Genomic DNA, 72,089 nt, shown 5'->3' with positions numbered 1-72,089 from the left:
AAAACAGCCGCGGAGGTGGCTGTAAGGCATCACCTGGTAGCCACCCCTCACTAAACCAAATGAACAAAATAAAGTTGTTTCATCCTGCTCCCAAAAATAGCGCTTTAAATAGTTGTAGCATTGATGGTGCGGTTGCGCCCCAGGAAATCCAGCCGAGAAACGCGAGAAGGTCCACAATGCCAGCCAAACGCTTTGTTATGTATGATACGTGGGGGCTCCAAGGCAAGTCTCCATCATTGATGACGCCAAGAAATCGGTGCGTTCCTCTGTATGGCACATTTTGGCCATTAATCCGCAAAGCATACAGGGTCATCGCTTTGCGAGTAAATGCAACGAGTGCACACTTCTCAGGAGAAATTTCCAGGCCTTGCCTTCTCACGTATGTTGACACGGCCGTTGAAGCCTTCTGAAGTCGTGCGCGGACTGGTGCACGTGTCACTCCTAACGCCCATATGCAAATGCCGTCTACATATACGGAGAGCTGTACGGTTTGCGGTAACGAATCGGCGAGACCAACGAGCACGAGGTTGAACAGGGTAGGGCTAAGTACTCCGCCTTGCGGTACACCATGACAGGTATAGCTAGACGGCGTTGGTCCGTCTTCAGTCAAAATAAAGAAAGATCTTCCAATCAAATACCTGCGTATCGAGAAAAAAACGTGTCCATCAATCCCTACAGCTTCTAATGTGTCCAGAATTGCTTGATGATGTACGTTGTCGTATGCAGCTTTAATATCAATGAATAAGGCCGAAGTGATTCGTGTCAGGTGTTTACGGTGCTGTACCTACGTTACAAGGTCAATAATGCTATCTATTGACGAGCGCCCGCGTCGAAAGCCAGCCATTGTCATCGCTTAGTCATTGTCATCTTTGGTGAGTAATGTTCATGACTATGACTTCTACCCTCCTCCTTTGGTGTTTCCTTCACTTAGTGACCACGTCCAATCCCATTTCAGTAGTTTTTGAGTGTTAATCATCTTTCGCCGTGTCATTATCATTTTAGGCGGCTGTTTGATGACCTACATGACACGCATGTCATGACCTATTGTTTATGCTCGTCATATACTCTTGCCATAGTACGCCAATTTCGGTACCTACCAAGTTAGCGAAACGACCATGAGAGCACCAAGAAGTAGGCGGCTGTTTCATGACCTGCATGAGATGCATGTCATGACCTATCATTTATGTTCGTCGTGCACTCTTGTCATACTCTGCCAATTTTGGTATAGTATGACTACCTCCTTAGCAAGTTGACGAAAATGGGCACCGGTCCGGGACAGTGGCCTTCGTAAACTCGGCGGTAATGCAGTTACACTCAACGTTAAAGCTGGGGAAGTGGGAAGCAGTGATTCGCCGGTGTTTCCCTTGTGTTTTTCTTGGGTTTAGCTTGTTTTATCCTCTGTTTATCTTTTGTTTAGCAATCGATCATTTGTTTTGACACCTGTGCTAGGGCACAACTGATGGGAAACCGCCACACACATGGAGCCAAAGTCTTTGCTCATGATTTTTGTTTATTTATTTATTTATAGATACTGCGATCTGAAGTCAGATCATAGCAGGGTGGGTGTACATAGAAATATGGAAGCATGTAAACACATACAAAATTCATCAAATATGCAGGAATGTTTCAAACACTGGTGAAGAATACAAAAAATATACAAGTGAATATACAAGCAAATAACTCACATAAATTCATAATATTTGCAAGCATTTTTCAAACATTGATAAGGAATTCTGCGTAACAATCTCAGAATTAAGATTATTCCAGTCTGTTATTGTCCTAGGAAAAAAGAATATTTGAAAACGTTATTCCGTGCGTTCAAGGGAGTTATTGATAAAGCGTGCCTTCGTCTTGTGTTATAGCCTGATGAGTAAGTGAAAAACTTGGAAGTGTTAATGTTATAATGGCCGTTTACAAGTTGAAAGAGCAACTTTAATCGGCAGATACGGTTGCGCACAGTCACCGGGGGTAATCCACTGCGTCTTACGAGCTCATTAACAGACGCACGGCCATATGAATTAAAAACAAACCTAACTTCCTTATGCTGTACACGTTCCAGTTTTTTAATATTGGTTAAAGTGAATGGGTACCAAATAATTACGGCATATTCCAACAACGGACGAATGTAGGAATTGTACGCCAATAAACGAACACTAGACGTAGATGATTTTAGTGAACGCCTCAAGAAAAACAGTTTACGCAAAGAATTTGCAATAACAGTATCTATGTGCTTCGTCCAGGAAAGCTCATTGGTTATCCATAGCCCCAAATATTTGTACTCTGTTACCTCTAATAGAGATATGTTGTCAACACTATATGCAAATTGAAGAGGTTTTTTCTTATGTGTGACTCTCATAAAAACAGTTTTTTTCAAAATTAATAGACATTTGCCATTGTTCGCACCAAGCAACGACCTTTGCCAGGTCATTATTTAGACGCACCTGATCATCAACAGAAGATATCTTTTCATACAAAATACAGTCATCTGCATAAAGTTTCACGGAAACTGAAAGATCTGCTACAATGTCATTAATAAATAATAGAAAAAAAGTGGTCCCAAAACAGATCCCTGGGGGACGCCAGACACAACCTCCGCATTGTTAGAAGAAGTATTGTTTAAGGTGACGAATTGGTGTCTGTTAGTAAGGTAGGCTCTGATCCAAGTAAGTAACTGGTCATTTTTTATATAATACCCTAATTTATGCATTAATTTGTTATGTGACCCTTATCAAATGCTTTGCGAAAATCCATGAACACAATATCTGTTTCCTTCCCTTCATTAATCGCCTGAGCGAGATCGTGCACAGTCTCAACTAATTGAGTACATGTAGAAAACCTATGTCTGAAACCATGTTGGACATTTGTAACTACCTTGTGCTCTTCTAAGAAACCTATTATATATTTATGAATTATATGCTCTAAAATTTTTGCATGATGTAGATGTAAGAGATACTGGTCGGTAATTCTCTAAGTGTGTTTTTTTCCCGGATTTATGCAAAGGTTTGATTTCGGCCGTCCTCCAGTCATCCGGTAGGGAACCATCGCGTAATGATCTGGTGAATATGACATACAGGTACTTAGCACACCATTCTGCATAACGCTTTAAAAACGCATTTGGTATATTATCTGGTCCTGGTGACTTTTTAGTATCAACGTTCAAGAGCAAATTAAAAACACCGCTCTCAGCAATAACAACCTCAGATATAGCAGGAAGCGATATAGAAAAGTTGGGAAGGCAACCATTATCTTTGGTAAATACCGACTGGAAAAATTTGTTAAAAGCAGAACAAACGACAGTCTCATCATTTACACATTTGCCGTCTATCATGAAACCACTGGTGGAAGAAGATTTAGGTGTAATTTGGCGCCAGAATCTCTCGGGAGATGTTTTAATAAATGAAGGCAGAATCGTTCCGTAATATTTTTCTTTGTCGCAAATTATTTTCTGTTTTAGTTGTTCAGAAGTGTGTTCCACAATAGATTTTAAAGTTACATTTGTTCTTGATTTTGTTTTTAACCTTTTAAGCCTTCGCTGTAAGCGTAACGTCTCACGAGAAATCCATGGGTTACGGTGCACAGAGGGTTTTGCAATTTTGGGAACAAAACGGTGAATACATTCAGAGACAATTTCCCTAAAGGAAAGCCATAACTCATTTATATTACAAGTGCTGTTTCTGAAGTAATCGAAGTAGAATGCAAGCATATCTAGAATAGGTTCATCATCAGCACGAGAAAAAAATTGGGAAACAAGTGAACACAGTTTTCGCGATCGGGGTAGACATTTGACAAGCTCAACAGGACAGCTTCGTGATCAGAAATCCCATTTGTGACTTCACAGGTTATCGCATTTCGGATAGTACCACTTACAAAAAATAAGTCTAGAATTGAGCCTACGGCTCCTTGCACTCTCGTGAAATTATTTACCATTTGCAGCAAGTCAAACGTGAATACAATATCAAAGATTGTGTTATCAACACTGTGGGCAGAATACAATGAAAAGGTGTGCCAATCGATGTTTGGTAAATTGAAGTCCCCTGCAAGTAGTATTCTGTCATCAGATTTTACATGGCAGTGCATATATTCCTTCAAGTTTTCAAGTACCACAACAGAAGAGTTTGGAAGCCTATAAAAAACACCAAGGATGAAGCGGACCTTGTTTATGTATGCTTTGCAAAAGACAGCTTCAATATCTTGCGCATCGGGCATTCTAAAAAGTTGTATTGCCGATTTATACAAAATGGCCACTCCTCCACCTCTTCTGTCGCGGTCACACCGAAAGACCTTATAGCCCTTAGGAACAAATTCACTGTCAAATATTTCACTGCTCAACCACGTCTCCGCAAGCATGGCAACGTCTGCGTCATGTGTTAAAAGCATGCCCTCAAGTTTTGCAGCTTTATTGACGACGCTTCGACAATTTATGTTGAGGATTTTGAATGCCGGACTGGTCTCATTCTGGTGTCATTTATTGTACTTCGGGATTTTATATCGTTTGTTTTTTGCATTATCCCATCCAAACATATCACCCTTAATGCTTAACTTATCAAAAACCAGCTTAACTTTATCACCATTATTCTTTTCCTGTGATGCGCTTTGCTATAATTTCTTTCTGACATCCCGAATTCTTTTCGAGTAGTCCTCGCTGACTGAATATTCTGAACCTTTCAGTTTCGGGCATGCCTTCGTTATTAAAGTCTTCTCTCGGTATTCATGTAGATTTATGATGACAGCACGATTCCTGTTTGATTTCCTACCTATTCGGTGGCATCTTTGCATGCTCTTTATCGTAACTCCAAGTTTTTCGCTAAGAATGTCTTTTGTTATTTTCTCCGTAAGTTCAGCCTTTGTTTCCCTTTCTTCTTCTTTTATGTCGTAAATAAGTAAGTTATTCCTACGGCTTCTATTTTCCAAGTCTTCGGTTTTATTTAGGAGGTGTGATACAGTGGCTTCAAGTTTATTAATTGTTGACCTCTTATGCTCTACTTCTGTTTTTACGGTGTTGATAGTTGACACCTCGTCTTCTAAACTTTTAATTCTCTCGGTCAAGCTATCTATTTTTTCTTCAAAAGAGCTCTGTTTTGCAAGAATGTCACTGACAGACGACGTCAGGAAATTTTGACCCAGAAGGATCTGCTGGAGCATTTCCCTATCAGTCATGTCTGGGCCTGGGTTTGCTTCAATATCACCGCATTTTAAAAGATCGTCTTGGGATGAAAAATGGTATGCACAAACACTCTTTATACATAGTGGGCTGGGCAGCAGCAACAAAAAGCGGTTGTCGCTACGATAGCAGTAGGCAGATAAGTAGTTACTAACCTGCGCAATGAAGCAAAAGGGGTTCTTGAGCATTGTGCCTGAGGTGCTGCTGCCAAGCCCACTGGTTGCAAGCGGCGATGGGAAGCTTCTTATATAGGCCATGGTGTCCCCGTGATGTGACGTTGCTGTTGATGGCGCAGACGCAGACACGCTGACGGAAGTCACGATGAGGTCGTTGATCAAGCAAAGATCAGCTCGTGCAGGATGCTCGTAGCCAACGTCATTTGCTTCGTAAGGAGGAGATCGGCAGAATCCCTCACCGAGATAAAACAGTTGTGCGGGCAGCAAGAGGGTCAAAACCTGCGCAATGAAGCAAAATGGGTTCTTGAGCATTGTGCCTGAGGTGCTGCTGCCAAGCCCACTGGTTGCAAGCGGCGATGGGAAGCTTCTTATATAGGCCATGGTGTCCCCGTGATGTGACGTTGCTGTTGATGGCGCAGACGCAGACACGCTGACGGAAGTCACGATGAGGTCGTTGATCAAGCAAAGATAAGCTCGTGCAGGATGCTCGTAGCCAACGTCATTTGCTTCGTAAGGAGGAGATCGGCTGAATCCCTCACCGAGATAAAACGGTTGTGCGGGCAGCAAGAGGGTCAAAACCTGCGCAATGAAGCAAAATGGGTTCTTGAGCATTGTGCCTAAGGTGCTGCTGCCAAGCCCACTGGTTGCAAGCGGCGATGCGAAGCTTCTTATATAGGCCATGGTGTCCCCGTGATGTGACGTTGCTGTTGATGGCGCAGACGCAGACATAGAAGCGATTCCAACAAATTTCTGTTAATTCGATTAATTAATGAGTATTGCTATGTTTAAAAATATGCTGAATCATGTTAGTTTATCTTGAACTGGTATTGATCAATTCTGCGCTTGTTTTGACCTTGTTTTGAGAACTTATTTTTGCGCGTGACCACAGCGACATGAGATCACATTACAAGATTTTCACGATTTTCTGCTGATTAATGCGTTTAATGCTCGATTATTCCTATCTTTCACATTATTCTGAATTATGTCAGTTTATTTTGAACCGGTTTCGATCAATTCTGCACTCGTTTTGACCCTGTTCTTGTGCGTGACCACGTCATGAGATCACATTACATGCCGACAGCCCGGGTTCCTAAAGTTTTTCGCACTTAAAAAATTTGTAGCCCTTCCTCTGTCGAGGAAATGCGAGTCAGTGAAGCTTGTCGCGTGTTTCTTCTGTGTTCCTTCGAACGAATTGCACTGACGAGTACCACGTTGTGCTCGAACCACTACCGGTCACAGGCACTGCAGCTGGCTCCGAAACTAGCGTTGAAGCCTGGCTGTCACACCGGGGAAGTTGGCGCTAGCCTTGCCATGGCACGCACCACTTTTGCGGGGTTCCAGGAGAGCTAGACGACGCTGACATGTGGCCTCAGCAACGCGTTCTCGCAACTCCGGGTCGGTGGCTTTTAGCTGACGTTTGGCCTCAACATCGCGCCCCCTCAACGCGGGGTCCGCGGCTCTTCGATGACGCTTCGCCTGGGCTTCGGAAGCCCTCACGCTAGAATCGGCACGTCGACGACGAGGATTTTCCCGAGCGCGTTCGTTCTGAATGGATTTCCATAGAGAAGGAAATAACTTTATTAAATCCTGAGGAACCCCTCCCCACTTGGTTTAGTGGTCGGCAGGGGTCGTGGTCCGCACCCACGTTGGGACGGGACGCCCGTGAGCCGCCGCCCTTTCGCGAGCCCACTGGAAGGCCCGGAGCTGGGTGTGGTGGTCGTCGCTTCGCAGGGCGTCCTCCCAGTCTTCTTTACTGAACACGGTGCCGTTTAACGCGGAGCATTGCCAGAGCATGTGCGCCAGCGAGCAGTACGATTCGCCACAATCCGGACATTGAGGCTCTACCTCTGGTGAATAAAGGCTCAGTCTGCCTCTTGAGGGGAACGACCCTATCTGAAGCATTCTGAGTATTGCTGACTGTGGTCTATCGAGTTTATCGTGGGGGAGCGGGAAGGCCCTCCTCGACAGCTGATAGTGCGTTGTTATTTCGTTGAAGGTGAGAAGCGGGTCTCGGGGCTCCCCTCCCTCCCCGCCACTTCGCTCGCCACGATGGCCGCGGTGCGCGAGTCCTCGCGCGCGGTCGTGCGCCAGCACGTTGGCGTTGGAAAGTCGGGGTGCACTTCGGCCCCCATATGGACCGGAAATCATTTGACGATGTGATGACCCGCGGCTCCCTCGGTGCCGAGGACGGCCGCCGCTTCCCGCGATATCGAGCCCGAGGCGAATGCTCTGGCCGCCGATCGCGAATCTGTGTACACGTAACGACGTTCAGGGTCACTCATTGCCATGGGTATTGCCACCTGTTCAGACACTTCGGACGTTACCCCCTTGACCGATGCCGCGTTAATGACCGTCCCATCCCAGCGTATCGAGACGGCCGCGTACCGGTCGCTGCGCCCGTACTCGGCTGCGTCTACAAATGCCGCCAGTCCCGGCTAGTTGGCGTTTGATTTCAGCAGTGCTCGGGCACTCGCTTTTCGGCGCCCCTCGTTGAATTGCGGGTGGACGTTTCTCGGAAGCGGTTCTACCTTGAAAGTGCCCCTGACCGCCGCGCTGAGCGCTACCTTGCGTGCGTCATACTCTGCCTCTGCGTTTATGCCTGCTTCTTCTAGGATGCGACTGCCGGCCCTGGTGGTCGACAGCCGCACGACCTGTGCCTTGGTCTGTGCTTCGATGATTTCTGCTAGTGAGTTGTGGACCCCTAACCAATCGAGCCGCTCTGTGCTTGTAGTGATCGGAAGACCTAGCACCCTTTAGACGCTCTTGCGCATCAGTGCCTCTATCTTGGCCGCGTCTCTCTTGGTCCATTTTAGCGCCGGGGCTACGTAGTTTATTCAAAATTAAATCTGTCCGTTACGTAAAACAATGACTGGCTCATACCCACTAATCGGGATGAACGCTAAGCTCGCAAAAAGATCCATATTGCAGAGATGGCGTACCAAGAGACTCAATAGAAGACTTAGGAAAAAGATCGCACTACTGAACAAGGTCATTGATAACCGCTGTGCGGTAATCTCCAACCAACAATGGTACGAAGTAGGCGCAAGGGCCGATGGCAGCATGACATCGGGCAAAACCTGGAACCTGCTCAAACACTTTCTTAACAAGGGTCAAACCAGGAGCTACCAAGGTGGCTGACAAGATAGCGAAATGCGAACTCAAAAGCTGGAACAAGCAGGAATTTATGGAATACTTGCCGAGAGATACATGCCACTCTCGACCAGCCACGAAAACGAGGCCGAGGCACCCGGTTCCCCGAGCACGGGAGCGGACAACTCCGACCTTGACGAACCCTTCACCCTGGAAGAAATCAGGACCGTCATTCAGAACCTGAACGGCACATCGGCCCCAGGTCCGGATGGTATTAGTAACAAGGCTCTTCGTAACTTGGACGAAGACTCCATCGGGTTCCTATCAGATCGAATCAATCAGGTCTGAGCTTCCGGCAGGATCCCGCCGGAATGGAAGAACGCCACCACGGTTCTCATCCCAAAGCCCAACAAGCCCTCGGGCGCCGAGAACCTCAGACCCATATCGCTCTCGTCGTGCGTGGGTAAGGCGGCGGAACACGCCGTTCAAAACTAAATCTCCAGAATCCTTGAAAACAAGGCACTGTTACCATACACCCTCATCAGATTTAGACCTGGTCTATCAACTCAAGACTCCATGGTTTAAATCAAGCACCAAATCATTGATGACCCCATTAGAAACGCCAAGGCCATTCTCGGGTTGGATCTCGAGAAAGCGTTTGATAACCTATCTCACCAATACATTGTGGACATCATTTTCGAACTCAATCTCGGAGCTAGATTTCACGCGTACGTCAAGTCATTCCTGGATAACAGGACGGCTACGCTCCGATTTGCCGACCTCTCCACGGATACACTCTCGCTGGGGAGCAAGGGCATCCCCCTAGGCTCGCTCATCTCCCCTATGCTTTTCAACCTTGCCATGGCGGTACTAGCTAGAAAACTTGAACAGATCCATGGGCGCGAGCACACCATACACGCCGACGACATCACCATGTGGGTCTCCAAAGGAACCCCGGGCATGGTGCGGGATATCTTGCAAGAAGCAGTGAACACCGTAGAAGGATATCTAATTCCTACAGGATTCAGATGCTCACCTACCAAGTCGGAGCAGCTCGTACGCAGACCCAAGCAGAAGGGCCGCAGGTCATACTCGTCAGACTTCGATTACAATCAGGAAATTACCTGTACGAACCAATTCGGGAAACACAATCCTGTGCGTTGACAAAATCAGAGTCCTGGGCATGATCGTTGAGCCTAAAGACGTCAATGGGCCTCTACGGTTCAGAAGCTCATCACCAAGACCAACAACGCTATCGGGCTCATCAGAAGAATTGCCAATAGACACAGGGGCCTCAAGGAACATAATCTCGTCAAACTCATACACGCGTTCGTCACCTGTCACTTCGTATGCGCTGCGGCAATGCTCAATTGGTCAAGATCCGAAAGAGACAGACTGAATGCGCAAATCAGAAAGGTCACGAAGCAAGCACTCGGCATTCCGACCAGCACCAGCAACGAGAAGCTCGGGAACCTGGGCATGCACAAGACCCTGGAAGAAATTACCGAAACCCAGCAGCGTGCCCAGCTTGCTAGGCTTTCGATGACGCCTCCGGGGCACACGATCTTAGGGAAGCTCGGCTTTGCTCAAAGAAACATAGAAAAAGACATTGCGGACCTCCCACGGGACATCCGCGCCAAGATCATGGTCCGACCTATACCAAAAAACGTACACACCGAAAACAACAGTGGCAGACGACAAGCGATAGGACAATTAATTCCTCCTGAACCAACCCTTGGCGAACCGCGAACGCTCAGCTTTTGTGGACGTAGCGGCATACGCGGGAAACAAAGCTTTCGCAGTGGCGGTGGTAGACAGCCGTGGATCCACAAGACATGCAGCCATGGTAATTGCAAGGAAGCGTGAACAGGTCCGAACAGGTTGCGACCGCCGTTGCACTCGCCGACGACAACCTTTCTCACATCTACAGCGGCTTCATAGGCGCTATCAGAGCTTTTCAAAAGGGCACGGTCTGCGCACAGGCTCTCAGAATTGTCACAAACAAAGAAATTAAGCACCACGTCATATACTGGTTCCCGGCACACTTAGGACCAAAGATCCGCGACGTCCCCAACCTTAACGAGGCGTACCCGAGGCTGCGCGCGCGCGCTTACAGACCGCGCGGCTTCACCAGACCACTCGGAGAACAAGGACGCCCCCACTAGATACAATGAAATCTCTAAACACTACTACCTACAACGTAGATAGTATAGCACACCACACCGCACGCTTACTCAAGCTCAAGCTGTTACACTCAGAATGCTAGAAACAGACACAGACCCCGCACAAAAAAGACTACACCACTACATGCCTAAGCTTATACGACAAGTCTTATTGCACCAATTGCAATACATCCCTTAACGTCTATCATTTACTCTGGCTGTGCTCGCAAGCTCACATAAAGTCCTAACGGAACAAGCGCAAGTTCGAAGAAGCAATCCGGAGCGAAGAACTCACTCCCCAACTTTGGGCCGTCCAGCAAGTCCACGATGCCGCCAGGAAACTCAACCTCCCGGTTCCCTCGTGGGAGACGCCCACTCCATGAGAGCCCCAAAGCTCTCGTGGCCTGCAGGACCTTGAATAAAGTTGATTTCCTTCCTTCCTTCATACCCCTTTAAGTAATGGCTCATACCCCCGCAAACGCGGCCTCCCTGTTACGACAAAGAAGAGAAGTAAAATACTACGCTGGCATGATTAGCGGCAACGCAGCCAGCTCTGAAAGCAGACGACGACGACGAACGCGGGAGCAGTGGCGCAAGCGCGTGCCGAGCACGAACGCATCTCCACCACCTGTACATACAAAACCTCGCTTTGAAGGGAGCGTATGATGAACCAACAGTGGCTGAATCGGTTAGCCTGGTGGTCTGGAGGTCGGGGGTTCGAATTCGCAGCCCGACGAGCAATTTTTATTTTCGGGCGTCTTGGTGCTTTAACAGCGAAGCTGCCTAAGCTAGCCGTTTTGTGGTTGCGGTTCGTATCAAGAAACCAACATCACTAGCAATGAAGAAAGAAATATAGGAAAATAAACTTTCTTGCTCTGAGGCAGGATTCGAACCCCGGGTTCGAGTCCATGATAAAACTTGTTATGAGCTGCGAGGTGGGTCTGCTGGAATGCGTTGTCGGCATTGCAACACGGTGGAACGCGGTGTCTGTGTTGCAAGCTGCGCTATGCAACTCGCAGTGACGGCCGAAAGTCCAAGACGCGGAAAAAGAAATTATCATCATCATGAGGAATAAGATAAAAAGTTCGCGCGCACTTCCGGAAAATGCTGGGCTACGATCACCCAGCTTCGCTGTTTCAAGCGTTGCGCGGCCGAGTGCCAGGTTGAGCGTTTTTTTTTCTACGCCAAAACTAACAACACCAACTCCGACACAAGTGAGGGTTTTTTGCGGTCACACCCACAATGGCACCGACACTTGTGAGGCAATACAAGCTTCGCTTGAAAAAAGTACTCCTCAATGACATGTATTGTCAGCACCGATGGACATTATGTAACTACATGCGATTTCACCGTAACAATGTACAAAAAAATGTGCGGCGGTCTGCCGCGTCGGGCACTCTGCAATGGAAGCGAACGTGACAGCCGTAGTTGCATTGACGGACGCTTGGATGGGCTGAACGGCGCTAGCCATCGGCGATGGAACGCGTCGGCTTGCACACGCGACGGCGTTCCAAGCGCGTTTCTGATGCATTTGCTATGCCGATGCCTGACAACAGCCCCCGACGTGTGGCGCCGCTGCGGATCACACCGTTTACAGGCCGCACCTTTTTTTTATCCAGCGGTCGTGGCTATACATTCAGTTTGGCGCCAATAACGACGTTATTACCTATGGCATCTATGGACAGGTTTTATTGATATTGAGGTCTTCCCTAAGAACGCACAAATTGTTCAAACCGGTAACTCATTTACTAAATTTAAAACAATTACTTGTGAGGTGCCTCAAGGTAGCGTTTTCTGGGCCTCTATTTAATTAATATATCCTAATGATATTGTATATAGTATTTGAAAAGAAAAGTTTATTGTCGATGAAGATAACACCATCTTATCTTACTTGAAGCGAATGTGGAGGAGTTAGTGTGACTGTGTAATGAAACAATGCTTCACTACAGCGCTGGTCGTACTAGAACAGCATGTATACCATTGAAAGAAAAGTTACTATCCTAATATTCAGACCAAGAACGAACTAGCCCCGCGACAACAAGAAAAAAGTAACTCGTATAATATTGAAGTTCTTGACTGTTTTAAATGTATTTGTGTTCTATTTTCGTCCAACGTTTCTTGGTGGATTCGTGCATATCACTAGCTCAAATCACGGGCACATGTAGGTCTCGCAAATACCAGCTAAGTTCAAGAATAAAACTTCTTATGCAAACTCCCCTGTCTTATTTTAAAACAACAAAGGTTTGTAAATATGCCCAAATACTGTCAACTTTATAGGGTACAGCAACACATTCTAATTTGCACTGAATTTATTTAGTTCAGAAAAGACATGTTTAACATGTGTGTAATGCAACATATGGCTCCCCAAGCGCCAATGTTTTGGTTGAGAAGGCCCAAATAATTAGCATACACAGCCTAAATACCTATCGCTTAAGCGTCAAATTCAAACTAGAGACGCAAGCAACCTACCCACTTCTAAATATGCGGCACACTTACAGCAAGGAATATTGCATTACTGATCAAAACATATGGACATGGCCTTGTTGGTACGCGCACCTTTTCTGAATTCTAGCAGTGTCTGTCCTTTATATATCCTACGATTCCCAACAGTTTTCAATAAAAAAAATCTGGGGAATTACGTGCAATAACGACGATGTGATTATGAGGCCCACCGCAGTGGAGGACGCCGGAATGATTTTTACCACGTGGGGTTCCTTGAAATGCAAATAAATCCTTGAACACGCTCCTTCCCTTATTCCGCCCCATCGAAATGTGGCCGCGGCGGAATGGAACCAGGAAACGAACACGGGAGTGCAATGTCGTACCCACTGGGATACAACGGCGGGTTCTGTCACACTAACCATCTGGATATTTTTCGGTTTAAATATCGTGAACTACCTGAAATTTAAGTGTGGCCTTGATAATTACATGCTAGCAATACTATTTTAGGGCCGAGTTTTACAGTTTGCCTAGTGTATTAGTTTGTCATGCAGCATTATGTTGCTGCCAATATGCACTAAAAGGCACTGCGAGCCTGTCAAGCTCCATTGGCGAAGCTTTTACCTTCAATCGTATCAGCAGTATTTGCTGTACGCGGAATAAACTCGTTTGGTTTCAAGCGCAGTTCACTGAATGCTGTTTTGAAGTGAAACGGCGTGCGCCCGACCTTTATCCGTCTCCTTCCCACGTCCTCTACCTGCACAAAGAAAACACACAACGCGGACACTTGCGTGCACGACGGTGAAAACCAATCACCCGCAGACGCAGCAGGCAGTCCACGATTCCGTCCCAAGTTGCATGCGATAGCTTTTCAAAAAGCGCAATACTGCGCCGTCACATAACATTTTTGACTGCCTAATTAAGATGATTAGATTTTTATAGCGCTGTTACTGTGTTCAATTTGTTTTCTCACGCTTTTTTACCTGTTCTGTACGTTTATGGCTAGTTTCTGTGTGTGTTTTTGAGACATTTACGTTTTACCACGGCATTTCGCTCTTTTGCCGTTGTTTAGTAGAATTTGACAGTAAGTTCCGGTTGGGCAATAAAGGAGAGAAAGTGATATATACAATAATAAACGACGTCCTGCCTGCTGCACCAAAGCACCCCAGGCAGTTGAATAGGACAACACCAGCATCAAGGCCCACCCATGCTCGCGCCAATAAAACAAGGAGGACCACAGAACTCGCCAATCTGCAGCACCTGACTAATAAGCGCTGATGTTAGCGTCCCTTTGTGGTATGTGAATTTGAATTCTGGGGTTTCACGTGCCAAAATCATAATTTGATAAAGAGGCACGATTTGTGGCCTGTGTCCGAACGCCGGAGTATTCCGCAGAACAAGGTATTACACCGCGCCCTACAGGTACTATAAGCATAAATTCAAGTGCGACCATGTGGGAAACCATTCGAATGCCTTGTGTTTTCAGGTTCACCCGCATTTGTAACAGCGCTTTATTTCACAAAATGTGCACTTGGGGCTATTCCACGCTTAGAAACCGGATACAGAGCGATTACACATAGCACTAACTGTTTTCTGATATGATGGCTGCGCGTCGGCGAATGTAAATATCTTATGTACACATTCAAAGATTGCTGCTGCTACAGGACCGGCCGAAGTAATGCCTGCTATTACAGCGTAAGCTGTTATGGGCTCATTCCAATAGCCGTTCCGGTACGCGACGTCGCCGCCGCCGCCGTTGGACGACCTGACCCTCCGCCAGTATGGTGGCGCCATCCAGTTAAGGTGCCTGCAAACGCAGTGTGCGCAGGCGCAGACGACGAGATGCGATTCAGACGAGGGGCCTCTTTCCTGTTTATCTCCTACTCCCCCTCCCCGCTAAGACGCTGCGCCGTGCTCCCCGATGGGCTGCAGAATCTAAGCGTCTCTTTCCTCCTTCATAATCACCATGTATAATCAACGCGCTTCCGATGCGAGATGTGCGTTACGTATTCTAGATACCTTTTCCAGCGGCCGTGCCTCTTCGGGACATGTTATGGCGCCTCCTCGCAAGGTACGAACCGCTGCTGGAGAAGCGAATCGTAGAGCTACGTGCGTGGCTATAACCAGGCATAAACGGGCTCAGCAGACAGCTGTGCAAAGAGCATTAAAGCCGCAGCTCGCCGTCGACGCCGGGCTGACAGTTCAGATCGTTGTCGTCAAAACGGTGCGAAGAGACTTTGTCGCGAAGACCCTGGTGTGCGTGGTGCCGAAATTGGAGCTACTCTTGGGCCGCTCCACCAACTTACGCTGTGACTGCTGCGTGTGCCTGTGACCTTTTGTAATTGCACAGCCTTCGTTCCTCTTCAAGAGCAAGGGACAAACGGTTGGCTACAATGGTTTCGAATTGGCCGCGTGCACAGCTAACTGTAGAATAGCAGCTCTGCCATCTTGACAGCCGTTTATTACTGATAACTGTGTTCGTAAGAAAATGAATGCGTCAAGGACTCCTCCGTTAAACGTTTGACAATGCATTCGGTGAAGTACGAGTAATAGAGCAGTGACGCGGCTTTTGTGGGTAGGCAATCAGGTGCTCCTATTCAAACATCACAGGTGCCTCTTCTAGACACCCATTAGGTCTCAGCATGCCTTTCTTGCTGCGGAACACAAATAACTGCGTAGTGTGTTAAGATAATGTTTCTTATAATTGAAGAGCACCTTATTCGAATCCTATTTCAAACAAAGGGAAGCGTGCTCAAGAATTTTCTTCGCTTTCCATGGCACTCGTCAATTTCACTTTGTGCGCATGAATTGCAAGTAAATTCAGTTTTTTTTTTGCGGCGACCATGTGCTCCGTGAATGAGTAATTTTTTATCATTGGCGTATCTGCTCACGAAAATGAAAGGAATAGAGGAGCAAATAAGGATGCAGTTCTTTCTTTTTTTCAAGAGCACATGACATGTACACCTGTCCGTAAATTCCCCGTTCCTTAAATGTGAGCCTAAGATTTCCGCCATGAGTACAATATGGATCAAAAATCCCGGAATAAAATTGTGGCTGCTCAAATGTGGACTAAAACTGTCTTGACAAGCTATAAAAAATCGAAATGTCTTACTGTAAGCATACACACCTACTTCTTCCCGTCCTCCTCATCTGTTGCCCATAATTCTTGTCTACTGCGTATCTCGTTTAACCACGTTGATCGGCGCGCAGGTTACGGCGCTGTTCTTATTCTCCACCAGGCTACAAGCTCTGGTGCGCGAAATGCGACGCGTCAATCGACGAATGACAAGCGTGAAGAGCATCATCATCACAGGGAGCGTGCTGTCGACAACAGCAGCTAATGCGGCGCGTGAAGCCTTCGATGGACTGGAGTGTATACTCAACATGTACGGCATGACTGAGTCATGTTCCGTTATCACGGCTCAAGCAAAGACCAGCGAGACTCGTACAGGATCTGACACGGGTGTTCCTAACAGCATGGCTATGCTAAAGGTGAGGTGCCGCGTTATGCTCTTGTTAAATAATCCGTGCCAACTACGGTTAGCGTTGCATTGATGGTTGGCAAATCGATCGTGGAAGCGTCGTTGACCCGTGTATGACAGTGATAGCGAACTATGAATTTCATGAACGGAAGCTCCCACGGCGCAAGTCGAAGACGTGCGTGCCCACACACGGTGCTAGTGCGTGAGTTCCAGGGGCGCAAGCGTCGCCTTTCAACGTAGGAGCAGAGGTGAGGCGCAGTCTAGGTTCCAGGTCGTGAGTAATTGCGGCGACGCGTTCTATGGGAACTGTTTTCACCTGTAAAGTGCGCAATCATTGACGCGGCATTGCTGCGCCATCGAAAAACCCCACGAATAAATTATTTTGCTAGCAAAAATTTTAAAAACTCGCGCAACATTCTACCCACTGTGGGAACCGCTGTAAGTGAACCTTTGATGAGCCGACAAGAAAATGTGGTGCGTCAGGATAAGGCACAGTGGTTTTTGGCCACTAACGCAAACCGTAACCTGGCCGTAAACGTAATTAGTCGTCGTGACCCACCTCCGAGCAAATCGAGTGATCACTTTCGGTACAGTATTGGTGACATTCCCCTTGTCTCTGCACAGTGCGTGTGGAAGTGGAGGCCGAAAGCGTCCCTCACATTGCACGAAGGCTGTGGTTTTCCGCGTTTCAGAGGGTGATGTCTCCAGGTCTGGTACAGACTTGTCTATTATCTCAACCCGTATGCAAAAAAATTGCCCGCCAATCCACCCTGTGAAGGTGGTTGGAAAGCGAAGCTTTTTACGCCACCCTCACGGTGACTGCGGCGCACTTGATATTTCACACACTACAACGTAACTTTAACCACGGCCTTTATTATGATTTACTTCACAACAATGTTCACTACTGCTTTATGATCGGTGTAATATACACTCAAATTTGCAGTTTTCACTGTAGTTACATTCTTTGCCAAGGTTAAATCAATGCACGTTCCGCGAATGCACGTTCTGCCGTCTTTACTTTCCGTGGTCTACCCATAGTGGGGTAGTCTAGAAAATGAACCGAAGCAGTTACTAGGCTGGAAGGGTTTCGAATGACATCAACCCTCTTTCAAGCAGCTGCATAAGCTTTACAACAGCTGCAATCTAATCTTACGGACCGCGCCGAGCCTGTTTCCGTTGTTTGCCCGCAGCCCTTACCATCCATCATGTTGGCTCATCACTTTGAAGCTTGTTTTTGTGGTTTTTCTTGCGAAAACGAGTGCTTAGTTGTACGCTGAATGCCTGAATTCAAGTAAGCTATACTGCTATACCTGCAATTGTTAGCGGTTCGTCGGGATCGTTTTTTGATTACAACGACCGACACGACAGAACCCTTGGCTGGTAGAGGTACAAAGCTTCGCTTTAGAGAGAGAGAAAACTTTAATGAAAAGAATGGCTCAATGGCCTAAGCAGGGGTAAGGGTCAATGGCGGGGTTCACAAGGAAAAAAAACACACAAAAAAACAAGAAAACACTACACATTCATAACCTGCCGGTCAAGCCGGCCTCGCGCACGAACTCCCATAAGGAGTTGATAGTTCGTCGGGCGTCAGCCTGAGGGGGCGGCGTGGTCCATGCCTCCAGTGAGGTAATGCCGCGTCCCTTGTGCTTGTCTCTTACTGCCGCGAGACCGGGACAGTCCCACAATAGATGCCTGATTGTCGGTCGAGCACCGATGTCGCACGTACTGCACGTCACTGATGAAGACATCACTTTCGCCTCCGTCTCTTCCTCCTCCTCATTGTCCAAACGTTGCCTCTGATGGCCTCGCGTCTTCTTTGAAGCGGCGTACGCGCGCCACTTAGCCAGAACGTCTTCGGTGAGTGCTGCGCCCGTCCTGGCCTTATGCACCAGGACTTGCGCGCCCCGAGGAAGCCCCTTGGGCAAAGGGTGGGCATTGTGCGGTACCTTCGCCTTCAGCTCCCGTTTGGCTTGGACTTTAAGTCACTCGCGCTCCTCCTCCGGATCCAGACGCACAGGAGTGAGAAGGACTGGGCCCAGGGGAGATGTTCGCTTTAAAATGTTTTCTTGTCTACATTTTCTTGTCTACACAAACATTTTATTTAAAGGGGGACATCCGTACCTTGTGGTTTACTTGACGAGAGGCGTTCACTGCACTGCAGTATGGCCAAACGTCATATTTCGCATGACCTGCCGTGGCAGCTTAGCGGCTATGGTGTTGCGCTTCTAAGCACGAGGTCGCGGGATGAAATACCCGCCGCGGCGGCCACATTTCGATGGGGCGAAATGCGAAAACTACTGGGTCCCGTGCATTGTGGCCATGTCAAACATCCCAAGTGGTCATAATTATTCCGGAGTTCCCCACTACGGCCTGCCGTCGTTGCTTCTCTCCCTCTCGGCGCTGTCTATGGCATATTGGTTACGCCCCAATTCTCTGCCAATACTCTAGGGGAGCAAGAAGCTGTTTGGTTGAGGCGTGGGTGACGTCGCGCACTAAGGCACATGGAGGTGAGGAGGGCTCATGCCAGTATAGAGTGCTGTTGCGTCTTTGCATTGTTTGTGTGCTTCTTACGAAGCGACCAAATCACCAGCGGCCACCTATATATATATAGACGATGACATGGCCCGGCACTGACTGCTGAAGGGCAAACAAAAGAAGCTCCCTTCGGGGTGTCAGCAACGCCCGTATTCTCTGAAAGCGGTGAGGACCATAAAGGTCAGGTTTGACAAATCGCTACAAGGGTGAGCATTACGAAGAACCGACTATTTGATGCAAGGAACCAACGCCAGAGACTGACGTGGGAAAATCTTTGACCGTTATTTTTCGACTGATTCTTTATTGCATCATATGTGGGTGCGATTGCGCGATATCAGGGGTGCAGTCCATGAAGTTGTGCGACATTATGGGCCGAGTGCTGCGAGCGCTTCAACCTTTCCGTTTGGTTGCTACAGAGTAATCGAATTCCCTCGTCTAGTTACCTAAGAAAAATTCACAGCCCTTCCACGACTGTGAAGATGGAAGCCAGCGAAGCTGTGATATGGTGGGTCTGCTGTAGTGAATATTGCCCCCACGATGAGAATGGGCATCACCCAACCGAAGATGTCTATCATGAACGTTTCGATGTGTTTCGTAGGCGTTGCAGGGGGAACGTGCACAGTCGCAACACCATAGCGTCAAAGCGTTTAATTAAAGGCGGCTACGCCAATCGCGGCGCGCAGACAAGCGCTAACGCGCTGACGTGGTTGCCAGGGTGACTTGCGTCACGTAATGAAGAAGCAAACGTAAGATCCGGCTAAAACCGCGATATAGCGCACACTTTTTTACAATTCTAAGTTTGAAAACGCCGCCAACCCGGCTTTTTCATACGACTCCACGTGGTGGCGCCGAGGCGGAGGGACGCAGAGGAGCGCCGCCGGCCTAGCCTCGCTAGCCGTCCCGCAGGGCTCAAATCTAGTGGGCGTAGCTTCCTGCAGGCTTGCCGCGCTAGCCTCGCAGCCGGGCCCAACTCTATTCAGGGAGAACGCCACATAAAAGTAGGTCGACCGGCGCAAGAGAAGAGAGATAGCAGGGGCTCAGCCGGCCTGGAGGGAGGAGGGACCGTGCTCAAAATGACGACGACGCCCGAGCCACTGCTGCTGATGACAGTTTTTTCTAGACGCGGACAAGATCTTAGGGGACCTAGCCCTTAACAGCTGCGCTCTAAAAGCTTATGCGGCCTGACTAGATAGCTTATGGCACAAGGGGCAAGAATATTAGGGCAAAAAACGATGCCGAGCTCCCGCGCAGCTAAAATCTCACTGCAGAATAACAAATCGCGGACTTCCAAGACAAGGCAGCTTACTTCCGGTGGCTTCCGTCGAGGGCCTTCGATGCGCTATCCGGCCCTTAATTAAGTAGATATCAGTGCATTTTTGTGACTACTGTCCTTGCGGTCGCGTGGCCCAACTCGCTCCCATCTCGTGGCGCAATATTTAGTCGATGCGATTCTAACTCGCATATAGTTTCTCGTGGCTGCCAGACGAAGAACCTGACTGTGGCCGGAAATGGCGCGGCGCGGTGACGCGATAAATCGTTCAGGGTGATTGGCATTTGAGCGCGTGCGCTAGGGTGACAGGCCAAGAGAAGGTTGCACCCTAGGAAACCCAGATGAAGGGACGCTGTCAGCTACAGGATGAATGTTTGCATAAGTAGGGTGTTGAAGATGGCGTACGGTTTACTGACAAGTAGCGAGGTTTAAAGCATTAGGCAAACTATTTATTCTTTGCCGTTGCGGTAGCCTCTGGCAGCACGTGCTCGTGAGCACGGGCTCTCTCGAGGAAGGAGACGCTTCTTCTTCGATCCGAGACTGTGCTGATATTAATTCAACAAGGGCATTTTGTGACCACTGTCGTCGCGGTGGCGTGCCCCAAATGGTTCCAGTCTCGTTGCGCAATATGTGGTCGATGTGTTTGTCCCTCGCCTATAGTTACCTGCTCAGGGTTGCCAGACAAACAACCATACAGTAGCCGAAAATATCTTGGGTGGGGTGATTTTCAATGTATCGTTAAGTACCATGGGCAGCATTTATGCCCGAAAGCAGATATTGTCGGCGTCAGTTGAGACGCTAGCTGTCTGTGGCAGTGATTTCACTATACAACAAGGGCGGGGTTGAACATGTTGAACTCGACAACCGGCCTTCTGGGACACCAGGAAAAGCATAATGTTCATTCGTCGTGCCATCTTATATAGATATATTATCTTATATATAATAAAACTTATATAGAGGTAATTTCAGAGCCATCGAAAGCTATTACCAGCAGGTTCTGCCGTCTTTAGTGCAACAAAAGTGTTTGATGGGCGATGTTGTCATAGGCGCCTTGGCCGAATAGCGGACGCAAGGCTTGATAACGTTGTCGATTTAGGAACAGCCAAGAGCAAATCTAGTTGCGGCTTTTGTATACCGGGTGTCCCAGTTAACTTGAACCAAGGTTTAAAAAGAAAGCCACGGTTGAAGCTCTGGAGAAATCGTACCGACTGCATAGTAGCGACAGCCATGTGTTCTTACAGCCGGTTACAGCAAATAATTTATTGTTTTTAATTAGTGAACTTTTAATTATTGCTTGGATCGCGAATATATCAATTACAAAGTTGTAGGGAATCTCAAATAACCTCCGAATCAAGCATTTATTTCGTGCTAAAGTGTGCCTGGTTGTTTTTTTCCAAGAAAAAACAAAAGCCCGCGAAATACGCGAAATATGATATAGATGCGCGCTCATACACGTCCCCCAGTGTACCTTAGCATATCGGGTTTTTTATTCAGGTATAGGTTGCTTACCTGCGTTGTCCCCTTAGTATCTTTTTCAATGCCGGGCGTTGGATTTTAGGGGCGAAGCTCCTTAGGGTGTGGGTCTGTCCCTCCTCTGTAGTATGTAGTAGTAGTAGTAGTAGTAGTAGTAGTAGTAGTCGTCGTCGTCGTCGTAGTAGGTAGCCACGTCTACTTTGATGAGAAAAAAAAACACCCCATATCCACGGGGTGAATGATGATGAGCGGGCGAAGCTCCGGAGGGAATCATCGGTAAACCGTGAATCTTCCGTGTAATTCGCCCAGTCTCGCCGCACTAAATCGAACGATTGACTTCCACCAATGACACGCGCCATATGTGACGTCATTCCTATTTTATAACAGCGCCCTTCATTATAATTGCACCATCTCCCGCTTAAGGGGACGCTAGCACAAACGCGTTAGAAACGTGCAGTACTCTCTAGTAAGGGGGAGAGGCCACAGCATCTTACGCAGCCGTTTACACATGCCGGAACGTGCACCGCGTTTGCCGACGCCATCAGCATTTATGAATACGGGGGTAAAGCGAAGAGGCCACAGCGTCTTACACGGGCCGTAACGCGCTAGCACAAACGCGCAGTCTTTCGTTAATGTTGGGTATTTATTGTCATCGTGGTGCGTGTGTCCATGTGCGCTTCGTGGCGTAGTCATTCTTTCGTCGGCTGTCGTGTGCATCGGACGCAGGAATCATGAGCTCCAGCGGAGCTGCGTTTGCGGCCGTGTGCGGTCGCGGAAACAGGCTTGACGAAGTGGAAGATAGCGAGCATCAGGTCATTTTGCCGACTCTGCCCACCGGACGTGTTGTTTTAAACACGGTTTTTTTGCACGGAGACGTGAGAGTGCGACCGTTCAGAGTCGAAGATTTTCGAGACGCGCTGACCAAGACCGGAACGCTCCCTGACGTGGTGGCGTTGGGGGCGTACCAGATCAACCACGTCTGGGCTGTGACTTTGAGCAGCGCGGAAGCAACGAAGCGGCTTCTCGCCTTCAAGGAGCTAAAAGTGAAGGGACGCCGGTGCCTCATCCTAGACCCGGAGAATCAACAGGTGAAGCTGCGGCTCCACTGGATGCTTCACGGCGTGACCGATGAGGACATTCGGACGGCGCTAGCGGCGTTTGGAAAAGTGACCGAAGTGACCCGTGAGCGGTGGCGTGTTCAAGGCGTCCAGGAAAAGGGTTCAACGACCAGAACCGTGCTTCTAAAGATGAAGCCTGGGATGAAGGTCGAGGACCTGCCGCACCAGATAAGAGTTGCAGGAGAGCTGGCCCTGGTAGTGGCGCCTGGACGGCCGATGCAGTGCTTGCGCTGCCGCGGCACAGGCCACGTGCGCCGAGAGTGCAAGATACCACGGTGTTCGAAATGTAGACGGTTCGGCCATGGTGATGCGGAGTGCGTACGGACGTACGCAGCGGCTACAGGATCCGCATCGACGGAGGAGGTGGCGGACCACCTCATGGATGTCGCCGAGGCGGAAGAAGCTGCAAAAGGAGCCGGGCAAGACAAGCCAGCAGCGACTCCGGATTCTTCGGCTCTTGACGGAAGAGGCAAAGATTTGTCCAACGAAGAAAGCAAACAACCGCCAACGACACACGGTGAAGGAACAGAAGGCGGAGGGGCGAGTGATGCAGAGGGCCGACCAGAGCCGGACACATCGGAACCAGGGAGCAACCAGGAGCCCCTCGTTAAGAGCGGCTCCCGAGCGACGAGCGTCACCGGCGCAGCGAAACGCACGCACGCCGAACGCGGGAACGAGAAGGATCAAGCGACAGACGCTAGCAACGAGGAGCCTCCGACGAAAACGACGCAAGGGAGACGACTAGGCTTAAGACCAAAACCAACTGTACCGACGGACGCAAGAGCCGCCGAAAAGCAGGCCTTGCAACAAGGCCGACCTCCCCAAACAGACGGCACTGGTGACAACAAAAGCGTCTAGCGACGCGCTAGACGCGAAAGGTAAGCGCTGTGCTCTCGCTCTCTTCTAACCGCTGCAAAATGGCTTCTGCTCTTACGCTTAAAGTTGCCAGTCTAAATGTGCGAGGTTTAGCCACGAAGAAAAAGCAGAGCCAAGTGCTGCGCCTTTTAACTGAGCAAGGTATCGATATGCTTGATATACAAGAGACAAAGGTCGAAGGGCTCGAGGAGACCGAGAGCATGGTGCGGCGTTTCACGTCTAGGTTTTGTGCTATTGTCAGTCACGCAGTTGGTACTTCTGCCGGTTGTGTCTTGTTTGTCAAAAAGCTAACAGGTCTCCTGTTTCAGTCGCATGTTTCACTTCCTTCGGGACGAGGAGTTGTCTGTGATTTTGTGTTTTGCTCTACTCAATGGCGCGCTGTCTGCATATATGCACCTACCGCAGTTGATGAGAGGGCGGCCTTTTTCGAATCCGTTCAGCAACATCTGAACACGGAAAGGCAGCTCATCCTGTTGGGCGACTTCAATTGTGTTCTGAGCGCCAGTGACAAAACTAGCGGGCGCACCTTCAGGGATAAAAGTACTGAGGTTCTTTTTCGCTTAATTGACGATTTTGCTTTGGAGGATGCGGGCGATTGTCTGGTGAGCAAGAGCCAGCTTAAGTACACTCATTTCCAGGGTACCAGCCATGCTCGACTCGACAGGATTTACGTGTCTGCATGCTTGGTCCCAAAGTGCCATGGCTATGATGTAGTGCCCGCGCCGTTCTCGGACCATTGCATGGTTGAATGTTCCATTGGAACCAAAAAACGAGGCAGCAGTTTCCAGTGGGACCTTTGGAAATTGAACAACCAACTGCTCAATGATGTAGAATTCACCAGAGGTGCGGAGGAAGAAATTAGTAAAGTCACTGGTGATGGAATGCATGAATTGGGCCAGGAATGGGAACTATGCAAGCAACAGATCAATATAAAAGCTATTGAAAGGGCGAGCTGCATGCGTTACCAGAAAAAAATAAATGAAACGCAGTTAAAGACTATGCTAGAAAAATTACTAGCTCTGGAGTGCAACGCGCCTGGCTTATATATGGATGACGTCAGAAAGATAAAACAAAAGCTAGAACTGAACGCAGAAGAACGCTATCGCGGAGCGCTTGTCCGCGCCAGAGCGCAGGAACTAGACGCGGCGGAGACGCCCACAAAGCGGGCGTTAGGGATGGAAAAAGCGCACGCAAAGCGGAATCACGTCAGTGAGATAGAATGGGCGGGACGCAGCACGACAGATAATGAAGAAATCGGGCAAGCTTTCTTTGAGTATTATCAGGCATTGTTTGATCAGCGGAATGTTGACTTCGACCGGTTTAAAGAAGTTTTTTTGAGGGCGATACCACGACTAGACGAGGAACGAAAACTAAGACTGGAAACGGCCATTAGCGAGCAAGAAGTACAGCGTGCAATAGATAATTTAAACCCTGGGAAGTCACCTGGGCCCGATGGTTTGAGTGCAGCCTTCTATAAAGCATTCAAGGAACAACTAGCTCCATTGGTGACTGCACTATTTAATGAGGCATATGAAGTAAATGCACTGCCGAAGTCGTTTGGGACGTCACGTACTGTACTTATTCCGAAAACTGATAAAGCAGATAAACTTAAGCAGGTATCGTCGTACAGACCTATAGCTCTGACAAACGTGGACTATAAAATTTATATGAAGGTTCTTGCTGGGAGACTACATAGGTTATAGGCGAAATAGTCGGCCCTCACCAAATGTGTGGGATCAAAGGTCGTTCCATTCTTTACAACATTCACAAGGCGCGATGTGTACTCGAATGTTGTGATGCCACATATGCACGTGTGGCGTTACTACAGTTGGACTTAGAAAAGGCTTTTGATTGTGTGCCACATTGTATTTTGTTTTGCATATTGGACAACATCAATATCGGTTCAGTCATCCGAGAGGGAGTGACTTTGGCGTACCGCAACTGCACTACGAGGCTAATTGTTAACAAATTGCTGGGGGCCCCCATAAACGTACGACGTTCTGTGCGCCAGGGTTGCCCCCTCAGCCCTCTATTGTTTGACATCTACATAGAAGCGCTATGTCTTTATATAATACAGAACGATGCAATCCATGGATTCAATCTACAGGCGACCGAGGTTAAATTGCTCGCCTATGCAGATGATGTTGCGGTTCTTTGCAGGGACAAGGAAAGTATTACCAGAACAGTCGAAGGAGTGAAGCGCTTCAGTGAGGTAACCGGAAGTGGGGTAAACTGGGGTAAGTGCCTGGGATTTTGGCACGGAGAATGGCCTTCGACCCCAGACACATTTGCCAACGTGGCTTGGGTTACGACGCCACCAAGGTACTTGGGGGTGCCGCTGGAATTTTATAAAGACACTGATCCATACTGGCGAGCGCAGGCGCAAGAGACGCGAGAAAAAGCGGACCGATGGAAAAGTTCTCGTCTATCAGTCTTCGCAAGAGCTACGGTATGCAACCTTTTTTTGATCAGCAAGTTGTGGTACGTAATGCAAGTGCTGCATTGTTCCCGAGTAAATGTGCAGAAGCTGCACCGTGTTTTTGCTGTCTTTGTTTGGGCGTCCAGTTGGGAGAGGTGCAGCCGCACGAACTTGTTTCGGCAGGTGAAGGCCGGTGGTTTAGGACTGGGACATTTGTTTGTGTGACAGATTGTAAACAGGTTTTTATTTTTCCGAGATGTTAGAGACCCATTCCTGCGTACGGTGTGTCAGCAAGGACTCGGGCGTGCATTGCCTAATTTTGTGGTGACGACGCAATATGTTTCAGGTGGCGTTCGTGGTTTCTTCAGAGAAATTGTTGTAAGTCTCAAATTTCTAAACACACGTTTTTCGATGGAGTATTTGAGTAGCGTTAAAAGGAAAAAATTGTACAAAGATGTTTGTGACGTGGTGTTTCCCGTGCCCTTGTACAGGGCCGTATACTCTGGAGGCCCAGGTGGAAATGTTTTAAAGAGAGTTAAAAAAATGCAGGTGTCGCCGGGAACCAAAACCTTTTTTTTTCATGTTACACACTGGAACTTTAACTGTTAAATCTTTTCTAGAGGAAAGGGGTTTCTTTCTACCTTGGGGTTCCCACTGCCTCATATGCAAGCAGCTTGAGACAATAGACCATGTTTTTCTTCACTGCTGGGAAGGGGTATATTTTTGGGATGTGCTACAAAGAACCATTAAAAAAGAATTACCGCTCGACTCTTACGGGATCAGGTACCTGCCAACAGATAATGAGGATGGTTTTCCGTTTGACCAGATTATGCTGATGGGCCTCCACAGTATATGGCGCTCCAGAATGGCTGGCTATTTTTGTGACCCAGACGCAAGACCAGCACGCATGTACTTCCGCGAAAGTGTGCACAGGTTTCTTGAGATATTGAAAGCACAATCAGATGTTCCTGAGTGGCTGTCAAGGCTGGAGCCTTTGGTAGTGCTCAGGGAATTATAAAATAACAACACTTGGCCACAGTGGCATATTGGCCACTTGAGCGATCTGCCGTACTGTCCATTGTTGTGTGTTCTTTTCTTGTACTGTGTCGAAGCCCGGCAATAAAGAAAAAAAAAAGCTTCGTGGCGTAGTGGTTAGCGCCGCGCGTTCGGGAGCGAGGGGTCCCTGGTTCGATTCCGCGCTACGGACACAACTTTCGGATTTTTTTTCTCATAAAAGTAGACGTGGCTACCTACTACGACGACGACGACTACTACTACGACTACTACTACATACTACAGAGGAGGGAGAGACCCACACCCTAAGAAGCTTCGCCCCTAAAAAAATTCCGAAAATTGTGTCCGTAGCGCGGAATCGAACCAGGGACCCCTCGCTTCCGAACGCGCAGCGCTAACCACTACGCCACGAAGCGCACATGGACGCACGCACCACGATGACAATAAATACCCAACATTAACGAAAGACTGCGCGTTTCTAACGCGTTTGTGCTAGCGCGTTACGGCCCGTGTAAGAAGCTGGTGTAAGACGCTGTGGCCTCTCCGCCTTACCCCCGTATTCATAAACGCTGATGGCGTCGGCAAACGCGGTGCACGTTCCGGCATGTGTAAACGGCTGCGTAAGACGCTGTGGTCTCTCCCCCTTACTAGAGAGTACTGCACGTTTCTAAGGCGTTTGTGCTAGCGGCCCCTTAAGCGGGAGATGGTGCAATTATAATGAAGGGTGCTGTTATAAAATAGGAATGACGTCACACATGGCGCGTGTCATTGGTGGAAGTCAATCGTTCGATTTAGTGCGGTGACTCGATTTAGACTGGGTGAATTACACAGAAGATTCACGGTTTACCGATGATTCCCTCCGTAGCTTTGCCCACGCATCATCATTCACCCCGTGGATATGCGGTGTTTTTTTGACCTGTCAGAACACTTTTATCGGCAGACGTTGCCTGTCTGGTCTTCACCACGCATCTGACTCGTGAACTGCCAGCTCTCCTGCATTGAAATGCTTCACTTGCAGGCTTATGGACTTCCACAGTAATTAGTTGCGTTTGCGCTTGGGCTATCTGGAGCATGTCAAAATTATGTGACGAAGAAGACGTACACCACGCACTGAAGATGATGCACCCCACCAACAGCAGCATCATCGTGATGGCTTCACGAAACATAACGCTGAAGTTACGGTTTAGAGCGCTGCCCGAAGTAACTGTTCTGATAGGCAACAACAACAGCAACTGTTCTAGTCGCCTGTTCCGTGCCAGTATATCCCAGGGATCTACATCTACGCCTGTTGCGGCCAATAAACCTCATTTTAATTGGTGTATGTGCTGGGTACAACCTTTCATCCTGGAACTCCGCACCCGTGCGCTTCATACCGTTATGCCCCACCGTCGACGCCCCCTCCATCCGTCATCTGGTCCGGGGTGCCTTACCAGAGGGATCTGGGGGGTCTTCAGCGGCCCTGACGACAGTGATTTTGAGGGCTGGCTATCGTCTTACGTTAGAGTAAGGGTCCACAACCAATGGGATGGCGCCTCTAAATTGAACAATGTCATCTTATACCTTTCTAATGTGGCTAACCTGTGGTTTAAAAACCACGAGGCACATATTTCCATCTGTACCCACATAGATCTATTCGGGTGCCCAGCCATACGACAGTTGCGCGAGCGCGCACAGGATATTCCCAGGCTTTGGGCGAGCACGCACAGCCGCCGGGCGAATCGTTCACAAAATATACTGAAGACGTTCTCGACCTTCGACCTCTCGACGCGCATCAGTGCCTCTATACCCGAATCTTAGAAAATGAAGCACGTCATGAAGGGCATTGACGATGACGTCTTTCAGATGCTGCTTGCAAAAAACCCGACCAGCGTAGCGGAACTCATCAAATTGTGTCAGAGCTACGACGAACTCCAGAAACAGTGGGCCTTGACTCGTCGCCTGGTTGCAAACGACGACAATATCGTAGGCCTAGCTCTCAATTCAGACCACTCAACACAGCTGCCGCAGATCCAGGCGCTCATACGTGTACAAGTAGCTCGGCAGCTGTTACTGGTACAGTTTGCTCAGCAAGAGCCCCAGCCGCGTCCTGCTCCTTACCCATCACCCGCTATTCGGTAGGTGATCGAAGCAGAAATTGCCGACGCTGTGCCAGTGTCCCATCAGCCGCATCCGGTAGCTGCTCTTGTCACATACGCCGTCGTCGCACGTCATCGAACGCACACTGTTTTCAGACTATTTCCCGCGCCCCGTGCGCCGGCCTCGTGGCCGCAAACGCTTGGTATACTCCTGACAAGAAACCAATTTGCTTTGCCTGTGGCCGCCCCGGAAATATCACTCGCTACTGTCGCCGCCGCATGCCGTTAACCGCCTTATATGTCTATCAACCGACGACTCGCTATGCCGATCGGCCACCACTCCGCTAGACTTCAGGATCACCTCCAAGCGTCCTGATCGTCATGCCTCCTTCGCCCGATACTCTCCCTCACCACGTCGGCGCTCTCCCTCCTCAATGCGTCGTCGTTCCATGCCTACAGAAGAGGAAAATTAAACGCCGTAGTTCGTGACGCAAGAACTAAGTTGCCGTCGCAGCGTCCAACTACTCACATTTCTCCATCGAACGCCATTGCTGTTTCTGTCGAAGGAGTCTCAACTCTTGCCCTTGTGGACACTGGTGCCGCCATTTGTGTTATAAATGAAAGACTCTGTCGCTCCATTCGGAAATAATGACTCCAGTTGCTGGCGTAGCCCTCCGTACCGTAACAGCGCAGCACGTTCAGGCGTTAGCAGCTTGTACGCCCCGAGTTGTAATTGAGGATATTATATACAGAATTGAGTTCATTGTGCTGCCATTGTGCTCTCACGGCGTAATTCTTGGATGGGATTTCCTCTCACGACACAAGGTCATTGTGCACGCGCGTGTGTAGTGCATGAAAAAGCGCTTATTGTGAGATGCGGCTATCTTTATAAGGGGCACGTTCAAAGCACGACATGCGCAGTAGGTGCCAACTAGGGGCACGTGTACATGATGAAGCACGTAGTTGCATATTCCCTTTTTTTCGAAGAGAAATTGACGCATACAAACCCAAAAGAAGGTTAAAAGGTAAATTAAAATGTCCAGGCACTATCACTGTTCTTTCTGGCAGAGGATAACAGTGTGGTGCTCTATGGACGTGATTACTCCTACGAAGGGCGTCCGGTTGTGGCCGCACCGTCTCCAGATCAAGCTGGGAAGATAACTCAGCAGAATCAGTCGGAGGTTCGACCACCGGTCGCATTTCTCTGGAAGTCAGGTGCTCCCTGATGCGCCTCAGCTGTTGTCCGCTTTCTATGACTAGATTGTGCGACCGTGGTGGGCCTGCAGAGCCAATTACCACAGCTGGGGACCAGGTTTTGCGTATGGTGTTGTATACAGACACTGTGGAACCACTGCGAAGCGCTGGCTGGCGCTTGGCAGTCCGGTTATAGTTGCTTTTCCCTTATCTATCGAAGACGGTTGCGAACGGACTCTGGTGGCACAGTCCGAGGCTCAAGGTGCTGAGGGAGCACTGTCAGTCGAGTTCTGGTTTGACGTCCCATCAACCTCTGAGCAGGTGACTTCAGTTCTTCATCCCTTGGCGTATTTCTCCAGTCCAGTAGAGCTCTGTAAAAATCAAACTTTGCGAAAGGACATTTCTTAGCACTTTTTTGGCCTCTTGAACTGCACGCTCCCCCATGCCGTTACCGCGAGGATAATAAGGGCTTGACGTTATGTGGACGATTCCTATAGCTGGGCAGCAAAAGACCGGAAACAAGCACTGTTCAAAGGCGGTCCATTATCCCTGCACAGCTTTTTCCGAATCTCAAGAGTCGCCAAAACAAGCATGCAGGCGTAGTTTACGGCTCCTGCTTTTGATTGACGTAACTTTTGAATCTCGAAAAAGAATGAGTAGAAATCAACAAGGATCAGGTACGTCTGGCCATCATGGTAAAATGTATCAAGCACGATGACAAGCCATGGCAGAATTGGTATATCGTGGTTCAGCATAGGCTTGGCTTGTACTTTTGGCAAGCTGTACATGACTTAGCTAGAGCTGAAATGCACTGCGTTCATTCCGGGCCAGAACATTACCTGTCTGGCTCTCATCATTTTTTCTCCTTTCGTGGGAGGCGTGTAGCAAGCGGAGAACTTCCGGTCGCTTGGCTAGAGGAATGACGATTTTGTTGCTCCTGAGTAGCAGGCCGTCCTCGACGTGCAGCTCGTCGCGGTAGCACCGTTGCGGGCGCAGTGGAATAGGTCCAGTTACAGTGATCACGACTGCGAGCGGGCAAAAGTCGAACTTTCTCCTTTATGCGACCTTCATTCAGATGATTCTTCTGAACATCACCCTAAATTAGTCGTCGCTGAGGAGGCCGACATTCCTCCGCACGCCGCGGCTGTTTTACCTTTGTCCTGTAGAAGCATCTCTGAGGCCACTGTTTTGTTCGCCCCTTCTGAGACATTCACCGCAAAAAATACTGTTCCGCGTCCCTTCGCGACCCTCGATTTCTCGGCTGTTTCAGCCATATTTTTGTCTGCAACTTTTTGTCCGCTCAGCCCACAGTGCTGCATGGCGAATGTCTCAGCCATGTCCAAGACATTCAGTTCCTGCACAACGTCGACGTGCCAGATGCTACATCTCGCGAATACCTTACTGATATCGGCGCTCTTTCTGCTTCCGACAAGTTTTGCACCGACATCTTTGGCCCATTCATCGCTGACGGCCTTGCACCAGATCAGCGTTCGGAGCTGATGGCCGTCCTGTACCATTTTATTCTTTTTTCGACGCTATTCAGCCTTCGCTTGGATGTACGTAAACTGCCACGCCCCACATCGACACGGGCTACCATTCACCACTGCGGCAACGACCATACCGTGTGTCTCCTACTGAAGTGCCGTGTGATTAGTGAGCATGTCGACTACATGCTTCGCCGCCACATTATTCAGCCCTCTCATATACTGTGGGCCTCGCCGGTGTTTTCGTTAAGGAGGATGGCTCTATTCGCTTCTGTATTAACTTTAACCGCCTAAATAATATCGACCGCAAGGACGTGTACTCTTTACCGAGAATAGATGATGCCCTTGATGGTTAGGGGTCTGAATTATTCTCTTCACTCGACTTGCGCTCAGGGTATTGGCAGGTACCCATGGCCGATGCTGACAAGCCCAAGAGTGCATTTGTTATCCGTGATGGAATTTATGAGTTCAGCGTGATGCCTTTCAGCCTCTGTAATGCCCCCGCAACGTTCGAGCGAATGATGGACACTGTTTTGCGTGGCGTGAAATGGCAAACGTGTCTGTGTTACTAGGACGATATTGCCGTCTTTGCTCAGATTTTACAACACATCTTCACCAGCTGAGGTGCGTTCTAACGTGCCTCACCAACGCTGGACTCCAACTTCATCTCAAGAAATGCCACTTTGCTGTTCGCAAGTTAACCATTCTTGGCCACGTTGTGTCTAAGCACGGCATACAACCTGATCCCGCGAAATTACGTGCCATTTCTGACTTTCCCAGACCGACAAATCTCAAAGAACTTCGCAGTTTCGTCGGCTTATGTTCGTACTCTCCACGTTTAATTCGCAACTTCGAATCTCTAATAAGACCTCTGAAACAGCTACTGGGTCGCTCCGGTGACCTGTCATCATGGTCTCTAGCCTGCGACGAGGCGTTCACTACTTAACGACGTCTTCTCGCTTCACGTCCTATACTTCGTCACTTCGATCCTGCAGCACCCACGGAGGTCCACACAGACACCAGCAGAATAGGCCTCGGCGCTCTCCTAGCACAACGAAAACCCGGGCTTCCTGAATACGTTGTTGCTTATGCCAATCGTGCACTCATAAAAGCAGAGACCAACTATAGGGGAACTGAAAAAGAATGCTTAGTCATCGTATGGGCCCTTAGCAAGTTCCGCCTTTACTTGTACGGCCACCCATTTGACGTCGTCACGGATCATCACGCCCTTTGTTGGCTATCAAATTTGAAAGACCCATGTGTCCGCCTTGCCCGATGGGCTCTTCGACTTCAAGAGTTCGACGTCAACGTCGTCTACCGCTCTGGCCGCAAACATTGGGATGCTGATGCTCGGTCACGGTCTCCTCTGTCTGCCGACATTAGTTGCCTGTCAACTAGCACGCATTGGCTCACCTCTCAACATCGACAGAATTGCTTCAGAGCAGTGGCATGACCCTTGGATGGCGGCCGTCCTCGACCGTCTTTCCGACACGCCGACGCTGCCATCTTCTCGCGCACTCCATCGCCAAGATGTTCACGTCGCCATTCGCGACGACCTTCTGCGCCGACACAACTACGCATACGACGGCCGCAAATGGCTACTTTCACACGCCAATTGGTTGTGTTGATCGAAAGCTTACTTTCACCGCATTTCTTACATCTTCAGAATCATAAAAAATGCTTACAGCAGCACAATCGATGAAGAGTTTTCAGATCTTTAGTGAGTTTTGTCAAGTTTACAGAATGTGTACTCCATGCGACAACTCACTGCAAGTAGATCACATATGCAAACATCAACTATGTCATGTCTACCAGGCTTGAAAAGCACCCATACAGCCACTAAAAATTATGACTGGCACAACACACTGAAAAACAGTGAAAGAAGTGAAGCCGCTACATACAATGACATACTCCCACCAAGCAAAGTACCCAACATCTACCTTCATACTCGTTTTACTAAAACAATTTCCCTAATAACTCAAACTTGCAGCATTATTTCAATCAGAAGCGTTTCAATATGTACGGTACACATTTTAAATATCCTTACTTTAATCAATGCTATTGCTGCTGATGCACTATCTTGGTGTAGACAATTGTGTACATAGCCAATGTCGGAAACCTCCGCCTTGCCGTTCAGCTGGAGCTTTGCAGCCCCTTCCCTTACCCGCCCGCGCATTTGATCGTGTGGGAATTAATCTCTATGGTACGCTTGCTATGACACCCGCCAGTAACCGCTGAATCATCGTCGCCGTCGTCCATCTTACGCGATATGCTGAAACTGCGGCACTCCCTACCGCCACGGCACGCGACGTCGCCTCCTTCCTGGTCCACTATTTCATCCTCCGTCAAGGTCCACCTTGTGAAAATCTCAGCCACAGAGGGCGCGTCCTTTTGTCTGAGGTTGTCGAAGCTCTTCGGGCTCAGTGCCATGTTATACATAGAACCAGCACCGCGTACCAACCCCGGACCAATTGACTCGCCGAACGTTTCAACCGGACCCTGGGTGATATGCTGGCCATGTACGTCGCATCTGACCACAGAGATTGGGACCTTATCCTACCATTTGTTACATCCGCTTACAACACTGCAACCCCGAATACCACAGGCTGTTCTCCCTACCTTTTGCTCTATGGCCGTCAGCCATCTGAAACCGTGGACACCCTAGTGGCCTACCAGCCTGGTACTTCTGATTGTCTGCCCGTTTCGACTGCAGCACGTCGTGCCGAGGAGTGCCGCAAGTTAGCGCGCCACTTCACCACCGCTGAGCAACGGCGCCAGAAAACGCCCCATGACGCTCTGTGTGTGCAGCCTGTCTTCTCTCCCTGCGACATCGTCTGGCTGTCAGCACCTTCGAATGCTCCTGGCCTCTATTCAAAATTATCGCAACCTAATCGAACCACTGACACCACCCTCTGATCACCGTCGTTGTCGACATGACATTGTTCACGTCGATCGCCTTAAGCATTACCGCGAGCCGCTCGTGGTCACTACTGCTTGAGACGCCAGCATGGTTGTTTTTTCTCCCGGGGGTGATTGTGATGAAGAAGACGTACACCATGCACTGAGGATGATGCACACCACCAACTGCAGTAACATCGTGATCGCTTCACGAAAGACGACGCTCAAGTTACGGTTCAGAGTGCTGCCCGACGTAACTGCTCAAGCCGCCTGTTCCGTGCCAGTAAATCCCACGGATCTACATCTACGCCTGTTCCGGCCAATAAACCTCATTTTATTTAATACACATAGCACCAAGGACACGATCACCGAGAGGGGAGCACGTAAAGACAGCACTTGTTCTTTTTGTCTTTATGTCCGCCCATCACTGTGGTCGTGCTCTTGGCCTTAGATTCAAGAACTCACGCCTGACGGTTACCTCATACCATGAATGTATTAGAAATATGCCAATGCATTTTTAACACTAGGGCTTGCTAAAGCACCAACATATCCAAAAGGGGATGACACGTCGGACGATAAATAGGACAAAAAAACCGTGCCTTGCACTAGAGGCGCAATGCTAAAGAGACAGCCGAGCTGTTAGGCACCTAGCTAGTCCTGGCTTTTGGGCAAGGCGAAGCACTACCAAGTCATCCCCAGCATTTCCCGGAATTTATTCATTATTTATCGATTTTTGATTAGCTATTGATTGGCTATCGATAGGCTAACGCAAGGTATTGGCCACGTATTTAGGCTAGGCGAAGCACTACCAAGTCATCCCCAGCATTTCCCGGAATTTATTTATTTTTCATCGATTATCGATTAGCTATTGATTGGCTATCGCAAGGTATTGGCCACGTATTTAGGCTATAGGCTAAGCACTAACAAGTCATTCCCAGCATTTTCCGGGATTTATTGATTATTAATCGATCATCGATTAGCTATTGGTTGGCTATCGATGACGGACTAAGCTTATGTAGTCCTAACTGTGCTTATCTAGACTTAGCCGGGCTAAGCTTCGCTAGTTCACAGGGCTATGTGCCTTTGCGCTTGCACCCTTTCTGCATTACAGCCAGGATCGGCTCATGGTTTTGCGGATCGCGGAACAAATTACGGCCGGCTTAAATAGCTCCGCTGTTAAAAACTGTTCTTTCGCAACATGGCAACCTATAGCAAAACTGTAAAGCTCGCAAGCAGATAGAACTCTCGGTTTAAACATTTCACTGGCATGCCTTAGCGTCTGATTTCTGATGAGGTGCTGGCATTCAGAATGTGCATTGCATGGGACCGAGAAGAAGAATAATATCTGAAGAAGCTCTCTGTCGTGTCTTGAAAGCAACGGATCGACTCGATTTGACTCACGATTATAACGGATGCGTTAACATTATTATGTCATCGCTTTCCTTAAATGGTTGCTAACAGCGTGTACAGACTCAGTTAGATATAGTGAAATAAAACTACGTTCACTCTGCATAGCAGTGAACTGGCTTTCGAGACTTGCCTACATCTAGCCAATGTAGGATAATATATTTAGCTCACTGAGGAAGAAGTGAGTGTAAGCAAAGTTCACATTTTATAATCTGGAATGCGCCTTGGTGGTCTGCGGTCTTGCTAACGCTAGCACGGACTAATGGGACCTATCGTCGACATAGAGGTGAACCGGGGCTCCCTGTTGGCATGGTTGTAGTGTACCATAAAGTACGACCGCGCAAACGAGTTGATGGTGATGTCACAACATCTACGTGACATTTTTCCGAAGGAGCCCCTGGGACATTCGACCCATCTTTAAAAATATTTTGCGCACAATATCTTTGTTGCGCCTGGCGACTTTAATTTGTGATCCATGGAAGCCGATGATTGTGTGGAGAATTTGGTCGCAGAATGGTGCGGACGTGTTGCGTTGCAGTTGTCTGCATAAGACCCAATCACCGGTGTGAAAATGATGTGGTAGACCATTTATACAGCAAGACACATAGTGGTTGATGTCAGCTTTCTTCTGGAGTTCAGATCACTGCAGGAGGGGCTGCGTGTCTACCTAATAGACATAACCATTTCATCTGCTGCGGAACTGCTGATTGGCTGGTGGTGCCTGTCTTCTTCTCATGCGTACCTAGCCCAGCCAATGATACCTTTAGCAGCAAACGAAATGGACATGTCCACTAAAGGAACACTTTCACAATACCCCCCTCAGGTTTCTGGAGTGAGCCTTCACAGGAGATAGTGAGGAGTAGTACGGGAGACGATTCTTGAAGGGTTTGCCAAAGACCACTTCATGTAGCCTTCGTGCTGTTCCTGCTTGTTTTGTAGACGGATATGAAATCAGGACTATGTCCAGTTGGACTTCCTTATTTCTGTCTGCAAGTTCACAGGTGCGAACGTGTTTCTCTACTGGGTTCATAAATCATTCGACTTCACGTGTAGCCTGAAACCGCAACCGTGGGGTCTTGTGGTGTCTGAAGCCAATATACTGCGCAAATGTTTTTACCTCTGTGATGTGAAATGGGGCCCCGGAGTCTGTTCTTACTTGATGAGGAATGCAGAACTGAGTGCAGATTCCAGGCTTGTTGAGTTGATTTCCACCACGGGGTACCATGAAAAATTACCTATTACGACTATGGCATACTTGCCATGTGGTAACGCACCATAAAAGTCGACTGAGATCTCCTCTCAGGGCCCATATAGTTCTACTGGGAGATCAAGTGGTGGTTGAATTCGCTGTGGCACGGAAACTTCCCCTGGAAGACAGCTCTCCAATCTTGTGCGTGTGAGGTGGTCCATGCCGGGAAACCAGAGCTTTTTCTGAGAACATTGGTTTTAACGATGCGTGGATGACTTCGGTGCTAAACCTGACCGGCACGTTGATGAAGATTGATTGGCGGAAATAAGTCAGTTCTTCAAAAGATAAGGCCTTCTTCTGTTTCTGTGAGATATATCTGTCTCGGCAGTCTCCAGGGAAGACAAATTTATATTATCTTGCTCCTCTGCCTTTGTGAATTTTGTTGACCGACAATTTACCGATAATCTGAAGTGGAGACATTGCCTTATACGACAAAACCTACAAGGATGCTTCTTTGGCAGCGCATTCGAGCAGTAGTTTTGAAAGTCCGTCTCGCCAACAACAGACACGGCACATTGAGTTCCCCGTGTTAAGTGACTCGGCATTGTTCTCACTTCCGATTTCAGCTAACTCGCGCTTGACGTCGTTGAACATGCGTCTCTGCTTGAGGATGGCTGGTACGTGAACTCAGTGAAGCATGGCATATTTTTGTATTTTAGAGGAGGATGTTGCTATGATGATTTGGTTTTGGATTTCTAGGCTTACATTTGCGAAGTTGGAATGACTAGAAAGTTGCGGAAGCCTCGCATGAAAACCATTAACTTTCTTACCGAAATTTCGCAACTGGCGAAACCGTAAACGGGCGAACATAAAGTTGATGCACGGCGCCAAGTGAGCGTTATGTTTTGCTCCGGCGTCGGTCTCTGCGCACTATGCGTGCGACTGCCCACGGCTGGTGCCACAGAGCCGTCAGAAAATGATCGGGAAATTTCGTGCTTTTCTTCTGATGATCATCATCATCTGATGATGATGATGATGATGATTTATTGGCATCCCCTTTGAAACGTGGCGGTGACAGATGGCCTATAAGATTTAATCTTGGTATTCAATATATGCATGTTTCTCATTCTAGCATTTTTGTATGCATCTCCATAATCTTTTTCCCTTCAAAACTTGTCTGTTTACCTTGTACCGCTAGTTATGGCTGTAACAGATCTGGTCATATCAAGCTCTTCCCTTCTTTTTTTCCACCAATACTCTAAGCGTATCATGCTTATCTCGACTGCTGCCCGGTTGATACTTCCGTCCACTTAAATCCAAGGGCTTCTATAAGGGCTAGGTTACCTATGGGTCTTACTGGTTCCCTTCGTATTTCTTTAGGATGTACTGAGTGGTCTCCGAATTCTGCGGCAGCATACACATGCCTCATCGGCGTAGTGAAGAAGTAGTGCCTTCTCGCGGCCATCTTCACTGATGCTATGCACAAAGAAATTTTCCAACCTGTCAACCCACTTGGCCCATTCGTGGCCGGCGCTGCTGGCATCCGTTGCATGGAAGCTTAAGATAGGCAATGACGACAGCATGCGACCCATTTCCTTCGACTCTTCGGGGCTGGTGTGGGTGCTCTTGCCGAAAGTGTTGCAGTGCTTGAGCTGCCTCAACTGGGAGATCACATTTGACGCAGTTGTCGCGTTTTGAATAGTACGGATTGAAATAGGCACAATTTGAAAAGACACTTCTGCTTTAATCCACCTTTGTTCTTTTTACATGGTTACCAGCTGCGTTTAGAGACTCAGTTAGGTGTAGCCAACATTGAATTACATTCATCCTGCATAATGTTCAACTGGCCTTGGGGTACTGGCTAGATATAGCGAATATAGGACACTAGTCTCTCACTCCTGATTTTCAATTTGGTTTTTACACGGGTGATTTTTAAACTACGAAGTAATTTTAAAAATCACCTGTAGCATGTTGCACAGGTGATTCATGTTGCACAGATTGCACAATTCATATTGTTGATCTGGATTACACAAGGTTGCGTGCATTATTCGAAAAAGGAAAATGCGTAGTCTACGAACGAAGCAAAAACCACTCTAATTATATGTTTATGTACTTGTTATACGGTTTGTTTGACAATTTGCGAATTGTAGAGGGTGTGTTCGCCAGGCATCATATGCACTTGGAACGAGCTACCAGGATGACACCAGTTCCGAGATCTTGCTTTCCGAAATGTCCGATGAAAGACAATAGCGTTCCAGTTAATTTCGTGCTTGAATGCAGAACACGGTGTTTTGTTAAAGTATAAGTGGCAGAAATTTCCATTTTTACCACAAGTTTGACGGAACAAATTTGCAAATCGGTATCGTCCTAACAATTTGTTCCAAGTGCGTATGCATCGGAACAAATGCTACGAGTAGTAAGTTCCAATATGGGCAGTAAACTAATTGGTAAAAACGTAATCGCTGAAAATTTAATAATTATACAATTGGACCCCCTTTTTCGCGCAAGTAATGTGGGCCTCTTCGAACGATCCAGTACAGGGATTCTGATTGTGCTATTATATAAGTGATTTAGGCGATTACAGACGATCTTAAAGAATTCTGTATACCTTAAAAAACACGCTATATTTTCAGGTGGTAGATTTGTTCACGGACCAGAAACTTGGTCCACACAAGATAGGCGAGATCTGCTACCACACACCATGTATGGCACGGGGCTATTACAAGCGGCCCAAGGAATCTGTCGAGCTTTTTGATGAAGAGGGTTGGTGCAAGTCAGGTAAGAACGGTTTTACCATCACGATCATTGACGAATGTGCGACACACCTACCGGATACTGCATTCCTTACTCCCACGTGCCGGCTCTCAATAAACACCATTCTGTGTTTGTTAAGGGTCCCGTGTCGCAGAATATCCGGCGTCGGCGCGGAAGTCGGCGTCCGTGGCAGAGAAAATCATCCCCAACCACCCCAACCCCCACCCGCGCAGGCCTTCCGCGTGGTGCAAGGTCTTAGTGAAGGAGAAAATCATCCCGAACCACCCCGACCACGCAGGCCCTCCGCATAGCGCAAGGTGTTAGTGAACAAAAATAGAATTTCTCACAGTGAAATCCGCCAGAAAAATGGTAATGTACGACTTAACCACAACCTACAGACATGGTAGCATCGGATTGTAATTTGAATGTACGAGAAAACAATTATGTTACGAGGAAACCCAAATACAAACACTTTTCCAACATTTTACCATACCAACAGTGGCGCGCTCGTATAGGTTAGTAGCGAAAATGATATCCAGATGGCGCTCGCATTCTCGGCAGTTCAAATTGGGACTTTGCCTGCCTAATGCGCTTTGGACACGCGCACGCGTCGGGTAAATAGCAAACAATTAATAAAAAAATTGGAAGACGCTTAAGCTTCGCGTTAAGAGTGGAACGCGATAGCGTTCTCGGGACCCGTTCGCATATCACATCGCTCGCATACGGCAAATAGCCTTCATTCAGTGCAAAACTGAACGTGGGAAAGCCAGCTTACAAAGACCAAGCTTACACCGATCCCCTTAAAGTCGGCTTCACTTTTACATAGAAATGCATTGCTGGAAAGACGTTTTTCCAGGGGCAATATAAGTGGTGTTATAGTAAAATGTGAAGGCCCTGGCTATTTGCCAGTTGGTATGTGCCATACGACAAGGAACCTCATTGATGCCATCTCGGGTCAATGGGAATGTGTCACTGATCATGTGCCGCCTTTCATAACAATCATTACATAAAACATATTGATACGGGGATTACGCGTAGGTCAAGGAAAAGCAAAAGTGTGTATTTATACAATTTAGATAATGGGATATAGCAGACAAGCTGACTACCAGCTCGTGCAGCGCTTCTTCACCACCTCTTCGCGTTCAAGGCACTACCCGGCGGACTATGCACCGTCACGGCGGCTGCTAAGTTTGCGGTGCACTGGCGGAGTGGTAAAGCTTTAGCCACGAAACATGCACTGTATACGTCACTCGGAAGTGAAGTAGGAGATGACGTTTAAGGCTAGAGAGAAGCGATCACGTAGTTGACGTCGTTGACCTTGCGAATAACCTTGTAGTGTCCCGTGTAGCTGCTGAGGAGCTTCTTGCCCAGGCCTTGGCGACGACTGAGTGACAGCACTAGAACAATATTTCCAGAAGGATAGTCGACGTCGCGGTGCCGGTTGTCGTAGCGTTCTTTCTCACGCACATGCGAAGCAGAGAGCCGTGCATGAGCGACCTGATGAGTCATTTTGGTTCGTGCAGCGACATCGCGGGCATATTTAGTGGGAACGCAAGGAGCCGAAGGTAGCAGTGTGTCGACTGGCAACGCCGGGTGGCGGCCATAGATAAGGAATAACGGCGAATGACCGGCTGTGTCATGACGGGACGAATTGTATGCAAACGTAACGTAGGCTGGTATCCCGATCGCGGTGACCAACAGAGACATGGACAGCACATGCGTCAGCGTTCTCTTGCACCACTCGCGTTCACGGTGCAGCACGCTGTTGCATTGCCGTACATCTCACTGCTGAGTGAGTTTGATCCCTTAGTGCTTCCCTCGACTGAACTAAACTTGTTTGCGTTCAACTTAACATTCAACATCATGTCGTGACTCGCGGCTCACCGTGTCATGCATCACTCCTTTATGTCGCAAGAGCGAAGTTAACCATAGCCAAACACGTCTTTGAACACTTGCTAGGGATTGGTATTACGCACCCATCGTTCAATCTTTGTTGTTCACCACTTCACATTTTGCTGAAAAAGAGCGGCAATTGGCTCGCATGCGGAGATAACTATCCCTCATAGAACTCGCTTCCAAATAATCAGGACTGTTCTGCTAGTTTTCACGGATCAAAAGTGCTTCCACAATTGACCTGGCAAAATCCTACCATCAGATTCATTTGCTCGAAGATGATATTGCCAACGCATTATAACTCAGTTCGTATTATTTTAATTTTTCGGAATTTCATTGGGCATCGAAAACGCTTCGCCGACATTTCAACGGCTTCTTGACGTTGTTGACCGTAGGATGCAGTTTGTATTCGCTTATATCAAAGACATCCCGGTTGCCAGATCAATACAAGAAGCTCACTTTGAACAAACTGGGCTCCTTTTCAACCGACTTCAAGGCCATGGTCTAGTTAAATTCAGACAAGTACTGGTTCGGCATGCAATAGCGGGAGCTTCCAGGCCATATCGGGACAGTGTTGGCATGAAACATTTGCCTACCCAGATGGAAGCCATTGGAAGCCGACGTTTTGTCGACGTGTCCAGCTTGGCCGATCTAGCTTCTCCGCCAATTCTTCTCATTTTTCTGTTCTATTCTGCCCTCTATATCTGGCCTTCGTGCTCTCTGACATCCTGTGCAAGCCATGACAAAACAACTAGCGAAGCAGTGCATTTTGTTGTGTGCATTAGGGCCAGTAGGCAAGTCATGACAGTTGTGGTTTGGCGCTGGAACAGGGATATTCAAATTGTCGAGCGCCATCTATATACTTGCAGCGAAGCGCTATACGAAATCTTGCCGAAGGCAGGGCAAAACGAAACTGCTCGCTCGACAGCATAAGGACAAACATAGATGATGCTTTCAGCCTTGTCTTCCTGTGTCCTCCCGCTGCTCTTGACTGCTATATGCAAAGCAAAAGATGCGTTAAAACGCCTGGACGAAGCTTGGCTTCTTACTTTTTCACAATAGGCATAACAGAATTACCGAATAATATAAAATTCGCTTGTTAAACAGTAGACAATGAAGACGACGTTTTCCATCTCGTCCCTTCGAGTTTGTTTGTTTACTGCGGCGTCTACGAAACCTCCCCACTGTTATAACAAAGCCAAAAAATGTTTTTTTTTTCTTTCATGCTGTCGCTTCATTTAAGTTAGCGCTCATGAACAACGTATGCATCCGCGCAATATTGTTTTGGAACGCCAACACCTGTTCAGCGTGTATGAGCGTGTTAATTTTTGTTTCATTTTTAGGTGATTGCACGTACTGTTGTTTTATATACTAGCACTCAGATATATTTAAGCGTAAGGATCGTAACAGCGCAAACAAGACATGGACAAAAGGAAGGAAAATCGACAACACAGCGCTGACTCTCAACTGATATTTTATTGAAGGATCGTCTAACATATATACCAAACTCAAAGAACCATGACATGCCCAAGACACAGTGATACATCGAGGCCGTGGTGACAGACTAGGCATAATCAAGAGTTGCAGAAGTAATGAAATTCCTTGTCATGAAGAGCGATTGACGGTTGCCCCTAATCGTTATATTGTATGCCTCAGCGATTTCTCTTGTCAATTGGTTAGTGTGTTTATAGATGATAGAAGCCTTGTCAAAAAGGGGGCGACACCCGCAGGACTTGCAATGCTCCGGGGATGAAGTGGCTCAACCCCTTGAAGAGACAGCTCATGCTCCCTAAGTCGAACGTTTACACAGCCTTTCGTTTGGCCCACGTAGTCAGTACCACATGATAACGGTATGGCATACACAACTTGCTTAACACACGGGATGTAGCCGTTGACACGTTTGACAGTGCATTTCCCTTTGGCCTGCTTATCCTTGAGCATATTGGCAATAATCGGACATGTGCGGCCTATCTTATGTTTCGTGGAAAACCAAACATCGATACCGTACCTAGAACCAACGTTCTTTAGCCCATGCACCATTTTGTGCACCTAAGGAACTACCGCGTTTTTTCTTTTTTCATCCGATTTAGTTTTACCGCCTTTGTTATTTATGTTTTTACGCCAAGAAGCATACTTTCACACACAGAAGAAATCAGCACATTTGGGTAACCAGAGTCTTTTAAACGAGTAACTTGATCATCAAAGGCAGCCTCGGACATATGTATACGCGACTTCTTCAGTGCAGCATTTAAGACAGTCTTCGTTATAGCTCTCTTCACAATCTTAGAATGACCGGAATTATAGTTCAAAATTGGCTTGACCAATCTGGGATCCTACTTCCAGCACATATGACTTTTACAAAAGATTATTCGTAGGTCCAGAAATTGTAGTTGATGATTTTTAGGGATTTCAAAAGTGAAGTTCAGGCCCATACCGTTCTGTCTGAATAGCGTTAGAATTTCATCTACACCCGTGCGGTGAATGTCACTATTAATAAATATGATGAAATCGTCAACATAGCGGAAAACGCCACTAGACAATTTAGCAAGGTGGCCCTCCAGTTTCCTGTCAATATAACCTAGAACTACGTCACTGATGATAGCAACCACACACGAACCAATGCTTACCCCTAATTTTTGTACATAAAGACCCCCTCGCCTTGACACAAACGTGGACTTCAAGTAAAAAGACGGAAGTTCAAGAAAAGCTTCTTTTGATAAGCCGCAACACTTAATGAAGTCTGCTTCATCATTGTCATATACTATGCACTCTTCAACACAATTCATAACCTGGGCATTTGGAAAAGATTAATACAAGTTTTCCACATCTATGCTGAAAGCTCCTCGAATGCCCATCGAATTATCTTTTAGGTACTTGCATACAGAATCAGAATTCACTATTCGGAAAGGGTCAACTATTTTTAGGCACATAAGATTCTTCTACAGATATCGCGACACAATCAACTGCCAGCTGCCTTTTCCCGAGACTATAGCCTTGAAAGGCATGTCTGCTTTGTGCGATTTCACTGTAAAGAAAATTTGTAACTCAAGATTTTTTGCTTTCTTTACGCTAGCCGCTAACTGTTGCAAGTTCATTTCTTCTAACATAGAATGTGCTTGCTGCTTGACTTTCGCGGCTTTAACCTTTACAGCTTTAACGTTTTTCTGAAGTACTGCTTCAGACTTTTCCGAAAATAAACCAGAATTCATAACAACAAAGTACCCTTCTTTGTCTTCTATTAGCACATGCAACTTCTTTTCACAAAGAAACTGAACTAGGGGCTTAAGCAGGTCCTTGCCACCCCTTCCTTTTCACTTGTGTCGGAGCTTGTGTCGGAGCTTTCATTTCTCACATAAAGCGTGCTTTCTTTCGGAGGCAACAAATATGAGGATCTGTACTGCATATGCACGGTTGTTTTAAAGGCTTCAATTGAAGGCTCTAGAGTGTTTGAGCAATTCTTTAGGGTACTTTGCTCATATTTAAGGCGCACGTCGCCGCGAAAAGAGTTTCCGCAAATGTTTCGATTTCTAAGCAGTACGCCTTTTGAGAATGCCGTCGGGACGGATACTCAATGGTGGCAAACCAATGGGCGTGGCTTCGTTGATTCGAAGCCGCACATTGAAGTTCGATTTTCATTATTCGGTGGGCGATGAAGGCGATGGTTGCATTTTATAAAGTCCTGGAGAACTACTCGACAACGATCGCGGAGCCGCACTAGGCCGCACAGGCCCTTCGCAACTTCGACAAGGGGAAGGTGGCTGACGCTGGCAGTGTTTCCAGATCCCTATGCATTTTGAATATGCGCTATTACAAAGTAGGTTTTCCCCATGATTCTGCAACCACGCTGTTAGCATAAAAATATGACAAAGAACTCCACGCCATGTACAACCATTAATCACAAAAAAACGCATTTGTCCTACGATAAGAGCTGCTATGTATCTTGTAAAAGCGGCTGCCACCAATGATTACAGTGGCGGCTAGTTACAAAGTGTTCATATGTCGGCACCGCTGCGAAGTCTTACAACAACTTCGGGCTCCATACAGGGGCTCACATCCTGCATCCCCTATTTAGCACGATGTTACGCCCCACTGCACTCACAGATACTAACATAATTTATGCTTAATGAAGTGAAATTGCACCAGACTAAGTATCCACCAAAAATTAAGAGCTAGCGCTACAACGTGCTCTATTCCATCGGTGCCGTAAATCTCTAGATTGCTAGCGTTCTCTAACCGCGCAGGTGACGCTGGCTACTACGACGAAGACGGCCGGCTGTACATCGTCGAGAGGCTGAAGCAGCTCATCAAATGCATGGATAATCAGGTGGCTCCTATGGAACTGGAAGAACTGCTCTTACGGGAACAATCGGCTGACATAGCCGAGGTGTCCGTGGTTGGCCTTCCCCATTCCGACTACGGAGAGGCTCCGGCGGCTGCCATTGTGCTCACGCAAGAAGGTCGTGCGAAGAATCCCGAGCTCCTCGCTACGAGTATCAAGGCTACCGTGGAAAGTGAGTGCGTTACCATGAATAAGGTCCGCTGTGTCTCCTAGGGTTTCCAGTAATTTGATCCGAATGCTCAAAGGCCTCTTCCAAAGCTTTTCCTATACTGCTTAGGCGCGAAACAGTGTTTAATTGGTGCTCGATCCAGAATGAACAATGGCGAAAAACTGGGCAACAGATGAAACAGCAACACTTTTGTGACCGAAGGACTCAAGATACCATAGCATTAAGAAAACGCTTAACCTTGAAAAATCTAATATATCCCACTTTAGGAGGAAGCTGCAAAGGAAACCCACGCTTGTTTCGGAGAAGGAAAACTTCGCAGTTGATGAAAAATTCCCCCTTATTCCGGGTATCCAACTCGGAACCACCGCCTTTCCGATGCGGTCGCCCTACCATATGAGCTAACCAGGAGGCCGGCTGGTATGGGCTTTGATTGTACCTTCGGGCGACACTCGGGTGCATGACAACATTGTCTTTCATGATCATTCCTGCACCTTGCGGGCTTCCGTATAACAGTTTTTTCGTACACAGAGAGCACCTTTAATAGGTGGACTACTAACGTTGTAGTTTAATAGGACTGCTAACGTAGTAAACATACAGCGTTTGTAAACAGCTTTCGTGAAGCCGTAAGGAAAAGTTGTCGGCAAGTGTACTTTTCACTTCCTTGCTCGGCCATTGTTTCTGAAGGCTGTTTTCTGTACTGATGTGACGTGACTAGATGACCTGACGTGTACCTCACCGCCAGAATGACGGCATGCGTATGAACTCAGGCATGGACGAAAAAAAAAGAAGGAATATGTATGCGGAGGTGCGGTGAAGGATGGAGCCGTAGACCTTTAGGTTGGTAGATAACATATATTAGGACTAAGCACTCTATAATACACTATACAAACAGAACGACGCACACATCACACAGTAACTAAAGTACGTACATGTTACACATGCATGCTAAGTCCCTACAGGTTCTTGCTCGCGCTCACGTCCTCGTCGTCTTCAGTAGAACGAGACCGCGACGGGACGACTTGATCGCTGAGCAAGACGCAGCGTGTCGACGTGCCGAGGTGCTGGGTGAGTGGTGGTGGTGGCTCGGACGTTCAGGAACGGTAAGAGATCAGAACCACCTGGAACAGTACTGGCCGGGAACAATCGCGGGCAGGTAGTTGCCGCATTGGACACATACATGCGCAGAAGCGTGACCGGTCAGGAGGTTGCCCAGCGGTTCACCCGGGCAGCCCTCTCGAACCCTGACTCTTCGAATGCCGTGACCAACAAGTCTACCGCGCTCGTGCCTTCTACCTCTCCTTTTTTTCTTCTGCGCCGCGGCCACCTCGTGCTCTCTGTTTTTTCCGCGACGAGCCGCACAGATAGTCAATGTCGTCGTCGTCGTCGTCGTTTCACCACACTACCCCTCACCCAAGAAAGTTGTTTCTCTTTAACGAACTTTGCTCTGAGGAGTGGGCTTGCAGAAGGAGGACTGGTCTCACTGGCACTTATAGCACACATGTGAAAGTATACAGATTTTCGCACTGTGCATACATTTCTAGAGCACACGCACACGATACACAGAAGTAGTAACGTCAACACATACTTAAACTATAGTCGGTGTCATTTTGGGGGGCTACTATACCCTGCTGAGGTAGTCAGCGCCGATGTTATCACTGTCTTTGTTATACTGTACAGTGTAGTCATACTCCACGACTAGCAAACTCCAGCGGAGCACTCTGTTGTTCACATGCTTAGCGGATTTAATCTACGAAAGTGGTTCGTGGTCAGTTTGCACAGCGAAACGCTTCCCGTAGAGGAACACGTGAAATATTTGGATGGCCTAGACAACGGCGAGGCCTTCCCGTTCTATGGTGTAGTAGCGTGCCTCTCTGGGTAGTAGCTTCCGGCTTGCATATGCAACCGGGTGTATGACCCCGTCATGACGTTGCAGGAGGACTGCTCCCAAGCTCGATGATGAGGCATCTGTCCGTAGTACAAACGGTTGCTCTAAATCTGGGGACCGTAGAATTGGCTGCGCGGAAAGCAAGTGCAGAAGTTTGTCGAAGGCTTCCTGCAGACGCGTCTTCCATATGAGTTTGTTGCCTGCCCACTTGCGAGTCAGTTCTGTGAGGGGTGCTGACACTTCGGAATAATTTGCTACAAAGTCTCGGTAATAACCCGTAAGGCCTAGAAATGAGTGGACCTCCTTTTTAGTGGTCGGCCTCGTGGCGGCTTCTATTTTCTCAAGTGTCTCGGTCTGTGGACGTAAGGCGCCATGACCTATATTATGTCCTAGAATTTTCACAGAAGTTAATCAAACTTCACTTCTTGAGGGTTTGATGGTCAGGTCAGCGTCCTTTAATTGTTGTAAAAAACGTCGGAGAGTATGAACATGTCGTTCCCATGTTTCTGTGGCAATTAAAATGTTGTCAAAATAGTGGTAAATATTGGGGATGTCGTGCGCTACCTACCTCATCAGCCGTGTGAAGACAGCTGGCGCGGTCTTGATGCCGAATGGCATGAATCGGAACTGGTACAGGCCCGACGCTGACTGGAAGGCGGTCATCTGTTTGCTCTCTGGTTGCATTGGTACCTGCCAATACCCTTTCGTGAAATCAAACTTTGAAAAGTAGCCACTCTTTCCTAGCTTGGGGAACATCATGTCAATCCGTGGAATCGGTTCATTTTCCGTAATGAGCACTCGATTTAGTTGTCTGAAATCAATGCACAGACGCATGCTACCGCCTTTCTTCTTAACTACTACCACCGGCGACTGGTATGGTGAGTGCGAAGGTACAATGATGCCTTGCTTCAGTATTTCCTTTATTTCGTCTTCGATGGCCTTTTCAACTGCAAAAGGTACCGGATATTGGGGTACGTGCAATGGCGCTTGCATGGCCAGTCTTAGTTGGCATTCTACGAAATGCGTCTTGCCAGGAACACCAGCGAATATGTCTTGAAATGCACGCATCGTATCCTTTGCGTTATCGCCTTGCTCTACTAGCAAGTCTGTAGCAATCTTTACGTTCTCGTACGCTTCTTTCAGCTTGAGTACAATGAATGGAGGGTCGCTATTTTCAACACCTTCGGGAGTGTTGACCGCGGCAGCAGCTTGGTGTCACGCCGGCGGCAATGGCTCCCGCTCCTCGTACTTTTTAAGGAGCTTAATGTGGAAGGTACCTTCGCGTGTCCCTACGTGTACGACGAAGTCGATGTCGCTTCTCTTGTCAATAATAGTAAATGGTCCCTTCCAGGTCAGTATTAGTTTCTTTTGTCCGATGGGAGCAGAAGTAACACTTTGCCTCCCACGGCAAGGTGTTGAATCTTAGCCTTCTGGTCATAATATTGCTTCTGGGTCGCCTTCAACCTTCGAAGTACCTCATGGGCAAGTTCGCACGTTCGGTGTAACCGTTCTAGCAGCTCCACAACGTAGCCGTACGTTGTTTTTGTATCGTCATGCAGTTGGCTTCCCGACCACAGCTCCTTGAGGATTGCCATCGGTCCTCATACGTGTAGCGACCATATAGCAGATCAAAGGGCGAGAAACCCAAGCTTGCTTGTGGGATTTCCCTGTATGCAAATAACAGTGGGGCTAAGTATTGGTCCCAATCTTTCAGACTTTTTTGGCACATCTTCCGGATCATTTGCTTCAACGTTCCGTTAAAGTGCTCCACTGGACCATTCGCCATTGGATGGTAAGGGGTGGTCGGTAGCTGCTTAAAAGACAGCAGACGGCTTAACCCTTCGATGAGTAGCGAGGTGAGTTGTGTACCTCGGTCGGTTACTATTTCTCGTGGAATTCCGGCCCTGGAAAACATCTTAAGCAATGCCTCGGCAATCTTTCAGTGGTGATGCTTGGCAACGCAACCGCGTTTGGATAACAGGTTGCAAAGTCAACCATAGTTAGGACATATCGATTACCAGTGGCCGATGTGGGTGACAGGGGTCCAATTATGTCGACAGTGACACGCTCGAAAGGATTATTGATGATCAGAGTGTTTCTAAGAGGTACACGTCCTACAAGATGTTTTGGGACGGTCCTCTGACAAATGTTGCAAGACTTCACAAACCGCGTGACATCTGCTTGGACACCAGGCCAGTAGAATTCTTCCGAAACCCTATCCGCCGTCTGCTTTGTCCGTTGGTGACCGGACAGTATGCCTGCGTGTGCGATCTTCAGGACGGATGCTCGAAGGTCCTTTGGAACAACCAGCTGTTCCACTTCTCTCTGTGTCACGGACTTGTAACGCCGGTAGAGAAGGTAATTGATGATGACGAATATGGCAGTGGTCGATCGTGTCGTTTTAGTCTTGCCCACGTCCGCGAAGCAACCACTGAGGCTTCGATCGTCCTTTTGCATTGTCGCCAATCTTTCGGGACCAACGTCCAACGAACTTGGCATGACTACTGGCAGCTTTGGTGATTCTTCGCCTCTGGATCGTGATACAGCAGCCACATCATCGTCGCAAACAGGATCGGTGTTGCCCTTGTGATAAAGACAGCCATCTGTTCGTTCTTCAGGCTTTAGCGCGGCTTCACTTCCAGGCAACATGAGAGAGGGGCAGACGCCATTGATATTGCCCAACACATCATACAGTGGCCGTTCTATGCATATGACAAGTACCGTGCCCTTGAAGAACGGACAGTCGATATTAACTTCTGCTTCGGGAAGGTATTGAGCGAAACTGTCTAACTATTAAACAGTCCGCCTTTTACGAGTAAGCTTCTCGGCTGGAACAAGTGCGCGTTTTACGGTGGCAGTGTCGCAACCTGAATCTCCGAGAACGGTCACAGGTTGACCTTCCAGATAACCTTGCGCTGTCGGCATTCGTTCTTTTCGACGTTTCGGACCAACGGGGATTTCCGCACCCGACTCAATCTAGTCACACCTGGTGTCTTCAATGTCTGTTGCAATTCGCCACTGTTCGCGCACTTTCTTGCGTTGTTTGGCCACGTTCATAACTAGAACAGAAAGCCTCGTTGCGGTACTTCGTGTTTTTGGGAAGGCTCTGTGGCTTCTTCCCTTTCTCATTGCTCACAGACCTACTTCCTGTGGCTCCGGACCAGCAATCAGACGGCTTGTGGCCTCGTTTATTGCATATGAAGCAATGGGGCTTTCCTTGAGCGCTTGATGGCTCTTTTGGCGCGGCCCCACTCTTCATATACGCGTTCTCTTTTCTGCCTCTAGCCAGGTTTGTCAGGCCTTGGGCTTTGAGATAATAGAGAGTTTAAGTATAGCGGAAAAGGCTTGCGTTAGCGTTAGCGTGCGACGCAACGCTAACGCAAAGAAAGGCTGCACTGCGGGGTACAAGGTAGTGTTTTAGAATAGCGGAACGGATCAAAACGCTAACGCAAATACAATTGGGCGCCATATCTACGCGGATACAGCAAACATGAGCAAACATGAGCAAACCCTCTCTTTAAGCCTACTCCGTCGCTAATACGTATATCGAAAACAATGGTCATTTATCACCTGTACGCCGTTGTCGAAGCATCATCACACAAATATAAAGCAAACATGAGCATTAGTAGGGAACGAATGAGCCGAACAGTGCAGGCCGACGACTCGATAGATCTGAAGTGGACGGCTCTCGCTTCAACAGGCGCCGCCATCTTGCCCTACGTACGGTATCCCTTGCGTGCGTTAGCGTTGAACGCTATATTCCTGAAATAGCGTACGTACGTAAGAGTTCTGGCTACGTTTACGTTCTGCGCATGCGCAGTTTGCAGCACGCAAAGCTAATGCTAAATCCTTGCGTTTGCTGTTTTGCGCTATACTAAATCTTCCTAATGATCCGCTGTTGCGGCGAAACTGCTCAAATCTTTACAACCTCGCTCGTTCAAAAATACCGCAAGCTACCGGGCTGCCATGAACAAGAAGGCCTGAATCCCGACATCAGATCTACCGTTTTCCTTCAAGGCCTCACGCTGCGGAGTGTCGGGCGCGCTGGATAACTGCAGTTCGTCGCGCTGGGTAAGCGAAATGGAGGACCGAAATAGCAGCAGGCATGGCTGGTGATTCACGATTCGAGACCCGGCCACAGCGACAATTCACAATTTGACCGGTGCGAAGTGGTGAAGTGACCAGGTGTGTGCAAATGACCACAAATGGTCGGGCTGATTCGGTGACAATTCACTACCCCACTACGAGCAGCACAGGTCAGAGAGTTGAATGTGCTCATCCTTGACCTCAAGCCAGTACGTTGAGGCAGCACAGCAAGGTAGTATTGGTTACAGGACATCGATGTTCGAGCGCTGTCATTAAAAGCTACATCAAGCGAGCAGTGCACGAGCGCGCGCTGCAGCGCGATTCGCACGTACTACGTACGTTACTGCGAGCTTATATGCATTGCATCCGTTATTTATCAATTGCTAGACAGATGACCGCTACTACAGCGCAGGCATAACTACTTGTCTAGCGGCATGCCGTCAACAAAGATTGCAGGAGACCCGCCGTTTCGCGGCATGTCGAAAGACCGCTGCCGTCGCGGCGCGTACGATCGTGCGCTCGAGCAGTTCGTACACCGCGGCATGCTGAAAGACCGCTGCCGTCGCGGAGCGTACCGTCGTGCGCTCTAGCAGTTCCGTACACATGTCTGCTTATCGCTGCTGTGAATTCATTTATAGAAAGCATTTCTTCGCGTTTGTGCGCCTGAATCTAGCAGCGTGCAAACCTTACCCGAAGTTCAACTTCGCACGTGCGTGACTCGCTTCCCTTGCGATTGACACCGCGCGAAAACTTCGCCGCTTATTTCTTGAACGGCCTACACGTATTCGGCGTTGCATAATTTCTTGCCTTTACGCAGCATGCCAACCATGGAAAAATCTTCGGCGCCAGATATTCGCTGGAAGCCGTGGTACAACACAACCGAAAGTGGCGGGTCCATTTTGTAAACGTGCTTCCCGAAGCAGACGACCGAGCTTGGTACTACCCAGTTTCGGATTGAGGGCGCTTTTAGCACCATTTTTGCAGCGCCCCCTGGGCAACGCAAGAACCCCATACGGAGTAAGGATAGTAGTTTTATCAGCTGTATAAACTTGGACATGCAGCAGCACCAGTACAGTGTACTAGAATAGGGGCAGTGTGCTCACTGCCGTATCCCTGCGCCGCGGCGCCGCAGCGCACTCAGTGTCGACTGCTCCGGCGCCCGCCAGAGGCGCTGCCGCCAGTTTCTCCTGAAAACTTCCCTCGCTTGGTATGGAGTGCGATCTGTTGGATCGCGACGTTGACCGTTCTCCCTCAAGGGCTGCAGAAGATAGCGCCAACCTTTCCTTACTGAAAACGAACCACTTAATATCGACGTTGTCGGCTCTTGACTGCAAGTCCCGCCGGCGCTTTCAGCAGTATCCTCTGTGCTTGCTCTGTTCTTGATGCTTTACTCAATGTGCACTCTGAGTGAGTGAGAATGGCTAGCCGCCGTCAAAATTGCTGTTTTGCACCCGAGTGCACAACTGGCTACAGTCGCGTGAAAGATGCACCAAAGGCGTCTTTGCTCAGCGTTCCACGTGATGAAGAACGGCGAAAGGAATGGGAGAGGAACCTCAACCGTGCAGATAAGACACTGGAGGAATCTTGCACGGTCCGTGAGTTACACTTCGAACCGCGATTCATAATTAGGGACTTGTGCAGCTTATAGTATGCAAAGAGGTGTGCATTCCTCGTGAGAATTTCCACTGCTATCATAAAACGCTGTTCCCACGATTCTTCCGAATTTACCACAGTACCTGATGAAGACGACACCGAAGCCCAAGAACAAAAGGAAAAGGTGTGAAAGGGACGAAGCACCCGCGAAGAAAAGCCGAATCGCACTACACAGTAGCTATTCGGAGTTTTCACCGGCTGCTCCCGGCGCTTCCGGGATCATTCTTTATATCGTTGTAAATAAACAATTGTTATTACATAAATATACACCCGCGAGCGAGGGATTGCGCGATAAAGCCGTTTGTTTCAACTACCTGCGAATGCAACTTGAAATTGAGGACTGCAGTCCAATCTGGGCATTGCGAGCTTTCCAGTGTACGCGTCAATCTCAATCTATGCATGTTAATTATTAAGAAATTGAGTTGTTTTAGCGACCCTGTGGTCCGTATACTTTTGCTCACGGGTGTACCTGGTATTTTCATCCTTTAGTTTTCGTCGCATTAACGTTACGAAAGACGTAATACACAAATAACCAGCTTAACTTGTGCAGCAGTGACACCTAAATATTTCGTGAATAGATGGGGCAACGTGAAAATGTCTAAGGCGCTGCACGCCTGACCTGCGAAAAACAAACGAAGTGGTGGTTAAATTCGGCGCGGTGGTGCTGGAAACGCCGATGTGCGGTCGTGGTGGCGAAACCACACTGACCATTTTATCTATCAGCTGCAGAAAAAACTCGAGTGCCCTTTGCTACCGTGACTGCAGCGGCCGTATGAAGCCTTTAACAGAACAGCATGAATAGCAAGGCTAGTTCATCCGTGCCTCCGGCTAAAAACATCGCCAACCCTCTGTAGATCAGCCGCAACAATAGTAATTTATTTCACTGCAGACTGCGAAGGTGCACCAAAAGGACTTACATGCGCTGCACGTCGTGCATTTTACTTTTATACGGTGAAAACAGAAACACGCGATAGCTGTTTTACCGTGACGCGTAGGAAAGTTTCAGGTGACGCTGCCAACCGCGCCACCTGTCGGCGGCGACACGAAGTGCGTCAAGCTCGGTCGCGTTATGAGCGCACTACAACTCTTCTAGTACACTCTAAGCCCCAGCAACGCGCAGAACTGTTGTCGACGCCGTCGCCATTTTGCCCGCGTTCGCACCGAACGCGCGCGGCGTTTGTGACTGTTGCCAGGGCTGGGGCGGCTCGGAGGTTTTAGACGAGATCAGAACGGGAAACTCGTCGAGCAGCGTCGGAAGTCTTTACCAACTTCTCGCCTCGCAACGTTTTTATATGAATACGCATTTGGTGCCGCAGCTAAACGTCGCCTCCCCTCTCTCCGGTACTCCCACGGCCTGTCGCGCGACGGAAGAAGTCGCGTTTGCTCTCTGTCTCTCTCTCTATATATATGCTGATTGTAAAGGAGGAAAGAGACGCTTAATTCTGCAGCCCTTCAGGGAGCATGGCGCAGAACGCGTGTTTGTCCTCCGCCGTGCGTTCGTTCCCCGTGAAAGCGCGCGTCCCTCGCGCCCTTTCACTCGCACATACAGCGTCTGGCGCGTGGCGACGATTTCATTGCCATTGACGTCATACGGAACCTCACGGCGACGGCGACGACAGAAATCCTCTTTGAGTGTTCCTCATTGATATCGCAATAAAAAGTGTTTGTTCAGCTGGACGAGAACTCCAGAGGGACCTACGTCGTCGGTCCCTTTCCTAGAAATGTTCACCCACAGCATAATGCGGGCAGGCGAGCAGCTCGTGCCAGGACGATTTTAAAGACAACGGTCGGCATGGACACCTTCGTGGACGCAGCTCAATATGGGCGCTCCGGTAAATTCGCGGTCGCGGTGGTCATCGAGAAGGGTGAGCTCCTATCTGCGGCCTCAGTAGACGCTGTCACGGCCAACGTGGCAGAGCAGGTGGCGGTTGCGCTGGCGATGCAGGATTCTAAAAGGCCGTATATCTACACTGACTCACGCGCGGCCGTCAGGGCTTTCGCTTCGGGAATGGTTGCGAGACAGAGGCGTACCAACTATTTCTCGATTGGGGGGGGGGGGGGGGGCAAACCGCAGATCTGACTCTCTATCTCTCTCTTCATATATATATATATATATATATATATATATATATATATATATATATATATATATATATATATTGAATGACTATTATAATAAGTGAAAAAGCCTGGAAATGCATCTGTCAGTTGACAGTTGACAAGAACTTTATTAAAAGGTCCTGAGGAAAAAGATTGGGGGAGCCGAAGGCACCCCAATCAAGTTGGTGGCTCCGCCCATGACGGAACCGGGAGCTGGTGACTCTCGGCGACGTCGCGGGCCCTCTGGACGGCCTGTCGTTGATGCGTAAAGTCCGCGCTTTGCAGTAGGGCGTACCACTTGGACTTGTCGTGAAGATCAGAGCCCGCGTTGGACGGGCACAGCCAGAGCATATGATCGAAAGAGCAGAAGGCGTGCCCACATTTGGAGCACGATTGCGGGAAGTTAGAATCTATCCGATTGAGCGCTCTGGGGGTGAGGTACGATCTCGTCTGTAAGAGCCTGAACGTGACACGCTGAGCCCTGTTTAATTTTGGGTGAGGGGGAGGGAATTTCTTTCTGCTCAGTCTGTAGTGGGATGTGATCTCGTTAAAGGTGATAAGAGGGTCTTTAGGGGAGCAATCCTGTGAGAGAGCTGGACCGCTAGCCTGGGCGCGGTTCGTGAATTCACGCGCTAGGCAGTGGGCCTGCTCATTGGGGTTGCATCCCGCTTTATTAACTACGCCTTTAACGTGGTCCGGGAACCAGACGATGTGGTGACCTCCTGTCTCGTTATCCGCAGTGTTTTCAAGAGATTTGTTTACTAGGCTAGCCGTGTGCTTAGACACTACGGCTGACGAGAAGGCCCTGACGGCAGTGCGTGAGTCGGAGAAAACAGTCGTTGGGCCTTTGGCAGCGTTAAGGGCCAAGGCTATCGCGGTTTCCTCCGCCTCGTTTGCGTGCTTAGTGCAAACGGATGCAGCGCTAATCAGCGTTCCGCGCCCGTCTACGACCGAGATTGCAAACCTGTTTTCACTGCCGCATTTGGCCGCGTCAACGAAGAGTGCATCTGCCCCGTACGGATTAACTCTTTGAAAGATGCCTTTAGCCCGTGCGATTCTTCGGCCCTCGTTATATATTGGATGAATGTTTCTCGGTACGGGATCGACCGTTATAGCTTCCTTGGCTTCTTTGGACAGGGGGTATCTGTCGAGCGGCGGTTGTAGGGATGATATATCTGCTTCGTTTAGGATTTTGTTACCCGGCTTAGTTAACGAAAGCCTGGTGATCTGGGCAGTGCGATGTGCCTCGATTAATTCGTCGATAGTATTGTGAAGACCAAGCTCCAATAGTTTCTCCGTGCTAGCACATTGTGGGATGCCGAGTAGTCTTTTGATACCGGACCTAATGAGCGTGTCGAGCTTCCTCTTTTCTGCTTTACTCCAATTGAGGAAAGGCGCCGTGTAGTTAACGTGACTGATAAAGAAGGCCTGAAAGACCCTGAGTAGGCTGTCCTCCTTGAGTCCCCCCTTTCTACTTGTAACTCTGGCAAGTAGCCTGAGTATATTGTGCGCCTGTGCGCCGAGCTTTTTTAGAGCTTCTGCATTACATCCTTTGGCGTTTATTAAAAGTCCTAAAATTTTGATGGAGTTCACCCTCGAAATGGGGTGTCCTTCTCTAGTCGTAATTTTGACTGGCAGTGTTTCCAGAGGCTCAAGGTTCCTAACGCCTTGCCTAGCCTGCCTGTAGAGTAATAGTTCGGATTTGCTGGGCGAGAGATTTAGTCCTGTGTCTGTGAGGAACTCCTCCGTCACCTCTATGGCCCCCTGTAAGGATTGCTCTAGTTCGGCCACAGATCCCCCCGGAGACCAGATTGTAATGTCAGGTATTTTTATTTGTAACATAGACCTATTTCTCAATAACACATGGTGAACTATCGAGGCCCGAATAATTATTTGAATTTGCATTTATTTCTTGTCGCTATAAATCTATGTGATGCAGGGACAAATGACATTGAGTGCCCAGAGGTCCCTGATCCAACCCAGTAGCAGCATTGCTGCTAAAAAAATGCGCATTTGTTGCAGTCAATTTTACTAATTAAAGAATTTTTCTTGGTGTTTAAGTGTACAGCATAAATTTATCGCTAGTTAAGGTAATAGTACTGTCGAGGTTATACACAACGAAGTTTAATCAGCTTAAATTACTCTCAATACTAAAAAGAAAAAGACGGCAGAGGTGTGCGAACTTGGTGAATTACAACCCGATTTTTAGTGAAGCTGTTTTTTTTTTCTTTCGAACAGTTGCACTAAATGTTTCAGTTTCCTGTAAGTACATCGGATACTTTGAAAAGTTACCCGTATATTAGTGTTCCGTTTTAAACCTTGTCCCCGTGTAATGCTTTGAAGCACTTCTTGCTGGAAACTTTAAAAAAACCGTAATTCAGCAATACACATCTTACTTCGTCAGAAAATTTCATTATCCCCAGACATAAACAAGATGCCTTGTTTAGCTCACCGAGGACACCGGAGAAGCAACCTATACGCATCCCGTATGGTGCACGGGAACAAATGGGAAAACAAGGGTTTAGTAATTATCTGCAAGACATACATTTAAACCAGGAAAGTGACATTTTCGAAACGCACTGCGCTTAAAATTCTCCCTATTTTCATGGAACTTCAAGTCCATATCTCATGCAATTATTTTAGGAGTCGGGAAAGCGGCGGTATGGCACCCTGGAACACTTCAATATGTAACTTTCTACGAAGGCTTGCAATGAACCTACACAGAAAAAACATTTATCGCTCGTCACTCAGGAAATTGTTTCGTACTTCGAATAAATATTAACACCGTGTCCCGCATAGTTTACTGAGGATACCGGGATCAAAAACATGATGCCGTGTATAAACCATAAAAACTGGGGGAAAGCGAGTATTCAGTAGCGGTTTTTCGAGTACGTAAGCAACCACCGCAGTTCAAATTTTTGGAATACGTCACAATATGGTGCTCTTCATTTCTTCAAAATATAAAATATCTGCTGTTCTTGCTCCTGCCGGAAAACAAGTAGTAGGGTAGCCCTTATCAGAAACGGTCTTAAAATGAAATCGATAAAAGCAGAAGTGACACAGGCCTTTAGAAAAAATTCAGTTAAGTGTTCTATTGGCACTGAAATGGCTCTGCAAGTTCAACCAAGGTCACTTTCACGAACATACCACCTCGCAGACCCTCATGTAATGTCCCGTTCTGGGACCTTTCAGGTATCATGAATAAATGAACTTGCATATAAAATCTTAATCCGTTCTAAACAAGAATATTCCAGTGCTATCTATGACAACCACCAGGTTAATATGATTAATTCCCTTGAATCGGTTCAGAACCGTGCTGCCAGGTTCATTCTCTCTGACTACTCCTATAATACACGTGTCTCAGCCTTAAAATCCCGGTTTTGTCTTCCCTAGCTCACCTCCCGCCGCAAAAGTGCTCGTCTTTTTTTTTTATTTTTTAGGTTCTTTCATTCGCTGCCCTCAGGTAACCAAATCATCATTCCAGCGCATCGTTTCTCCCGCCATACGCATCCCAATGCTGTGTATCTACCACGCGCCCATTCCACCACGTATCAGCGTTCTTTTTTTCTGCACACAGCCCGAGAATGCAATACACTTCCTTCTGACATCGCCCTCATCAACGACATTTCCCATTTCAAAACTGATATCGAAGACCATCTTTCAAGTCACGCCACCTCAGCAGAACTGATAGTTGGGCGAGTTGGTAAGAATTCATAGTGAAATCTTTTCCGTATCGATTGTGCGCGCTAAAAGATTTCACTATGGATCACGCCACCTAACCTGTCCCGTCATTTTCCTACGTGCCCACCCCTCATGTAATGTCCCGTTCTGGGACCTTTGAGGTATCATGAATGAATGAATGAATGAATGAATAATAAATAAATAAATAAATAAATAAATAAATAAATAAATCACGACTTATCACGACGATAAGTCGTGATTACACAAAGAAATTCGGCAGTTACACCTGTAAGTGGTTTGATTGGTTTTTATGATGGTGATAAGATATATATTTATACTGCAACGCTACGTAGACTATCTCTGGACGGAGATTCAATAGCTCCAGCATTTTATAATCCAACCATTTCGTGCAGTAAGGCCCACCCATCGTTGGACGCGGCTGATTAAAATACTTTATCCGGACCTCTCCTCTCGCCCGAAGGTTAAGTATATCAAGCCGATTGTTTTGTTTTTTTCTCGTATGGTTAGGCGGTAATTTGTAACTGCGGGAACTGTCCTGCGCAATGCAAGCGTGTATGGCGAATCTCGCGCGTCGCCCGCTACAGCGCGTCACGAGGAGGCGCAATACTCGCTGCCCAAACCGGGGATACGTAGTAAAGAAAAGCATTATTAACGTGGTTCCTCTATTAAGAAATCAAATTGAGCTTAAGCTGTAGTTTTGTTGTAGCTTTTTAATGTGTAGCTGAAAGTGCCCGCTTTAATGTGTAGCTGAAAGTGCCCGTGGGGGGGCAAGTGCCCCCCCTGCCCCCCCCCCCCCCCAGTAGATACGCCTATGTTGCGAGACAAGCGGAGGCGCTTCTTAAGAGCAAGTCCACAACTAATTCTGACTCCGTCCATTATATTACGTGGTTCCCCGCTGAAATGGGCGACAACGTGCTGCCGGGACGCCCGAACCCCAACGAGATTGCTCAACGCCGTGCGCGAGAATTCACGCGCCGCGGCGGCTCAGGGCTCTGTTAAACTCCGACGTTCACAACGCGCGCGCGCGCCGGCGTTCGTTTCGTCGCGTCACGTCGGCGAGGCCACGCCAGGAGCAAATCCGCCTGCCCTATTGACCCTTTTCGCGGAGCAGTTTGCTCTACAGGAACGAGATGGCACTTTCGGCCGCGCGCCATACGTTGCCTCAGCGAATGCGCACGAATACGAAACCATTACTGCTTCTACCCTGCTACTGTGCGATCAGCTGGCGAAAATGCAACTGGGTGTGCGCTAATGCACTATGCCCAAATCAAACTGCAAAATGTGTAACGATAAAGGGAAGACGTGTGCGGTAGTTCGCTGCAAAAATAGTGATTCACATATTAATGAATGGAATCGAGCTGTGTCGCCACTGCCACATAAGGACTGCCTGTGTTGCCGCCCTTCACGAGGCACGGCTTTCCTTAAGGATACAAAAATATAATTCAACCGCCTGCGCTGCATAGATAACCTCCAAAGAAAGGACTTCAACTCCGGAACGTCGGCACATAAGAGGGAGTACCGCTCGTTACAAAAGGAAGTAGTGCCACTTACTGCCATAGTAAGCTTCCCGCACGCTATCTACACACATCCACCCTTACTCGCACGAAAACTTACGCCCACCCTATCGCCAACGTGTGAGTGAATAGGCGCGCACTTGAATCAATGTGCCGATGCATGAGTGACGGCGACTACACCGACAAGACACGAATGTTGGAAGCTGAATGTTTCGTGACGGTCCACAGAGTAAGCGAGGGACTAGCGATAATACGTACGTATTTGCTACGAGCTACCACAAAGTACAGAACATTTAAATTCCAAGCTTTGTGCACAGCAACAACAAATTTATCGCAGCAGAGCACACCCGCGAGTGATTACGCTGAAAATAAACAATCAGATAGTGGCCGCACCGAGGAACTTTACTGAGTCAGAAATATGATTAGCCGCTGTTTCAAAATGTTTGCCAAATAAAGAACGCAGAGCGCACTGATCCCTATTTAATTCATAAGCGGAAAGTTTGGACAGTTTGGAATACATTTCTAGCCCCGCTTTTAGTACAAGCACCGTATACGCTGCTCACGCCGTTCGGACAAGGCTTAATGAGCTCTGAAAGCACTTACGTGTCCTCTAAAGCTGTGGTCAAAGCTTTGTGTCGTGCACGCAGTCACCGTCTACGATACGCGTCCAAACAGCGGTTCCGGCGTCACGCGCTTGCATTGTAAACGCGGAGGCAACGGAGGCGGCTGAGGCAAGCAATGGACTAGTCACCACGTGATCAAACATGGCAGCGCCCACGGGAGCGCCGCGAAAAGGGTCAATAGTCCAACGCGACGGGGCCCGACGTGGCGGCCGCAGCCAAAACAGCGCATGCTCAGTAGAGCAGAGCGCCGCGCGGAAAGTGAGCGCCGCGTTATGGTGGCTAGAAGGGAGGCCACCATAGCCGCGTGGAAAGAAACACGGACGCGGTGCAGTCTAGGTAACGTCGTCGGCGCAAAATTCAGCATGCTGCATTTCGCGCCGGCTGCCGCCGGGCCGCGCCGACAGGACGCTGGTCGCGTCGGTCGCGCCGCGCGTCAGAGTATAGACCTACACCACGGCGCTACATCACGAAAATGCGGTGGCGCTGTCGTCAGAATTTAGTTTCGCTTGGTAGGCACTCCGCCGCCGAGCCGCCGCCCGTGTCGCGCCTACCACAGCAGCCGCTGGGTTTCGCAGGTGGTTGTGCGGTTCCATCTGTGAGGTCTTTATTCTAAGATTTTACAATGAAAGAAACGCAGTATGTGGATGAGCTCAGTTGCGTCGAAATACGCAAGAGCCTAAAGTTTTCATAGGTTTCCTGTTGATGAAAACAGTCGCAAGCAATGGGCCGCCGCGGTAAAAAGCGAAAGTTCGATTATGATACCACTTCATCCATTATGCGCAAAACATTTCGTAACCATTAAGCTTCTCTTTTATTTTGATTGGCGTGCATTAGCCGATCTTAGGATCGTTACGATCTTAGGATCATATACGATCTTAGAATCCTTATTAGCGTGCCATTATAATTGCTTGCCGCACTGTGGGAAAGCTAGATTAGGATTAGTCTTGAATGTAGGTCGAGCGAGCAGATGCCCCACAAAACACGTCACATTCGAATTTGTTTTCATCTCAAAGAATTGAGCCACCAGCAGTGTAAATATCCTATCACACGTTCACATACGCAGGCAGCAGAATCACAGCTGCGTTTATTGCAGCGTGGAAGTCATAAATGCGCCTAAACGTGTCAGTTAAATTTCGAGCGCGAAACAAAATGTACTGTGTTAGTACAGAGTTGGAGCGATCGGACGGCCGCGTACAACAGCTAGCTCACATTGCGCGGGCCTACACAGGCGGCGTTGCCGTAGGGCCGGTACCTTGCCGGTCCCATCGGCAGGCGATCGCTTCTATCGCCGCTCACGGCGACGTAGAAATCGGCTACAGCTTGTTTTTGACATAAAATAGTTCTTAATAGAAAAGCTATCTCGAATTTGCGCGTGTTTCGTAAAGCAGCGCCCAGTACTAAGCCACTGGCGCAATCCGGAGCAACGACCCGACGGCATTTCGTCTCGCAGACGGAAACCGAAGCACCGGCCGTCTCAGCGAGGCGGCTCGGCTGGCTTGCAAGTACTACGTTTCGTTTGTTATTCGCACCAACGACACCGACAAAACCGATTCATTTAAGCCCACGTTAATCGTGTTGTCGAAAATAAGCGCACAATGATGAGCAGCAGGCCAGGCCGCAAGCGCTGTCGGCCTTCACTGCAGCGGTCAACGAGCTAGGCCTAGCGTCTCGTTCGGCCGTATCCCGATGGGGGCGAGATGCAAGAACGTGCATTGGGTGCACATTAAAGAGTCTCACGTAGTCAAACTTAATCCGGCGCCCCCATTACTGTGTGCTTCATAATGAAATCGTGGTTTTAGCTCCCCCACCTCATTAAAGAAATGCGCCATCCGCGCGTGCAAGCGGTGGCGGCGAACGTGCGCGGAGCCAAACGTTGGGCGGAGCCTAGGCGACGTCGCTATAGGGCCTAAAATATATCGACGGTGCCTACCGCTGTTTACGAACATGGTGTAGGTCTATAGAGTGCTCGCGTTTTGCTAGCGTAGCGTCGCTGTGCCCAGCGTGCGCGCGCGTCGACGTTACGTCGGAGTATAACAGAGCCCTGAGGCTTCATTGGATCCGGAGGAGCTCGGCCACAGCGGCCCCTTATTAACATTCCATGGATCATCTCCCACTATATAGAGGAACGCAGGCGCTTCCCGCCTCCACACCTAAATCTATGTAGAGGTCAATCTATCACGCTTAGGATGCTTCAGGCGAGGTCATATCCCTCGCGAGGTTTCCTAAGCAGGATTAACACAGAAATTGACCCACAGTGCCCGGATTGTGGGGAGGAGTTTAGCACTCTAGCCCATAAGCTCTGGCAGTGTCCTGCGTTACGGGATACGTCACTCACCAGCGAACAGAACTGGCACGAGGCCATCTCTAGTACGGAACTCAAGCTCCCGTCCATGGCCCTCCAGAGGGCCCGTGAACGAGCTGACAGGCTTGTCCTCCCGATTCGCACATGGGAGCAGCCAGCGGCGAGCCGGGGGCCCCAACGGGTCTCCGCCGGCTAGTCCCTCAGGACCTCAATAAAAGTTCACTGTCTGTCTGTCCGTCCGTCCGTCCGTCCGTCCGTCCGTCCGTAGTAATATTTTTGGCGTATTCTTACCAACACCTGTCTATCGAGCTGTCTACAAGCTAGGTCCTGAACGCGATGTGCTAAAGCGTGTTAAAAAAAGCCGATCAGGCCCTTAGTTAAAAGATTCTTGTTTTTTCGAATATATACCGACACTCTCCCTGTAAAGCCATGGTTACAAAGTAAAGGTGTTTTGTACCTTGGTAAGTAAGCTGTTTAATCTGTAGGAAACCGGAAAGAACATATTGTTCTAGACTACCACGATGCCGTATTCCTGTGGAATGTCTTGCAAAGAACTCTTAAAAAAGAATTGCCATTAAGCCCATTTGGAATCCGGTTTCTTCCATGTGCGGATACAGGGGAAGTGCCGAGTGATATGCGAATGTTGCCTTGTATGCATAGCGTATGGAAGACGAGGATGGATATTAGGCATGCTCATATACAAACTCACTCAGCAATACACTATTTTGTTGAGAGCGTGATCTACACCCGAGACTTGTTCAGAGCCCAATGTGAACCCCCAGAATGGCTACCTATATTGGATCAATTGGCTTCTGTGAAGCATTTTTAAGCCACATACGCCGGCCGACTTATAGGTGGTGTATTTAGAATATGCAAATGTGTATCTGATAATTTTTGTTTGTGTTTGTGAAATAAGAAAAGCTTGCGTGGCTCAGTGGTAGAGTATCTGACTCCCACGCAGCGGGCGCGGGTTCGATCCCGGCGAGAACAGGGTCCTTTTTTATTGCGATAGCAATTATATGGACCCTCCAAGCGGATTTCTGCCGTCGGCGTCGTCGTCGCCGTGAGGTTCCGTATCACGTCCAACGGCGATGAAATCGTCGCCGCGTGCCGGATGCTGTATGTGCGAGTGAAAGCGCGCGACGGACGCGCCCTTGCACGGGGAGCGAACGCACAGCGGAGAGCAAACGTGCGTTCTGCGCCGTAGTAGTAGTGATTTTATTGAAGAAGAAAGTGACGCTCACTGAAGGGCTGCACAATTAATCGTCTCTTTCCTCCTTTATATAGAGCAAACGCGACTTCTTCCGTCGCGCGAAAGACCGTGGGGGGACGAGAGAGGGTAGGGACGTGACGTTTAGCTGCGGCACCAAATGCGTATTTATATAAAAAGGTTGTGAGGTAAGAAGGTGGTAAAGACTTCCGACGCTGCTCGACGAGTGTCCCGTTCTGATATCACCGAAAACCTCCGAGCCGCCGCCAGAGGCACATTAGCAGTTACCAACGCCGCGCGCGTTCGGTGCGAACGCGAGCAAAACGCCGAGGGCATCGACAGCAGTTCCGCGTGTTGCTGGTGCTGCTGCATGTCCAAATTTATACAGCTACTATCCTTACTCCGCATAGCTCTCTACTAATTTGCTATCGCAATTGATGCTTCGCCTTTCGGGTGAAACTGCGACATTTTTTCACATTTCTTTCGATAGCGGTTACGGTCGCAGGTGGCGGTGGCGGATTACAGCATCGCGAACCGAAGCGACTGTTCGAATGAGCACATAACAGCTTACGCTGTAAAAAGCGCACGTGCACCTTAACATGTACGGTTCTACATTTTTCAGTGTATGGTGGACAGAGATGACTGGAAGTTATCGGGTATAGAAAATATATATCTCTGGAATGCACGTGCTCCCTTCTCTTCATTGAATAACTCTACTTACAACACATCGAGTTTTGCTAGGTTCACTTGTTATTACAGCACAAGTGTAAGGTGCTATTTTGTGCCCTTTAAATATTTATTATACAGCGAAGCTGTCTATGGCTTTGGTTCTATGCATGTTTTGTGCGCGTCAATAGATCTGCGTGTGCAAAAACTTAGCTCGCGAATTTGATTTAAAATCGATTCATTCCATGAAGAATTAAGCTTATAGGTCTGATCATTTGGAGATGCATTTTTAGTAGATTAGTTGTCAATAGGCACCGTTTTCAATATCAGTATACTCTGAGGTAGATAATAAGGGTTTCTCAAAGATTTGCCGATGTGCGACTCGCGTCGTCCATTTGTAGGCTCGCACCGCCCTCTTTTGTCGTCGTTCCAAGCGCTTGCGTGCCTATTTTCCTTTCGCTCTCCCGGCGTGGCCGTCCCGTAGCGCGTGTCTAGTTTACTCCGCCTCCCTGAGGAGGCGCTAGTCTTCCACGCGAATGTGTGCCTCCGATCAAGACCGCTGATCAATATAAAAGTGTGTGTGCGTGTGTCTTTCTTCGGCATGACCACCGTCGCCGCTCAAGAGAGATAAAATTTGCTCATACTTTTAATCTAAATTCTGTGTCACCTCTACGTCGTGTGCTAAACTGCTTCGCTTGTAATCCACCTTCATAAGAATGGAATGGCGCGTGATTCTTTAAGCGATTAATAGCTGCAAGAAAATATTTCATTATGACTTTTTTCCTTCTCTCGCAGGCCATCTCGCCGTGCACAAGCACCTCCATGGTGGTGTCTTCTTTGTGGATTCCCTGCCAAAAACTGACACTGCGAAAGTCAAAAGACATGAGCTGGCGCGCTTTCTCGCGCAAGCCTAGATGCAGATAAGCTGGCGCAGGTTTGGCCATGTCGTGAGATACAGCCAACTCGCGGGGCTTATTAACAATTATCACTGAGGGCAGTTGGCGTACCTATTTTATGGGTCACTTTTGTTATTTAGCATTATAAGTAAAGCCTGTAGAAAACCAGCGTTTGTGCGTTGTAGCGAATTTTTTGAATAATATGCACGAAAACAGAATACATGGTGATTCATTTCTTCCTGTTAAATCCGCTCTGGGCTCCCTCTATACTTAACACAGTTAATGGTCATTATAACACCTTAACGCAATAAAGATGACTTGCATTTAGGCTGTAAATTGTCTCGATACGTATCATTGGCGTGACTGTACCTGCGCAGAACCTATATATATATATATATATATATATATATATATATATGTATGTATTGCTAAATATGGCTACGGTGCTCGAAAAGAACTGCAGTTTCGCCCATGACGATAATAAGTGACGAGATCGCAAGAACAATGTTAAGCGAAATCAGTCTTCTAGTGTTTTCTGTGGTTGAAATAACGTTTGCAGATATGCGCGAGCAATCTCTGTCAACCATCCACAATCCTCCACAATGGACCTTCCCAGAAATGCGCGCCCACCACCAGCGGCGGCCGCAACGCAGTATGGGAAGTCGGCCGCCGCGGCTTCCGGAGACTCGCCTGTTCGCTTTGCCTGCCATGGCCCGCAGTGTGCGAGTCAGGCGCGGCCCAGCGCTTCCTTCTCCCACAATGTCTTGCGCCTAACCACCAGCGGTCCAGTCTTTGGTTAGGTTGCCCTATTGAAAGGCCGGCCCATTGAGGCGCCAACACAGCAGAAGCCGAAGTCGCCGACGCTAGTAGAGAGGAGTAGACCCCGAGTAGACGTCAGGCAATCATAGGAGCTGTGGGTGTGAGCGCGCCCTCCGCGAGTACGGTTGCAGACCTGTTTATAGCATCTATTGGTCGCCTGTTTATAGCATATGTTATATCGCCTGATCATAGCATATGTTACATCGCCTGATCACACATCTGTTATGTGTGATCGCCTGACCTGTTTATAGCATCTGTTATAACACAGTTGATCGCCTGAATGAAACATCACGAAAACCTCATGGCAGTTGGGCTGACGCATTGTAATGTAAATCTTACCATTCTTTGTGTGAGTGATGATGTATGGGGTTTAATGGCGCAAGAGCCAATAATGGCCAAAGAGCGCCAGGCCAATGTTAATGAGTTGGAATTTGAGCGATGAATTACGAGTGCTGGAAATGACGTGGCTGTAAGGGCGCCTAAAAATAGTCGCTGTAAAGTGCATAAAATCTACATGTAATAGGATTATGGAAATGACTAATGACTTGTGCTATGAGCATGAAATATGTATTGCGAATAAGTGCTACTATATGCAGAATATGTCAGATGCAGTAATTGGCAAAAGCACTACTGCCTAAACAGAGCCCTTGAACCACAAGGGCCTGGAGGCACGTGCCATACTGAACTACTGTCACAGCGGCATCCTCTGGAGAAAGGATGCGCTATGAATTTATTGGGCTTATAACATGTAGGTCAACATCATTCAAGAAAGCGAGGACTGCTTTTGTGTTAAAAAGTGATTCTTTACCAAGAAACATAGAGGGTTGAAGTGGGACACAATAGCGGTATGCAAGAGGAAAATGTTTGCTTCTCTCTGTTTCGGCTTCTCGACACTCCAGGAGGACATGGAGGACGGTCAGCCTCTCATCACATCGACCACAGGTTGAAGGGTCGTTACCAGTCAAAAGAAAATTGTGAGTACCATCATCATCATCATCATCAGCCTATATTTTATGTCCACTGCAGGACGAAGGCCTCTCCCTGTGATCTCCAATTACCCATGTCTTGCGCTAGCGTATTCCAACTTGAGCCTGCAAATATCCTAACTTCATCATCCCATCTGGTTTTCTGCCGACCTCGACTGCACTTCCCTTCTCTTGCTATCCATTCTGTAACCCTAATGGTCCACCGGTTATCCATCCTACGCATTACATTGCCTGCCCAGCTCCACTTCCGCTTAATGTCAACTAGAACATCGGCTATCCCCGTTAGTACCAATGCGTGCCTTATTCTGAGACGACCCAAGAGGACATCTGTTCTTCGTGTTTTCGCAGTTTAGGGCCAGATACCTGACCGTGGCTTAATCAAGTGGAGCTTATTATATGTTTCAGAGTCCCACATGCGTTGCCAGTGGCGTCGCAGTTTCGTTCGCAAAAAAGGCTTGCGATCTGTGACGGCAATAGTACTGCTAAGATTAGTAGCTTCAGATGTAATTGATGTGGCCATTTGGTCTGCTAGCACATTACCTTCGATGGATCTATGACCAGGAACCCAGCATATTGTGACTTGTCTACCAGATGAGTAGATATTGCACAAATACGAGTAAAGTTCAATAAAAACTGGTTTTTGTGTTTCCTTAAAGACATTAGTGCCTTTACGACACTTAAGGAGTCCGTGAATATTATTGCCTTCTGTAGTTTTAATTTCTTGATGTGTTTAACCGCACACAGTACTGCATAGGCTTCTGCAGAGAAGATACTTGTATGTGGGTTCAATAAGCCTGATTCAGAGAAAGATGGACCGACAGCCGCGTAAGATACGCCAGCATGTGACTTTGACGCGTCGGTGTAGAATTCAGAGCAAGAGTATTCCGATTGGAGTTCACGGAAATGCATTGCGATTTCGAGTTAAGGAGCGTGCTTTGAGACCTCTACAAAGGATATATCACATTCTATCACCTGCCACTACCAGGGCGGCAACAGCTTACCTGGAGGCATTGGACAGTGTTCAAGAAGTGGGACATCCATTTCTTCACTAAGTTCTCACGCGCAATGAGAAAGGACGTCTCATAGAGGGTCTGTTATGAAAAAGTGTAGTACATGACAAATCGTTAACAGTTTTATAACACGGATGTTCTTGAGTAGAGTGGACTTTGAGGAAATACGTGAAGTTGATGTATGTTCTCTGCAGATGTAGTGACCATTCATTCGATTCTACGTATAAGCTTTCAATAGGGCTTGTTCTGAAAGCGCCGGTGGCCAGGCGGATACCTAGATGGTGAACGGGATCTAGCATCTTTAGTGCGCTTGGGGCGGCAGAGTGATATACTACAGCCCCATAATCTGGTCACGAACGAATCAGACTCTTATAAAGGTTCAATAGACACTTCCTGTCGCTGCCTCAGGTTGTGTGAGATATAATCTTCATTAGGTTCATGTTTTTTAGGCATTGTGCCTTGAGATACTTTATCTGGGGAATTAAGGTAAGCTTAGAGTCAAGTATGATGCCTAAAAACTTGTGTTCTTTGTTCACAGGTATTTGCTGTCCATACAGTTCTACACAGGGATCTGGTATCAGGCCTCTCTTTCTCGTGAAAAGAACACAAGAACTTTTGTAGGGGTTAACTTTAAACCCGTTTTCATCTGCCCACTTGGATACCTTGTTCAAGCCCTGCTGTACCTGTCTCTTGCACACTGCGAGGTTACAAGACTTGAAGCCTATTTGTATGTCGTCCACGTAGACGGAGTACAAAATTGCCGGTAGTAATGAGGCACGGAGTGTGTTCATCTTAACGACAAAGAGTGTGCAACTGAGCACGCCTCCCTGGGGTACACCAGTTTCCTGTATAAATGGACGTGACAATACATTGCCGATTTTGACGCGGAAGGTACGATTAGACAAATAGCTTTCTATTAGGCTTAGCATATTGCCATGGATGCCCATTCGCGACAAGTCTCTCAAGATTCCGTAACGCCACGTTGTGTCGTACGCCTTCTACATATCAAGGAATATAGATAAGAAAAACTGTTTGTATACAAATGCGTCCCGAATATTTCTTTCAATGCGCACAAGACGATTAGTTGTGGATCGACCTTCTCTAAAGCCACACTGATAGGGATCAAGCATTTTGTTCAGTTCAAGGAAATGTATGAGGCGTCGATTAACCATTTTTTCAAATAGCTTGCACAGGCAACTTGTGAGAGCTATGGGACGGTAACTTGCCGCAAAGAAATGATCTTTACCTTGCTTCAATACAGGGACAACAATCGCTTCTTTCTATGCGGATGGAAGATATCCGGCAGCCCAAATAGTGTTGGGAAGCGCCAGTAGTGTTAGTTGTGTATCAGTGTGCACGTTCTTAATCATGTCATACATGACTCTGTCAGGTCCCGGTGCAGAGCTCTTACATGCGATCAAGGCATCTCTCAACTCGGCAATATTGAAAGGACGGTTATACGGTTCGTTCTGTCGGCATTTGCGTACAAATGACTTGCATTCTTCTATCTATTTGTATTTAAGGAAGGATTTCGAATAAGGGATTGAGCTTGACACATGCTCAAAGTGCTCCCCAAGACAGTCTGCCTTGTCCTGCAAGGTATTCCCTTGGTCATTCACCAGAGGCAACGGATAAATTTGTTGCCCTTTTAGCTTTCTTAAGCCATTCCCCACTTTTGCCTCGCGTCTGTAGGAATTTATACCCGAGATAAACCTCACCCAGCTTTCTCTCTTTGCCTGACGTTGTGTCCACCTTCCCTGCGATTTAATCTGTTCAAATTGAATGAGATTTTCAGCATTTGGAGATCTACGCAATATGCCCCAGTGCTTATTTTGCCTTTTTCGCGCCTGTCTACAGTCTTCGTTCCACCAGGGAACGTCTTTTACGTGAGCCACCATTCGTTTGTAGGATACACTTTTCAGCAGCATCAATAATAAAAGTGGTAAAATATGCGACAGCATCATCGATACTAAAATAGTTTATGAAATCTCGTGGTAAATAAGTTGATTTTTTAAAATGC

General features: G+C 48.1%; 1 protein-coding gene across 1 annotated transcript; it reads left to right on the top strand.

Annotated features, from left to right (window-relative positions):
- Positions 1-23,931: 23,931 nt before the first annotated feature.
- Positions 23,932-67,393, top strand: LOC119449073 (luciferin 4-monooxygenase-like). The gene is made up of 4 exons (XM_037712263.2): positions 23,932-23,985; positions 40,096-40,240; positions 46,351-46,620; positions 67,154-67,393. Exons 1-4 carry the CDS (start codon positions 23,932-23,934, stop codon positions 67,270-67,272), a joined length of 588 nt encoding a protein of 195 aa, XP_037568191.1. The 3' UTR covers positions 67,273-67,393.
- The last annotated feature ends 4,696 nt before the right edge of the window (positions 67,394-72,089 follow it).

This window comes from Dermacentor silvarum, chromosome 4 (assembly GCF_013339745.2).
Source record: "Dermacentor silvarum isolate Dsil-2018 chromosome 4, BIME_Dsil_1.4, whole genome shotgun sequence".
In the NCBI taxonomy this organism is placed as follows: Eukaryota; Metazoa; Arthropoda; class Arachnida; order Ixodida; family Ixodidae; genus Dermacentor; species Dermacentor silvarum.
The sequence above is the reverse complement of the archived record's forward strand: the minus strand, read 5'-3'. Positions and strand labels throughout refer to the sequence as shown.

What these genes read in the sequence shown, in the direction of transcription:
- LOC119449073 (XM_037712263.2), top strand. Translation starts at nt 23,932, where the DNA reads ATGCTTGATATACAAGAGACAAAGGTCGAAGGGCTCGAGGAGACCGAG. An exon ending in TCGAGGAGACCGAGAGCATG is followed by an intron (nt 23,986 to 40,095) that starts GTGCGGCGTTTC and finishes CTATATTTTCAG; the next exon opens with GTGGTAGATTTGTTCACGGA. An exon ending in AGAGGGTTGGTGCAAGTCAG is followed by an intron (nt 40,241 to 46,350) that starts GTAAGAACGGTT and finishes CTAACCGCGCAG; the next exon opens with GTGACGCTGGCTACTACGAC.